The 72,089-nt window shown below is 40.6% G+C and overlaps 1 protein-coding gene across 1 annotated transcript; it reads left to right on the forward strand.

Annotated features, from left to right (window-relative positions):
* Positions 1-44,502: 44,502 nt before the first annotated feature.
* On the forward strand, positions 44,503-56,994 carry Perp (p53 apoptosis effector related to PMP22). Its single transcript, XM_055599438.1, has 3 exons — positions 44,503-44,942; positions 53,452-53,592; positions 55,612-56,994. The coding sequence occupies exons 1-3, from the start codon at positions 44,729-44,731 to the stop codon at positions 55,836-55,838; spliced, it is 582 nt and encodes a 193-aa protein (XP_055455413.1). The 5' UTR covers positions 44,503-44,728; the 3' UTR covers positions 55,839-56,994.
* Positions 56,995-72,089: the final 15,095 nt, after the last annotated feature.

The raw sequence follows: 72,089 nt of genomic DNA on the forward strand, positions 1-72,089 counted from the left end.
TCTGTGGCCTAGCAAGGCTGCTCTTCCCTTGGGGGTAGGGAGAGGAGATTAAAGAGCCAGCCACTGAGTTCATGTCAGAGACAATTCCTGTTTCACTTACTAGTGAACCCACTTGGATACTGAGCTGCCATAGGCTACATCTAAGTAGGGGTTCTAGGTTATATCCATGCATGGTCCTTGTTTGGAGAATCAGTCTCAGAAAAGACCCCTGTGCCCTGATATATTTGGTCCTTGTGGAGCTCCTGTCCTCTCTAGATCTTACTAACTCCCCCTTTTTTCTATGATTCCCTGCACTCTACCCAAAGTTTGGTTATAAGTCTCATCATCTGCTTTGATACACTGCTAGGTAGAGTCATTCAGAGGCCCTCTATGATAGGCTCCTGTCCTGTTTCTTGTTTTCTCCTATTTCCAATGTCCATCCAACTTGTCTTTTTTTTATTTTCATTTTTATTAATTACACTTTATTCACTTTGTATCCCCCCATAAACTGCTCTCTCCTCCCCTCCTAATCTACCTTTCCTCCCCCTTCTCCTCGCGTGCCCCCCCCCAAGTTCCCTGATAGGGGAGGTCTTCCTATCCTTCCTTCTGATCCTAGTCTATCAGAATTCATCAGGAGTGGCTGCCTTGTCATTTTATGTGGCCTGGTAAGGCTGCTCCCCCCTCAGGAAGAGGTGATCAAAGAGCAGGCCAATCAGTTCATGTCAGAAGCAGTCCCTGTTCCCATTACTATGGAACCCACTTGGACACTGAACTGCCATGGGCTACATCTGTGCACGGGTTCTAGGTTATCTCCATGCATGGTACTTGGTTGGAGTATGGGTCTCTGGAAAGACACCTGTGTTCAAATTTCTTGGTTTTGTTGCTCTCCTTGTGGAGCTCCTGTCCTCCCCAGATCTTACTATTTCCCACTTCTTTCCTAAGATTCCATGCACTCAGCCCAACAGTTGGCCATAAGTCTCAGCATCTGCTTTGATAGTCTGCTGGGCAGAGCCTTTCAGAGGCCCTCTGTGGCAGGTTCCTAGGTTGTTTCCTGCTTTCTTCTTCTATTTGTCTTTCTAAGTGAGGATTGATCATCTTACCCGGGTCCTCCTTCTTGTTTAGCTTCTTTGGGTGTACAGATTTTTAGTATGTTTGTCCTCTCTTGTAAGTCTAGTATCCACTAATGAGTGAGTATATGCCACCTGTGTCTTTAAGCTTCTGGGATACCTCACTCAGGATGATCTTTTCCAGATCCCACCATTTGCTGCAAATTTCATGATTTCCTTTTTTTAATTGCTGAGTGGTATTCTATTGTGTAAAGGTCCCATAATTTCTGTATCCATTTCTACATTGAGGGACATCTGGTTGTTTTCAGGTTCTGGATATTCAGAATAAAGCTGATACAAACATGGTTGAACACATGTTCTTGCTGTGTACTTGAGCATATTTTGGATATGTGCCTAGGAGTGCTATAGCTGGATCTTGGATTCCTAGTTGTCTGAGAAAGCCCCAGATTGATTTCCAAAGTGGTTTTACCAGTTTACATTCTCACCAGCAATGGAGGAGGGTTCCCTTTTCTCCACAACCTCTCCAGCATGTGTTTTCACTTGAGTTTTTTATCTTAGCCATTCTGATGGGTGTAAGATGAAATCTCAGGGTTGTTTTGATTTATATCTCCATTATGGCTAAGGACTCTGAGCATTTCTTTAAATGTTGCTCTGCCATTCTATATTCTTCAACAGAGAATTCTCTGTTTAGCTTCCTACACCATTTTTTAATTTGATTACTTGATTTGTTGTTTTTTAACTTCTTTAGTTCTTTATGTATTATGGATATTAGTCCTCTGTCGATTTAGGGTTGGTAAAAATCCTTTCCCAGTCTGTAGGCTGTTGTTTTGTTCTGATGACAGTGTCCTTTGCTTCACAGAAACTTTTCAGTTTCATAAGGTCGCATTTATTGATTGTTCCTCTTAGAGCCTGTGCTGTTGGTATTCTGTTCATGAAGCTGTCTCCTGTGCCAATGAGTTCTAGGCTTTTCCCCATTTTTTCTTCTAACCGATTTAGAGTACCTGGTTTTATGTTGAGGTCTTTCATCCACTTGGACTTTAATTTTGTGCAGGATGATAAATATGGATATATTTTCATTTTCCTGCATGTAGATGTCCAGTTGGACCAGCACCATTTAAGATGCTATCTTTTTTCATTGAATGATTTTGGCTTCTTTGTCAAAAATCAAGTATCCATAAGTGTGTGGGTTTATTTCTGGGTCTTCTATTCAGTTCCATTGATCTACTATTCTGTTTCTATGCCAATACCATGGAGTTTTTATTACTATTACTCTGTAGTACAGTTTGAAATCAGGGGTGGAGATACCTCCAGAAGATCTGTTATTGTACAGGATCATTTTTGGTAATTCTAGGGTTTTTGTTTTTCCATATGAAGTTGAGAAATTTCTTTTAAGATCTGTAAAGAATTGTGTTGGTATTTTGCTGGGAATTGCATTGAATCTGTGGATTGTTTTTTTGCAGAAAGGCCATTTTCACTATGTTATTCCTACTGATCCATGAGCATGGGAGATCTTTCCATCTTCTGATATCTTCTTCCATTTCTTTCTTCAGAGACTTTTAGTTTTTTGGGGTTTTTTTTTTTGTTTGTTTGTTTGTTTTTTTCAAACAGGTCTTTCACTTGCTTGGTTAGAGTCACACCAAGGTACTTTAGGTTATTAGTGGCTATTGTGAAAGGTATTGTTTCCCTAATTTCTTTCTTGACCCTTTTGTCTTTGGTATACAGGAGGGCTTCTGATTTTTTTTTTGATTAATTTTGTTTATCAGCTGAAGAAGTTCTCTGGTTGAATTTTTGGGGTGACTCATGTATACTACCATATCATCTGCAAGTAGTGATACTTTGACATCTTCCTTTCTGATTTGTATCCTCTTCATCTCCTTTAGTTGTCTTATTGCTCTAGCTAAGACTTCAAATACTATGTTGAAGAAATATGGAGAGAGTGGGCAGCCTTGGCTTGTCCCTGATTTCAGTGGTATTGATTTCAGTTTCTCATTGTTTAGTTTGATGTTGGCTATAGGCTTGTTGTATATTGTCTTTACTATGTTTAGGTATGTGCCTTGTATCCCTGATCTCTCCAAGACTTTAAACATGAATGGATGTTGGACTTTGTCAAATGCTTTTTAGGCATTTAAGGAGATGATCATGTGGTTTTTCTCCTTCAGTTTGTTTATATGATGGATTACATTGATGGATTTCTGTATATTGAACGACTCTTGTATGCCTGGGATGAAGCCTACTTGGTCATGGTGGATGATTTCTTTTATGTGTTCTTGGATTCGGTTTGAAAGTATTTTATTGAGTATTTTTGCATCAATGTTCATAAGAGAGATAGGTCTGAAGTTCTCTTTTTTTGTTGTTGGGTCTTTGTGTGGTTTAGTTATCAAGGTGACTGTGGATTCATAGAATGAGTTTGGTAATGTTCCTTCTATTCCATTTTGGGAATAGTTTGAAGAGAATTGTAGTTAGCTCTTCTCCGAAGGTCTGGTAGAATTCTGCACTGAAACCATCTGGCCATGAGATTTTTTTTTTTGGAAGGAAGACTTTTGAAGACTTCTTCTATTTCCTTTGGGGATATAGGACTACTCAATCTTTCTACCTGATCTTGATTTAATTTGGGTAAGTGGAATCTATCAAGAAAATTGTCCATTTTATTTGGATTTTCAAATTTTGTGGCTTATAAGCTTTTGTAATAAGACCTATTGATTGTTTGGCTTTCCTCATTGTTGTTATGTCCCCTTTTCGTTTCTGATTTTGCTGATTTGGACAGTTTATCTCTGCCTTTTAGTTAGTTTGGCTAAAGGCATGTCTATCTTGTTGATTTTCTCAAAGAACCAGCTCTTGGTTTTACTGATTCTTTAAATTGTTTTATTTGTTTCTAATTTATTGATTTCTGCCCTGAGCTTGTGTATTTCTAGGCACCTACTCCTCTTGGGTGTGTCTGCTTCTTTTTTTCTAGGACTCTCAGGTGAGCTATTAAGTTGCTTGTATGCTATGTTTCAAATTTCTTCTTGAAGACACTTACTGCTATGAACTTTCCTCTTAGTACTGCTACCATTGTGTCCCATAAGTTTGGGTGTGTTGTGCCTTGTGCCTTCATTTTCAATGAATTCTAGGAAGACTTTAATTTCTTTATTTCTTCCCTAACCCAGCTGTCATTGAGTAGCAAGTTGTTCAGTTTCCATGTATGTGTAGGCTCTTTGCTATTTCTATTGTTTTTGAGGTCCAGCTTTAGAACATCGTAGTCAGAGAGGATACAAGGGATTATTTCAATCTTCTTGTATCTGCTGAGGCTTGCTTTGTGACCAACAATATGGTTTATTTTGGAGTAGGTTCCATGAGTAGGTGTTGAATAGAAGGTATAATCTTTTAAATTTGGGTGAAAAGTTCTGTAGACATCTATTGGGTACATTTTATTTAGGGCCTCTGTAAGTGCCTTTATTTCCCTATTTGGCTTCTGTCTAGATGATCTGTCCCTTGATGAAAGTGGGGTGTTGAAGTCTCCTACTATTAAGGTGTTGGAATTGATCTGTGATTTAAGTTTTAATAATGTTTCCTTTATGAATGTAGGCACTCTTGTATTTGGGGCATAGATATTCAGCATTGTGATGTCCTTGTCCTCTTGGGTGATTTTTCCTTTGATGAGAATGTAGTGTCCCTCCTCATCTTTTTTGATTAATTTTGGTAAAAAGTCTATTTTATTAGATATTAAGATAGCTACCCCAGCTTGTTTTTGGTTCCATTTTCTTGAAAAACATTTTTCCAGCCCTTTACTCTGAGGTAGTGTTTATCTTTGTTGCAGAGGTATGTTTCTTGGATGCAGCAGAATGTTAGATTCTGTTTATGGAACCATTCTGTTAGTCTCTGTCTTTTTATTGGAGAGTTGAGTCCATTGATGTTGATAGATAATAGTGACCAATGAAAGTTAGTTCCTTTTATTGCAGAGTTGTTGGTGTTATTGTTATTCATTGCTTGTTTTCTTTTAATTTTTGTTGGGAAATTATCTATATCCTATGTTTTCTTGTGTGTAGTTGTTTTTGTTGGATTGGAGTTTTCCTTCTAGTATCTTCTGTAGGGATGAGTTGCTGTGTAGATACTACTTAAATTTAGTTTTGTCATGGAATATTTGGTTTTCTCCATCTATTTTGATTGAAAACTTTGATGTGTATAGTAATCTGGGTTGGCATCTGTGAGCCCTTAAAGTCTGCATGACATCTGCCCAGGACCTACTGGCTTTCATAGTTTCTGATGAGAAGTCTGGTGTTACTTGGCCTTTTTTCCTTGCTACTTTTAATATCTTTTCTTTATTATGTTGATTTAGTTTTTACTATGATGTGACATGAGAAGTTTCTTTTCTAGTCTAGTCTATTTGGTGTTCTGTAGGCCTCTTGTATGTTTATGGACATCTCTTTCTTTAAGTTGGGAAAATTTTCTTCTATGAATTTCTTGAAAATATTTTCTGGACCTTGGAGCCTGGGTATCCTCTTTTTCATTAAGGTACACAAGGTGCTGGGCCACCTATGTCTGTGGACCTCTGTTGTGGCTCCCCAGGACTTCCCAGCATGCAACTGAACCTGCCTTCCAGTTCTGCTGCTGAAGCTGGACTCCCAAGTTTGGGGGCTGCAGCACCAATGACCCGACAAAACTCATCCTCTTGCATTTGACTCAGCCAGCCCAAAACTGAGAGTAGAGAACAGGGGGAACCCCTGTGCTTTCTGATTTGACCTGCTAGAGAGTGAGTGTGCCTTCAAGTGCCTGCAGAGCTCCAGATCCAGGGTCTATCTAAGCTAGCATCCAGACATCAGATCCCTTCCACCCACGCACCCATTGTGGGAAACAGAGGGACAGTGTTCTCAACATTGAAGCCCCTATTCTGTGGGTCTACCAGTGGAGTTCAGGCAAATAACTCCTGGGGCTCAGGCAGAGCTGAATATCAGTGGGCAGCAGGCCATTAAGGTATTCAGGGAATCTGCACAAGTGAATTGCACCTGCAAAGACCTCAAGTGCCTGCAATCCCTTTGGTGCCTGCACAGTGCCCCTGCCCCACACTTCAGGCATCTACATTCTATATCACCCTGTCCTTCAAGGCACAGTTCCACGCACACTCACACGCTTGCCCGCATTTTTCCTTCTGTGCCCATGAATCTTTCTCCCTTAGGTACAGCTGAATCACCAATGCACACTCTCATCTTCCTGAAGAATTCTCCAGATACCAGAGAAAGATGGTAACAGTCTGAAATGCAGAATCCAGGAACAAACAGTAAAGGTTACAGATAAGCAAATTGCCAGCAGTCGGCGTAAAAACACATCCAACAAAAATCAGGACATTATGGCTTCAGCAGCAACTCCCAAAATCAATAGACATTCCAATTGATCAGAAACACAGGAAATTGATTTTATAGCTATGCTTGTCCAGTTATTAGAGGCACATAAAGAGGAAACAAACAAATCTCTCAAAGAAATAGCCACACAAATGGAAGCAAATAAAGAGGAAATCAACAAAGCTCTCAGAGAAACACAGGCAAATACATCCAAACAAATGGAGACACAAGTAAAGTAGGGACTCAATTAATGGCATATAGACGAAACCAACAAAAAAAAAAAAATAGACACCATCATAGAGAGACAAGAATCCACATTCAAACAAATGAAGGAAATGGTGCAAGGCATGAAAACAGAATTAGAATCAATTAGAAATTAGAATTAGAAAACAAAACATAGAAAACCCTGGAGCTGGAGAACTTAGAGAAAAAAAATCAGGAAACACGAAGGTAAGCATCACCAATATAATACAAGAGATGGAAGAGAGAATCTCTGGTGCTGAAGATACACTTGTAGAAATTGATACTTCTCTCAAAGAAAAAGTAAAATCAGAAAAGTCTCAAATACAAAACATCCAAGAAATCAAGGACACCATGAAATAGCGAAATCTAAGAATATTTCTGGGTCTTTAAATCTGGGGACAGGGATCTTTTCTGAGGCTGATATTCCAACCAAGGACCATTCACGGAGATAACCTTGAATCACTATACAGATGTAGCCCATGACAGCTCAGTGACCAGATGGTTCCCTAGTAATGGGAACAGTGACTGTCTCTGACATGAATTCAGTGGCCTGTTCTTTGATCACCTCCCCCTGAAGAATGTGCAGCCTTACCAGGCCACAGAGGAATACAGTGCAGCCACTCCTTCTAAGACCTAATAGAATAGGATTAGAAAGAAGGGAAGGAGGTACTCCCCTATCAGTAGACTGGAGGAGGGTAATGGGGGGAGAAGAGGAAGGGTGGGTGGGACTGAGAGGGTACTAGAGAGGGACCTACAGTTGAGATACAAAGTGAATAAACTTCAATTAATAAAAAATAATTTAAAAAAACGCTGAGCATATCTTCATCCCCTGAGGCCAGGCCAGGGAGACCTGACTGGCTTACATGTTCCAAAAGGAGGCAATACAGTCTATATTAGAACATTAGAACTAGCCCCCACACACACTCACCTGGCCCCCCATATGAAGACTAAGCTGCCCATAAGCCACATGTGTGCAGGGGACCTCAGTCCAGACTATGCATGCTCCTTAGTTGATGTCTCAGTCTCTGAAGGCTCCCATGAGACTGGATTAGTTGTATCTCTTGTGAGGATCCTGTCCCCTCCAGGTCCTTCTATCTTTCCCCCAACACTTCCACCCCATGCTTGGTTGCAAGTCCCAGCATCTGTCTAGATCTGCTGCTGGCTGGAGCCTCCCAGAGGACAGCCAATTTAGGCTCCTGTCTGCAAGCATTGCAGAGAATCATTATTAGTGTGAGGGGCTGGCTCTGTACCATGAGGTAATTCTCAGGTTGGGCCAAGTATTGGTTGGACTTTTCCTCAGTGTTTGTTCCCTTTTTATCCCTGTGCTTCTTGTAGGCAGGGTAATTTTGGATCAAAGGTTTTGTCAGTGGGTTGTTTATCCCCTCCTTCCACTAGTACTTTCTGGCTACAAGGTGGTCACTTCAGACTTCGTGTCCTCCCCTGTTAGGAGTCTCAACTAGAGTCACACCCATATCCTTCCAGGAGCCTATCCTGTCACAGGCCTCCAGCTGCACAAAAAGATGCCTCCCTCCCCCCTCAGTTTATAATGTAGTTTTTAGAGTAACCGAAACTCCCACTACAGGGGGTTATTCTCAATACAAGAACCATGTGGAGTTCTTGGTGAAAATCCACTGAAGCTACTGATTATAAGCACATGATCTGTTTTGCCAGAAACACCACTTGAGAGATACATTTATGTATTCCTACCACCACCATACACACTGTAGAGACAATTCTGGAGGCATGGAGCTCAGAGACTTAAACTTGTAGGAAGAACTCAAGCATTTTGTCAAGGAGTTTGGAATAAGCAAAGGGTAGAGTTGGCACAGAACCTGATACATTGTTATGTGACTTCCCAGGGCAAAGCAAGGATTTGTCTAAGAACAGAGGATGGTCCCCTGCTGAATGGCAAGAATGTGCTGTGACTGTGGCTGTAGTCATACCTTGGGTCCATTCTTCTGCAGTGGGGTTTGTTATTATTCTGAAATGCAAATCTTCAGAGATTATAGGAATCACAACACTGTCTCTTTCATATCAAAACATGAACTTCACAGAAGAAACACAGTTGATACTATTTCCATGGTCACCAAAGATAATATTATTCCTTAAATAATCTCCTTTCTGAGAATTATAATGATGAGGATGGTGTTGCTTTCTTAATGAAGTCTTCACTAGACATAATAAAAGCTTCAGGACATCTTTAACTCACGAAACAAATTGTTCTGCTGTGTAAGGTCAGTTTACTTATACTTTGTGCCTGAATCATAAATAATAATACCTTTCTAGGAGCATTTTATAAATGAAAGAGTATTACAGGGATTTTAAACCATTTTGAACCTCTGTATATTAGCAATTCCCCTGTCACTTATAATTAGTGGCCAGAGCAGATGGCACAAGTTAAGCATTAGGTAATGTAATCACTAAATATTTCCTATCAACTCATGAAAGCAAAATTGTTCTGAAAAAGAGACATATTATTTATTAAAGGATTTTCTCCCCTGCTAGAGTACATTGTGAGAAATTATGACATTATATTAAAAGATATTTCCACATCAGGAAGTTGAAAAGATTAGGACACTACAGAAATATAAGTTAAAGAAACTCATAAATGGTTCAGGAAGCATTCAAGTAGAATTATTACTTAATTGAGAAAGGCAAACTTTGCAATAAAGTGAAATTCATTATGATGCCAAAATTATTCTTCAAATTTCTGACATATTTAGGTAGAATTTTCATGCCAAGTCAAATAATTATGAAATGTAAACCTGCCCAAAGAACTGCTTGAATTTTTATGGTAGCCAGGATTTAACTTTAGAGGCCTGTACGCTATTAAAATGCTATGTTTTATAACCTCCTAAGATCTAAAGGTGTTAGTCCATGGTTTAAAAAAAAATAGCTATAGGAAGCAGAGTCAACAGGAGCATATTGGAAATGTTGCTCAAAGTTCCACTTACTTACTCATTCAATAAATGACTATTGATCATGGGCTCACAGGAGACACACACAAGGTCTTATGATGCCATTGAACTATCTTCAAAGTCCAGAGACAGTGAAGAGGAAACACACCATGTAACTATGGACTTCACAGTGAAGGTTTAACTCATCAAGCCCAAGTTGCTCAAATCCACTATTTTTTGGAGGTTTGGCTCTGAACATCTTCAGAAAATATCCTAAAAGTGCTTTGATGCTTGAGGCTTTGGGCCCTGCTATATATAAATTTGACCTGTAGGTGGCACTGGAGACTGGGCAGATAAAAGCCTCATGGACTTTGCATACCCATGTGAGTGACCTTCAATAACCCTGGGCACCATAGCTTGGATGAGTGTCCCAGACTGGCAACACTTTGCTTGTGTTGTCACACACTGCTCTGAACATGAAGTTTTTGGTTTGGTGACTGTATTGCAAAGAGCACTTAGAACAGGTGGCTGGCCTCTCTGTGCACCTTGGCCTTTAGCGGCTTTTGATGTGTAGGCCTTTATGGTAATAGACTGCAACAGTGAGTACAACAGATCCCTTATCCCTATATGTCTTTCTAGCAGACGATTGAGTCTCTGTGTTCTGGGGGATGCTTGATGTGCACACTAGAAACAGGATGAGGCATGAGAGTATTATATTTTGGGTGGTGAAGTGTCTTTTAAAGTTTCATGTGTAAAGCCCTGTGTGGTATCTGTGGGAATAAATGATGTGCTTTTCAGTAGGTGTAGCAGGAGCAACGGGTGTCTAGTGAAGCCTTAAGGAGGTGGAACCTACTGGAAAGATTGTAGTATTCAGCCTCCACCTCTGTTTCTCTTCCCAGCCAAGAGGTAAAAGGTGTTGCTCAGAACTTACATTCAAATCATAAGCACATTTATTTAACACCTTGTACTTTCAAGGCTGAATAAGCATTTTTAACTATTGCAACAAGTTACTGCCCTAAGAATATTCTGTAAATCCAGCCTTATGAGACCCTAAAGAGACAAGAAGTACCAGGCTGCCTGGACTTCAAGGTTACAAATGTGCAGACTGAGTGTTGTTTTTCAATTGCCAAGGTTGTGGGGATTTGCTACATTGAGGTAGGAAATGAGCACACCTTCCAAGACAGCTTAGGCTGTTCTATTAAAGCAACACAGGCTGGGAAACCTTGAACAAAATATCAAACACTTGTTTCTCACAGTTGTGAAATCTCAGAAGGCCAGGAGCAAACCTCTGGAAAATCCATGTGGACTCTTATATAATTGGGTGGGGATAGCATGCACATCTGTTTTCTAAAAATCTAACTAGTCCTAAACCAACTAGTAAGGGCCCTACTTTCATGTTCTAGTCAACTCCAAACGCTCCATTTGGATATCATGCATCTATTGAGGATTATGTTTCAACATGCAAACTTCTTTTCAGAGGATCAATAAAGATGTTAGGGATATAGCACTTGGTTTACTTAATTTTCTTCCCAGTTGACTCACACCACATCTTCACTGTAAGAGGCCCATTAAGCATGACTGACACCATGTTAGAAGCAACATTCTGATCTTAAAATCCACAATGTCATCCCACAAGACCTGCTAAAATGGGACCAAAACCTAATCCATCAAAGAACTAGTCCACAGTTCCAGGAAAGTTTCCTAATGTACTAATCTGCTTTTTGGCTTTTGTAGTTCTGAATCTTGCTAACTGAAGTGTAACAACAAGGATGTATTTTTGTGTGAGTGTGCATAAAAGGCAAAGGGCTTTCTTTTCATCTTTAAGAATGTCCACGTGGAGGTCTTTGATAGGTTTATCTTAAAACACCATCAGGTACATAAACATAAACACTCCCTAACTTGGATGACAGTGTGATTCCAGCACTTAGGATGCTGAGAAACAAGTATTGAGTTTAAGACCAGCCTGAGCTGTGTAGACTATACCAGTCAGTGTATGCTTTATAGCCAGATCCTATCTCAAACTACCTACCTAATTAAAGGTTATTTATTCTCATGTGTATCCCTCTAAAACAGTGGTACTCAACCTATAGGTCTCGATCCCCTTGGGGGTTGAAAGACCCATTCTCAGGGCCACATACCAGATGTCCCGCATAAGAAATACTTACAACTCATACCAGCAGCAAAATTACAGTTATGAAGTAACAACCAAAAGCATTTTGTGGCTGGGGAGGTCTCCCCACAACATGAGGAACTGTGTTAAAGGGTTGCAGTATTAGAAAAGTTGAGATCCACTGCTCTAAAAGATGTCTTCCAAAGTGGACTATAAACACCGAGGAAACAAGGGGCATCTTTATTTCTTCCTCGTTACTATAATTATAACTAAGAAAAATATTGGCTAACTTGGAAATTTAATGTAAAAGAAACACTTAGAAATCTTTCAAAAAGTAAAGTGTAGATCCTCTTTTTCATAAGATATTAAACATCTGTGATATATGTGCTTTGTCATTTGAATTGTCAGTGTTTTTTCTTCGGCCCACTGGGACTGTGTCACTAATGAATATCTCTGTAAATGTAAGAATTTATGTATTCATTAATGCATTATACTTCTCAAATAAATATATCAGCACTAGTTTGCTAAAGGAAAAACATTTCTATGTTTTTTACCTATTTTGTGGGTATATGTGTGCACTGCAAAATTAAACAAAGACTCAGAGTTTTTACTTCAGTTAAATAAATGTTTACCTGAGTTTGTGGAATGATGACAGTGCCAACAATGCAATCATGGACAGGAAAGGCCGCATCCTGCCAGGCTGTCTCCAGCCGAATGAAGCCAGACATTTATCAAGAAGACTGACAGATACCTCTGGGTTGATTTTAATATTCTATGATTCCTAAGAGCCAACTGGCTTCTCTACTCTCTCTAACTGAACATTAAAAGATTGGCAAGTTTTCCACTTCACTCGTCTAAAGTGAGATGGTGAAAACAAAGTGGGTTAAACTCCTTAGCACACAGTTTTTTGAGTGAGTTTACAAGTTGCTGGTTGCTGTTTTTCCTTAATAGCAGGTGTCTTGCTGTATTCATATGTTTTAGGCCTACCCATTTCCTTTGCCCTTGCCCATAAAGCAGAGCAGTTTACTCTTTGAATTCTGTTTGCTGAAATCAAGAGATACAGAATCTGGGAGAAGAAGTAGGTACTATCAAAGTAGAGCGCATCTGAGATTGTCACTAGAGGTGTTTAAGTCAGTAAGACAGAAATCTCAGCAAAGGCCAGAGTTTTTGACGGGAACTGAGGTAGCCTTACATGTAAATCAATTGTAGGCAAAAGAGTCACCAAAAGGTGCCATTAAGTTTCCAAAATATTAATATAACAAAAGCCAATGTCAGAAAGAGACTGCAAGGGGTAAATTTTGTTATTTAATTTCAATTGTTTTATTATTTAGTATTTTATTATTTAGAGGTATTTTATTATTTAGAGGTATTATGGGTTGAACCCACAGCCTTGTACCTAATAGGCAAGCACACTACCACTGAGCTAATTCTTCCAGCTCAAGATGTGGATTTTAAATTCAAACTCTGATAATTCTCTCAATTGGCTCAAGAAGAAAATCTGTGCAATTTTAATACAATTCAGCTCTTCTAGATTGTTTTTCCTTATCTTCTTACCCATCTTTTGAAAGTATATTGGAGAAGAGTTTTTAAAGGAATAAATTAGATGTTAAGGTCTTAGCTGAATATTATTGGAAATTTTCCAGGATGAAATAACCCTGAGTTATAAAACCAATACTTCTGTGAAAACCACCAGGTATAGTACGATAATAATCTTTATGCTGGAGAGAGGTAGGGGGAAGGAGGAGAGAAAATACACACTGGCATAAAATTGGTTTGAGAAGGTAAGCCAAATCTTTTTTTTTAATTTATTTTTGTGATAATTTATGATGTTTTTTTTAATTAAGATTTATTTATTATGTATACAATATTCTGTCTGTATGTACACCTGCAGTCCAGAAGAGGGCACCAGATCTTATTAGAGATGGTCGTGAGCCACCATGTGGTTGCTGGGAATTGAACTCAGGACCTTTGGAAGAGCAGCCAGTGCTCTTAACCTCTGAGCCATCTCTCCAGCCCAGTAAGCCAAATCTTAAAATATATTCTGACACCTAGGTATCCTCTACAAATTTCAAATATTCTCCAATTAATTTAGATTATGCATAGTAAAAATGAAAGCTAATTATGCAGACTCTGTGAATGTCTGAGCTTGAGGCCCTGCTTGGTCATCTACTAGCTAAGTTGTTTAGGAAACATCATTCTGCTTTCTTTAATGTAAGCTTTTTATTCTTTATAACACAGGAGCAGTAACTGCATGCCTCACAGAGATGGGAGAGTAAGAAAATTGCTGCATGATTATAACAGAGACTGATGTGAAAGCACCACATGAACCTAGTTAGAGCTAGTTAGAAACCTGAGAACTTTAGTTTTAAACTCTGTATTTTTTAAAGTTTCTCATTTTCCATTATTTCACTTCCTCTCTTGCATATATTTCTCATAATGGTATTGTTTCTCTCTCTTTTTTATTTCCTTTTTTATTTTTTATTTATTACAACTTATTGACTTTGTATCCCAGCTGTAGCTCTCCCTCCTGCAGCCCATCCCAATCCTGCCTCCCCTCCCTCTTTTCCTCCCATGACCCTTTCCCAGTCCACTGATAGGGGAGGTCCTTCTCCCCTTCCATTTGACTCTACCCTTTCAAGACTTATCAAGACCATTTGCATTGTCTTCCTTTGTGGCCTGGTAAGGCTGCCCTGAGCTCAAAGAGCCAACTCAAAGATGATCCTTTAGACACTGAGATGCCATGAACTACATCTGTGCAGGGGTTCTAGGTTGTCTCAAAACATAGTTTGTGGTTGGAGTATCAGTCATAGGAAAGATCCATCAGCCCAGAATTTTTGGTTCTGTTGCTCTCCTTGTGGAGCTCCTGTCCCCTCCAGGTCTTTCTGTCTTCCCCTTCTTTCATAATATTCCCTGCATTCTGCCCAAAGTTTGGCTATGAGTATCAGCATCTGCTTTAATACACTGCTGGGTAGCATCTTTCAGAGGCCCTCTGTGATAGGCTCCTGTTTTGTTCCTTGTTTTCACCCTCTTCTGATGTCTATCCTATTTGCCTTTCTAAATGAGGATTGAGCCTCTTACCCAGGGTCCTCCGTCTTGCGTAGCTTCTTCAGGTATACAGATTTTAATATGATTATCCTATATTGTATGTCTAACATCCACTTATAAGTGAGTATATACCATGTGTGTCTTTCTGCTTTTGGGATACCTCATTCAGGATATTCTTTTCTAGTTTCTACCATTTGCCTACAAATTGCATGATTTCCTTGTTTTTAATTGCTGAGTAGCATTCCATTGTGTAAAAGCACCATAATTTCTGTATCCATTCCTCAATTGAGTGACATCTGGGTTTTTTCCAGATTCTGGCTATTACGAATGAAGCTGCTACAAACATTGTTGAGCACATGAACTTGTTGTATACTTGAGCCTCTTTTGGGTATAAGCCTAGGAGTGGTATAGCTGGATCTTGAGGTAGCACTATTCCTAATTGTCTGAGAAAGCGCCAGATTGATTTCCAAAGTGCTTTTATACATTTACATTCCTACCAGCAATGGACAGGGCTGCCCTTTCTTCACATCTTCTCCAGCATGTGTTGTCACTTGAGTTTTTGATCTTAGCCATTCTGATGGGTGAAATCTCAGGGTCGTTTTGATTTTCATTTCACTAATGACTAAGGATGTTGAACATTTCTTTCACTGTTTCTCTGGCATTTGATATTCCTCTAGTGAGAATTCTCTGTTCAGCTCTGTACCCCATTTTTTAATTGGATAACTTGATTTGCTTGATTTGATTTTTAACATCTTGAGTTCTTTATATATTATGGATATTAGCCCTCTGTGAGATACAGCGTTAGTGAGGATCCTTTCATCTGTAAGCTGTCATTTTGTTCTGATGACAGTGTCCTTTGCTTTACAGAAGCTTTTCAGTTTCATGAGGTCCCATTTATTGATTGTTGATCTTAGAGCCTGAGCTCTTTGTGTTCTGTTCAGGAAGTTATCTCCTGTGCTTATGAGTTCAAGGCTCTTCACCAATTTTTCTTCTAACATGTTTAGTGTGTCTGGTTTTATGTTGAAGTTTTTGATCCACTCGGACTCCAGTTTTGTGCAGGATGATAAATATGGATATATTTTAATTTTCTACCTGTACATATCCAATTAGACCAGCACCACTTGTTGAAGATGCTATCTTTTTTCCATTGTATGGTTTTGGCATCTTTGTCAAAAATCAGGTGCTCATATATGTGTGGGTTTATTTCTGGGTCTTCCATTCAATTCTGTTGATCCACCAGTCAGTTTCTATGCCAGTACCATGCAGTTTTTAGTATTGTTGCTCTATAGTACACCTAGACATCAGGAATAGAGATACCTCCAGAAGATCTTTTATTGAAGAGAATTGTTTTAGCAATTCTGGGTTTCTTGTTATTCCACATGAAGTTGAGAATTTTTCTCTTTCAAGTTCTGTAAAGAATTTTTTTTTTTTGTAATTTGATGGGAATTGCATTAAATCTGTAGAATACTTTTGGTAAGATGGCCATTTTTACTATGTTAATTCTGACAAGCCATGAGCACTGGAGGTCTTTCTATCTTCTGATGTCTTTTTGTATTTTCTTTCTTAAGAGACTGGAAATTTTTTTCATACAAGTCTTTGACTTCCTTGGTTAGTCACACGAAGGTACTTTATGTCTTTTGTGGCTATTATGAAGGGTGTTGTTTCTCTCATTTCTTTCTCAGCTTTTTATCATCTGTAGGAGTTCCCTAGAAGAATTTTTTGGGGTCACTCAGGAATACTATCATATCATCTGCAAATAGTGATACTTTGACTTTTTCCTTTCTGAACTAAATCCCTTTGATGTCCTTTAATTGTCTTATTGCTCTAGCAAGGACTTCAAGAACTATGTTGAAGAGATATGAAGAGAGTGAGCAGCCTTGCCTTGTCCCTGATTTCCGTGGGATTGATTTCAGTTTCTCTCTGTTTAGTTTCATATTGGCTATAGGCATGCTGTATTACCTTTACTATGTTTAGGTAAGTGCCTTGAATCCCTGATCTCTATAGGACTTTAAACATAAATGAATGTTGGATTTTATCAAATGCTTTTTCAGCATCTAAGGAAATTATCATGTGGTCTTTTTCTTTCAGTTTGTTTATATGGTGGATTACCTTGATGATTTCTATATATTGAACCACCCCAGCAGACCTGTGATGAAGCCTACTTGGTCATAGTGGATGACATATTTCATATGTTCTTAAATTTGGTTTGCAAGTATTTTGTTGAGTATTTTTGCATTAATGTTCATAAGGGAGATTGGCTTGAAATTCTCTTTCTGTTGGGTCTTTGTGAGGTTAGGTATCAAGGTGAGTGTGGCTTCATAGAAAGAGTTTGTTAATGTTCTTTCTGTTTCTATTTTGTCAAATAATTTGAAGAGAATTCGTGTTAGCTCTTCTCTGAAGGTCTGGTAGAATTCTGCTCTGAAACCATCTGGCCCTGGGCTTTTTTTTTTTTTTTTTTTTTTTTTGGATGGGAGACTTTTGATGAGAACTCCTACTTCCTAGGGAATATAGGACTATTTAATTGATTTACCTGGTATTGATTCAGCTTTGGTAAGTGGATTCAATCAAGAAAATTGTCCATTTCATTTAGATTTTCAAATTTTGTGACATATAGGCTTTTAAATTAAGACATAATGATTGTTTGGATTTTCTCAGTGTCTGTTGTTATGTCCTCCTTTTCATTTCTGATTTTGTTGATATGAGTAGTGTTTCTCTGCCCTTTAGTTAGTTTGGCTAAGGGTTTGTCTATGTTGTTGCTTTTCTCAAAGAACAGGCTCTTGGTTTCACTGATTCATTGAATTGTCTTATTTGTTTCTAATTTATTGATTTTAGCCCTGAGTTTGATTATTTCCAGCAGTCTACTCCTCTTTGGTGTGTCTGCTTCTTTTTTTCCTAGGGCTTTTAACTGGGATAACTGGTTCCTGGAGATGCCTTATTGCTTTCGTATTTGTTGTTAGTGCTTTTTCACTTGCCTCTACACATCTGGCTTTCTCAAATATTGTCTGTTAGTTTCTGGTGCCTGCTGGAATCCTGTGGTGAGGAGAATCCCCTTGGCAGGAAGATGGTAGTTCCTGACTCTGTCCTCCTCAGCTTTTTGGTGTGGTCACTGAATGTTTGGTGCTTCTCAGGTATAGCCACTTCAAGCGTCTGGACTTTTGTGGTAATTGTAGTTGGTGGCAATCAGGGGGTCTCTCCTCCTACCAGGAGAATTCCTGGAGACAGCTGCCTTGTCACTGGATTTCTAGCACTGAATTTAGTGAGCTGCTGCTGCTACTCTTACACTGTGTTTGCTGAGTGGAGCCCTCTTGAAGAACTAGTGAGCCCTGCGGTTTGCTCAATTTGGCTAGGGAGTCAGGTTGTGCCTTGGAGCAGTGTCTGGGGCTGATCCCATGGATGCCAGGCTTCTGTAGCTCTGAGGTTGGCGTGCTGTGCCCCAGTACCCAAGCAGTTATCAGTGGCAGGTTAGTGCGATACTCATGCATGTGGCAGGCGGTTAGAGCCCAGAGCCTCATGGAACCCAAAAACTTTTCCAGAGCTGGGTGTCCTGAGGTCAGACCTGATGTTTCCCCCATCGTGGGGTTCCTCCCAGCAGAGAGACCCAGTCTGCGGTGTTTGGGGGTCCACAGTTTAGTCTGGGATGGTAGGTAATGCATGCAGGCGCAGGGGAGTGGCTTTGCGCTGGTGACTGTGTGCCTGCAGGAACCCGGGAACTTTGCAGGAGAACTTTTCGGGGGTGGTGGTGGTTGGGTTGGCTAAGTTATCTGAGGTTGAACCTGATGTTTCCTCACTGTGGGGTTTCTTCCTCACAGATAAATCCAGTCTCTGGTGTTCTGGTACCCACAGTTCTGTTCGGCACAGTGAGTTGGGTGCACAGGCTGGTCTCTGGGCTGGCAGCTGAGCGCCTGCCAGAGCCAGAGTCCTTTTCTAGGGATTGTTTGGGAGACCTGACATTGGTCCCAGTTGCTTCCTTCACCATGGAGTTTTCTCTTGATTAGAAATCCCAGTCTCTGATGTTGTGAGGCCCACAGCTCAGTCTGAGATAGTGATCAGAGCATGCAGGCATGTGGCTCTGGGCTGGTGACCACCTGTGTGCTGGGACCCAGGAATTCGTCCTGGGTTTAGCTGGGTGACATAAGAATGGACCTGATTGCTTTCCACATGATGGGGTTTCCTCTCACCTAGGAAACACAATTGCTGGTGTTTTAGGGTCCAGAGTTTAGTCTGTAGGTCGCTGTGCAGTCATTGCTGTCCTGCTCCTTAGACACAGTGTCCTCTCAGTGCCACCATATTGGATACCCCCAATGATATTGTTTCTACAATGCCCAGTGAGGTTTGATGCTGTTGGTTTCTCTACACAGTATGTTCAAGGCATTCTTTTTATCTTTAATTTATTTTTATTTATTACAATTTATTCACTTTGTGTCCCAGCTATAGGCCGCTTCCTCAGCCCCTCCCAATCCTACTTTCCCTCCCTCCCTCTTTTATTCCTGTGCCCCTTCTTAAATCCACTGATAGAGGAGGATTTATCCCCTTTGATCTGACCCAAGCCTATCAGATCTCATCAGAAGTGGCTGCATTATCTTCCTCTGTGGTCTGGAAAGGCCTCCCCACACCAGGGGGAGGTGATCAAAGAGCCAGCCATAGGTTCTCAGGGCTTTGCTGTACCCTTTACTCACATCTCATCCACCCTCCCAGCCCTCAATACTACGTGTTTTCCTCTTTCTCTCATCCTTTCCCCCTTTCTTTTTAATTCTTAATTATAACTTTCTATAGCATTTACAGTCTAAAACGAAGCTCCAAAATAATGGTTACAAATATCAAGATCACAATCAAATGGCTGAAGAATATAAGGAAAGCCATGATTTGGTATGATATAAGAGAGGAATTTTACAAAGAGAAAGACAAGCAAAAAATAAAAAATAAAGTGATAGAAATAAACCATAGTAAGTCATTTTTTAAACATTTCTGTGAAAAGTATCTGTAATAGACAGATCAAGAAAAGGACAGAAAATCTGTTTGAAAGAAGATGAAAGAATCAGAATAAGCCAACAAAGACAAAATAATAAGAAAGGACTAGTGGGGATTCTAAAACATATAGAAAGGACCAAATCTAGAAATCGTATGCAAAGAAAAAGGAATAAGGATTGAGGATAAGAGGAAAAATTTTATTCTAAAAGCATTTTCATTTTCTTTTTTTTTAAAGATGGCTTTTAATTTTTTTCATTCAGTATTTTATTCCCCATATTTATCAATGTCCTCAAATTAACAACCGCTTCAAATTTAAATGGTATGCAAGCAGAAAATAACATATAATTTTTAAATTATATATTTTAATAGAGTCATTCTTTACTTTTTGAAATGAATTATAAACAGTAAAAATAGTTAACACTTTTTACCTTTTTATAGTCTATCAGTGTATTCATGAATATCTTTCTCTAGTTTCTATTTATCCACTACATGTCTGTAATTTATCTATTTATTGTATATGTAGCTGTCATCCATCTGTTTATTTTTATCTATCACATAATAACTCTAGGTTTGAGTACTTCTTCCCCAGAAAGACTCATTTTTTATCATTTTAGAAATATGTTCAACATAAGGATATTGCAAATAATTTTATAAATATATTTTAAATTATATACTTCATAAAGATTAACTTGCTATAGTTTTGGATTTTACATAATTTTTAAAATTGGCAGTGTCTTCATGGTCTGTTTCAGAAGATATTGCAATTCAAACTGAGTTTCTCAGAATAATTTAAATGTAATGTTATGGAGATATTTAGAAAAATATTAACATTTGCAAAATTTTAATAATTAAGTAGTGAATATTCATTAGAACTAATGATTAAGAAGAACATCATAATTTGCATTTTTCCCTTTTTAAATTTTTTTTATTTTTTATTAATTACACTTTATTCACTTTGTATCCCCACATAAGACCCTCCCTCCTCCCCTCCGGATCCCACCCTCTCTCCCCCTTCTTCATGCATGCCCCTCCCCAAGTCCACTGATAGGGGAGGTCCTCCTCTCCTTCCTTCTGATCTTAGTCTATCAGATCTCATCAGGAGTGGCTGCATTGTTATCTTCTGTGGCCTGGTAAGGCTGCTCCCCCCTCAGGGGGAGGTGATCAAAGAGCAGGCCAATCAGATTATGTCAGAGGCAGTCCCTCTTCCCATTACTCTAAAAGCATTTTCAGAAGAACCAGAAAATTTCCCAGAGTTTGAAAATGAAATGCCAATCCACACATGAGGCATTTAGGACACCAAACAGACAAGACCAGAAAAGAATTTCTCTTCATCTTATGAAGACATGAAATGACTCTCTCAAACCTGTGACCTTGCAATGGCCTGGCTTGCAGCTGCCTCAACTTTTCCTGCTCAGTTTTGTTCATTATGACATTGATGCTGAGATTCTTATAGCCCATGAGCTTCCCAGCTTGAGCTTCCAACTCCTGGGCTTTTTCATCCTTTGAAACTATTCTGTAGCCCATATGTATGAGAGTGTGTGTGTGTGTGTGTGTGTGTGTGTGTGTATGTGTGTGTGTGTGTGTATGAATATGATGTATGTGTATATGACATATATGTATATTATGCTGATGCATATGTATGTGATATATTTACATACATGCATAAAACTTATAGTTTTACATGTATGTGATATATGTGATCAGAGAACACTAGTAGTTGATATTGGGAGGAAAGAAGCTGTATTCACCTTGGCCAGTACAATCTTGGCAAACAGGATTATCTGGCACCTTTTGTAGATATGTTTAACCATCAAGTGCCCTGTTTGATTGTGCTGGCTAGTTTTAGGTCTATTTGTCAGCAGCTAAAACTATTTTTGGAGAGAGAATCTTGACTGAGGAAATACCTCCACAAGGTTGGCTTGTGGGCAAGGTATTTATTTGTTTGATTGATGATTAATGTTGGAAGCACCCAGCTCATTATGAGGTGGACACCCCTGGCCTGGTGTTTCTGATTGCTGTAGAAAGTAGGCTGTGAAAGTTATAGAAAGTTATGGAAAGCCAGTAAGCAGCACCTCTCCATGGCCTTCGCAGCATCTCCTGCTTCCAGGGCTGTCCTGTTTGAGCTCTTGCCTGATTTCCCTCTGTGATGGGATATGAAGTGAAACTGTAAGCTAAAATAAACGTTTCTTCCCCAAGCTGATCTTGGGTCATGTGTTAGAAACCCTAAGATAATGATGGACTTAGAACTACATGATTAATGCCACACTGCCTGGCTTTGCTATTTCTTTGTTCTGATTCTTCAGTGCTATTCTCTGATCCTCAGTTTGGCATGAAATGCTTCCACCAAGCCACTGTTTCATGAAATTCTATAACTTAATTTATTGAGAATTATAACTAAGAGTTTGCACTAAATCTCAGAGGAGCCCAAGAAAAAAGTTTTTAAATAATTTTAAGACTATTAAGACTATGGGCTCTCTAGCAGAAGTGGTTTGACTGTATTTTGCATTGTGACATGGACAAGAGCTTGTGAGTGAGAGATGGGATGGGACAATTTGTATGTTCAGTGTCCTTAGTTTCATGAGTCTAAAGCTTGTTCTCAGTGTAGCAGTGTTGAAATGTGAGGCCTTATGTGACCAGATCATGAGTACTCCAACCTCATGACTAGATAAATGTGTAGGTATTTTGGCTTGCAATGTCTCAGATAAAGCTCACTGATATTAAAGCTAACCATATTTAGGTTGTTTGTTGATATAAACTGAGCAGTTTTATTACCCCACTTGTTCCCAGCATGGTTGCCACATTCCATAAATGTGACAGGACATTTTGGCAGTGCTTTATAAACGATAACCCTGTGCCAGGGGGACCATCGTGTAATATGGGACAGCTACACTCCTATTATCATTTCTCCTAGTCCCACCTGAGGCATCTGAATCTCCTATTGTGACCCATTGGGCACTCTGGCTGTCTGAAAGTGCCATACCTGTGTTAAGCCTCACAGGGACTGGCTTGGTCCAACCAAGAATCCAAAAAGGAGAGCCTTTCAACAGAGGAAATTGTCAATCCATATTTGAAGGCCACACAGGATCTTATATTTCCTTTAAGTCAGGTTAGAGCCTGATGCCTCTCAAAGCACATGTAGGAGGGACTTTAATAACTCTTTTAAGACTTTTGTCCTGCAGATTATGAGATAACTTCCAGCAAAACAACAGCTCATGACCAAAATGGTGACAGCCTAAATTGATTCTGTGAAAGGAGAGTGTTAAAATGGCCCCTGGGGCCATATTACATAAACACAAATTATCTTCAAATTCTGTGAAAAATACATATAAGACACTCCACTGTATTTCTCTTATCTCCTCCCACTGTAAAGCCCAGAGAAGAGCAGCATGAGGAATCCCAGGAACAGCAATTAGGTGTGACCCAGTCAGCCATAACAGAAGCTTCAAGAAATACTCTGAGAGTACAAGGTCATTGACTAGAGTCCCAGATGATAGAATCCTCTCTAGAATCTGTTCTGACAGGCATTCCTGCTGACTCAGGTCTCTACCTACTCGAGTTGCTGTGGGCTTGTGGTTCAGTCTTGCTGAACTCAAAACTAACTGAACTTCCTTCCAACTGGTATCCTCACTTGCTTGCTGTAGGGGCCACTCACTGGAGACCCCACAAACTGGAAACCATGCTGACTAGGACCTATGCTCACTGGAGTCACAGGAGTGCCTGCTGAATGGAACTGCCTATGCCTGGAGTTCACCCCGACTGGTATCCCAATTGGCTGGAGAATCTATGGACCAGAATATTTATTGACTGGAATCTTTGCTGACTGGAGTCCCAGCTAACTGAGATGCCACTAACTGGACTCCCTGCTGGCCATGAGGCAGTCAGCTCTAATTATCTCGGTCAGTTGTCTTAGGCCTAAGATTGGAGTGGACAAACAGTGAAAGGGAGACAAAAAGATAGAGTTTTATTTCCAACATGGGAGCAATAAATGAAAGAAATATATAAGTAGAACCCCTAAAATAGAAAACTATGACTCCCATTGACAGTGGAATGCCAGTCAAGAGAGATTGGGAGAGATATGGCTGTCTGCTCTAAGAAGACCCCAAAGCCAATGAAGAACAGTCCTCAGTGCTGATAAGATGTGTCCCGACCCGTGGGAGTTCAACGGGTTGCTAAAGAGGGGGGGTGGAAAGAATGAGGTAGAACAAGAGACACAAGGAATGAAGCCAAGTCTGTTTGTCTAATCAAAGCCTCACTTATTAGAAATTTTTACCCAGCTTATATAGGGAGAAGTCAGGAAAGGGGGAAGGTTAATTTACTGCTGCAGGAGATAGGAAGAGTGCTTTTATGGGTTGAAGATTGCACCTCAAGATACCCTAAGGATGGTTTCTTAAGATATCTCACGGATGCTCTAAAACTAACAGATGGATGTCCTCACAAATCTGTCACCCATAATATAGGGTCCTAGGTAACTCTTTCACTAAATAGCTTTAGGTCTCCACTAAATGACCTTTGCTCACTATTTGGTTTTGGCTTCAGTAAATATCTTTGTCTCCACTAAATAGCTTTGGCTTCAGTAAATAGATTTGGCACAGATGCATTAGGAAGCAGGTCTCAGAGGGCTGAAATGTAGGTGTCTTTCACAGGAGCCAGTTCTTCTGCTATAGCTGCATGTTGAGTCTTAGTGGATGGAGCAGGAATGGGCTCCCAGCCTGAGTGGGAGCATCAAGTCTGGGTTGCCCCATTTCTGGAAGGTCTTGAGAGTAGAAACAGTCTCCCTCCTCTTTCTTTCAGATAAGCAGGCTTATGTGTGTGACTCTGAAGCTTTCAGTCTTCCTCTGATGTCAGGTAGCCTGGGGACAAGAACAGTAGCTAGAAGCTGGAGTCAACTGAGAGGCAAACTGAAAAAATGTTGACTTACAGATGCTGATCGGCTGGGCTTCTGCATATACTGAGATGTAGTGAGGTCAATCAAGAGAAAGCCTGTCAATCCCAGAGGGAGAAAAAAAAATCAAAATCTGCTAAAATACAGATTGGGGGTGGTTTCAATTAGAGCCACACCTGTGTCTCCTCTGTTCCTGCCTTCTATGTGAAGAGGAAGCTGGGAAGGTGGGGTTAGGGAACTGTGCACCCATATTGTAGCTGAGGATTTGCCTGCATCCTGGTCTGCTGGCCAGGAGTTTGTTTTCTTGTCATTGCTGTTGTTTACTTCCAGTTGCTGTTGGCTCCCTGGCCCTCCTCACATCAACTGGAATTCTCTGAGAGACTCCCAGGTGACAGAAACACTCCCATGGAGAGCCCTCCACTGTCTGTTACCTATTTTCTAGCTCAAGGAGTATTCCTGGCCAGGCAACAGAATGTCATAGCGGGTAGAATTTCCCACACTCTTCTGCAGTTCTGTGTGTCTACATAAGGATGAAAACACAATGACCCGATAGGATCATGGACCTCCGTTTCCGGTGGCTGGCCACTTCATATGTAAGGAGAACTGAAGGAACCTAGCTTGAGGTCAGCTAAGGACACTGGGAACTTTCCACTAATTGCCAAGTGCAGTGTACCCCTCTCCCCCCTGCCTCCCTTCCAGGGACTCAAATTTTACAGGAAGTTGCCAGAGACACTCCAAGGACACAGAGGCAGGCAGTCCTTGGAACATCTGCTCAGACAGTTGCTGGAAAAGCCCTCAAGGACACAGGTGGGGGCAGGCAGTCCTTGGAAAAACTGCAACACTTGCAGCTTGACCCAGAGCACTCTGGCCACCCATCCTACTGGAATGTCCCAAGCATATAGTTAGACCCCAAATATCCACCAGTGAAAAACTGCCCTGTTGCTATTTCCAAAGTTTGCCTATAAAAACCCAAAGCTTTTGTTCCTCAGGGTCTCCTCTCCTTATGGTGCAGGAGACCCCAACATGTAGGTTTCAATAAACCTCTTGCTGTTTACATCAATCCTGGTCTTTACATCAATCTCCGTGCCTCTCTCAAGGGCTTTTCCCAGTAATGTAGAAGTGCCAGGAGTCTTACAGAACAACGTGGGAATCCGAGTGACTGTAATCACCCTGCTCTGCACTGTTCCCCAAATGGCTTCTTCTGAAACTTGGTTCTTAGTCACCTCCTTGCCCATTTCTCCTTACTCCCACTAAATCCATCTCCAGCATACTCAGGACCTTAATCTCATCATGTCCACCTTCCTCCATTCTCACTATGCTGTTAACATCATTCTGATCTCTAATTCTGGTTCAACTTTTTAGGTTCTTAAAAAGTAAGGTGGTTTGGTACACTGTGGATAATGATCTATGAACATTGTGCTTTCAGGTTTTGATGAGAGCTTTTCAGCTTCTAGGAAGCAAAGGTTTTACAAATATCAGATGAAAGAATGGATAGATTAAGAATGTCTCCAATTGGGGGTTGACAAACACCTCCCAAAGATGGCTACCACAGGTAGCCCAATTGAGAGAATAATCAGAATGGAAAGGATCAAATGAGGAGACACACAAACATGAAGCAAAAGTCATGTGGAGACAACCTTTCAGGCAGCCACCAGGGGATCCAGTTCAGCTTTCACAGCTTCTCTGCTAGAAACACTGACTTCCCATCCCCACTGCAGGTATTTTTATAGTATTTAACACACAAGTCCAACCTGTTGGAAATGTAAATGGACCTTATAGTTGTTCTCAGATACACTAATTTTGCTCTTGGGCTGTTTGGCTCTTATTACCACCCCCTCACACACACACACACACACACACACACACACACACATGCCGCTGCCTTTTAAGGAGTTGAAGGATCAGCCCAGCCTCACTCAAACACATAGTCTTGCAAGACACTGCAAAACAAATATGCTTGGTTCTGGAGCTTAGGAGAGACTTTCAGAACACTTGAGACGTGTTCTAGTTAGATTTTATTAGCATGACATAAGCTAGGGTCATCTGGGAAGAGGGAAACTCTATTGAGAAAATGCCTACATCAGATGGCCTGTGGGTCTTCTTGTTGATTGAATTGGAGGGCACAGCCACTTTGGGTGTTGTCACCACTGGACAGGTTGTCCTGGCAGTAGAAGGCAAGAACCTGAACATCACCACGGTATTCAACCTAGTAAAATATATTCTTCCATGGTCTCTGCTTCAATTCCTGTCCCTGGGTTACTTCTCTATGAAAGTTTCTGCCTCCGATTCCCTCAGTGATAGACTGATTGGAACATGTAAATAAACTCTCTTCCTGACCCCCACTGCTTTTGGCCAGCATTTTCTCACAGCAATAGAAAGCAGATTAAGACAGGATTGTGGAGTATTGATAGCAGACATAACTATTTGGTTTGGGGAAGGTGTGGAAATATTTGGAACCCTATGCTGAGAAGCCATTTGTTTTCAAAGCTTAATGGGCTGGTTTTGGGGGCATGGCAGAAAAGAATGCTGGGATCAATGCACGGCAGGGAGGCTTGGATTGTGAAATGTGATAGAATCAAAGCCTCTCAGATCCACTTATTCTATATTTTGAATTAAGAATCCATAGTTTCAGGCTGGCAGAAGCTAAAGAATCAGCTTTGATCAACAAGTCTGTCATCATACCCCACAATCCTAGTACAAATTTTTATCTTAATCTGCTTTTTTTATTAATTATACTTTATTCACTTTGTATTCCCCCTGTAGTTCCCGCTCTCCTACCCTCCGAAACGCCCCTCTTTCTCCCTTCTCTATGCATGCCCCTTCCCAAGTCCACTGATAGGGCAGGTCTTCCTCTCCTTCCTTCTGATCCTAGTCTATCAGGTCTTAATATGCTTTCTATTGCTGTGAGAAAATGCTGGCCCAAAGCAGTGGGGGTCAGGAAGAGAATTTATTTACATGTCCCAATCACAGTCTACCACTGAAGGAATCAAAGGCAGAAACTTTAATAGAGAAGTAACCCAGGGGCAGGAATTGAAGCAAAGACCATGGAAGAATATATTTTACTGGGTTGAATACCATGGTGATGTTCATGTTCTTGCCTTCTACTGCCAGGACAACCTATCCAGTGGTGACAACACCCAAAGTGGCTGTGCCCTCCAATTCAAGCATTAGTTAACAAGATCTCCACAGGCCATCTGATGTAGGCATTTTCTCAATAGAGTTTCCCTCTTCCCAGATTACCCTAGCTTATGTCATGCTAACAAAAATCAAACGAGAAAACCTCTCAAGTATTCTGAAAGTCTCTCCTAAACTCCAGAACCAAGCATATTTGTTTTGCAGTGTCTTGCAAGACTACGTGTTTGAGGCTGGGCTGGTCCTTCAGCTCCTTAAAAGGCAGCGGTGGGGGAGTGCTAATAAGAGCAAAACAGCTCAAAAACAAAATCAGTGTATCTGAGATCAGCTAGAAGGTCCATTTACATTTCCAACAGATTGGACTTGTGTGTTACATGCTGTAAAAATACCTGCAGTGGGGATGGGAAGTCAGCGTTTCTAGCAGAGAAGCTCATTCAGTGAAAGCTGAACTGGATCCCCTGGTGGCTGCCTGAAAGGTTGTCTCCACATGACTTTTGCTTCATGTTTGTGTGTCTCCTCATTTGATCCTTTCCATTCTGATTATTCTCTCAATTGGGCTACCTGTGGTAGCCATCTTTGGGAGGTGTTTGTCAACCCCCAATTGGAGACATTCTTAATCCATTCTTTCATCTGATATTTGTAAAACCTTTGCTTCCTAGAAGCTGAAAAGCTCTCATCAAAACCCAAAAGGACAATGATCATAGATCATTATCCACAGTGTACCAAACCACCTTACTTTTTAAGTACCTAAAAGTTGAACCAGAATTAGAGAGCAGAATGATGTTAATGGCGTAGTGAGAATGGAGAAAGGTGGATATAATGAGAGTGAGGTCCTGAGTATGCTGGACATGGATTTAGTGGAAACAAGGAGAAATGGGCAAGGAGATGACTAAGAGCCAAGTTTCAGAGGAACCAGCTTGGGGAGCAGGGTGATCATGGGCACTAAGATTCCATCTTGTGGCTCCTTATGTTTGAAGTGGCCAGCCACCGGACACTGAGGTCCATGATTCTATCGGGTCATTGTGTTTTCATCCTTGTGTAAACACACAGAACTGCAGAAGAGTGTGGGAAATTCTACCTTTTAAGAGGTTCTCGTTCCTGGCCTGGAATACTCAGCTAGAAAAGAGGTAACAGATAGTGGAGGATTCTCCATGGGAGTTTTCCTGTCACCTGGGGGTCTCTCAGAGAATTCTAGTTGATTTGAGGAGGGCCAGGAAGCCAACAGCAACTGGAGGTAAACCAAAGCAATGACAACAAGAGAAACTCCTGGCTGCCAGACCAGATGCAGGCAAATCCTCAGCTGCAATATGGGTGCACAGTTTCCTAACCCCTTCCTCCCAGCTTCCTCTTCACATAGAAGGAAGAAGCAGAGGGGACACAGCTGTGGCTCTAATTGAAACCACCCCACCACCCCTGTTTTAAGAGCTTTTGACTTTCTCTTCTCTGGGATTGACAGGCTTTCTCTTGATCGGCCCACTTCACCTCAGTGCATGCAGAAGCCCAGCCAATCAACATCTGTAAGTCTCCATTTTCCCAGTTTGCATCTCAGTTGACTCCTGCTTTTGGTTGCTGTCCTAGTGTCCAAACTACCTGACATCAGAGGAAGACTGAAGGTTTCAGAGTCACACACATAAGCCTGCTTATCTGAAAGAAAGAGGAGGGAGACTGTTTCTACTCTCAAGACCTTCCAGAAATGGGGCAACCCAGACTTGATGCTCCCACTCAGGCTGGGAGCCCATTCCTGCTCCATCCACTAAGACTCAACATGCAGCTACAGCAGAGGAACTAGCTCCTGTGAAAAACACTTACCTACATTTCTGCCCTCTGAGACATGCTTCTTTTTTTATGCTTTTTTAATTTATTTTTATATTAATCATAGGTTATTTACTTTGTGTCCCAGCTTTAGCCCCCTCCCTCATTCCCTCCCAATCCTACCCACCCTCCCTCATCTTCTCCTTGACCCTTTCCAAGTCCACTAACAGGGGAGGACCTCCTCCCCTTCCATCTGACCCTAGCTTATCAAGTCTCTTCAGGACTGGCTGCAATGTCCTCTTCTGTGGCCTAGCAAGGCTGCTCCTCCCTCATGAGGCGGGAGGGTGGCGGGGGATGGAAGAGCTTGAGACCTGCTTCTTAAGGCAACTGATCTTCACCGAGGACTGTTCTTCGTTGTCTTTGGGGGCCTCTTAGAGCTCACAGCCATATCTCTCCCAGTCTCTCTTGACTGGATTCCACTGACAATGGGAGTCAGTGGGTTTTTATATATTTCTTTGATTTATTGCTCTGATGTTGGAAGTAAAACTCTTTGTTGTCTCCCTTCTCTGTCTGCCCACCTCAATCTTAGAGCTAAGACAACTGCCCGAGATAATTAGAACTGACTACCTCATGGCCAGCAGTGAGTCCAGTCGGTGGCATCTCACTTAGCTGGGACTCCAGTCAGCAAAGATTCCAGTCAACAAATATTCTGTTCATTAGGTTCTCCAGCCAGTGGAGGGATGCCAGTCAGGGTGAACACCAGCCACAGGTAGCTCCATTCATCAGGCACTCCTGTGACTCCAGTGAGCATGGGTCCTAGTCAGCATGGTTTCCAGTTTGTGGGGTCTCCAGTGAGTGGTCCCTCCAGCTAGTGAGGATACCAGTTGGAAGGAACTTCATTTAGTTTTGAGTTCAGCAAGAGTGAACCACAAGCCCACAGCAACTCTCTTTATCAGTACTCCTGTGGGAAGAGAACTGAGTCAGCAGGAATGCCTGTCAAGAACAGACCCCAGAAAAGATTCCATCATCTGGGACTCTTGTCAATGACATTGTACTTTCCAAGCGTCTCTTGTGGGTAGGTAGTAGAAGCTTCTGTTATGGCTGCCTAGATCACACCTAATTGCTGTTCCTGGGATTCTTCATCCTGCTCTTCTCTGGCCTTTACAGTGGGAGGAGACCAGAGAAGTACAGTGTACTGTCTCATATGTATTTTTCACAGAATTTACATTAAACTGGTGTTCATGAAATATGCCCCCTTGGAATCTCTTTTACATCTGCACTGACTGAACATCAAGGTATACAGTCATCGTTTTGGCAATGTGGTGTTAAGAGTTTTGCTGAGATGCCACTCAGAAGCCTGAGGTCAATGGACTTCAAACAGTTATTAAAGTCTCTTTAATTCTTAAAGAGTGAAAAGTCATTAAAAGTACCTCTTGAGGCCCAGGATCTAAGCTGCTGAGGGCTGAAATTTAGTCCCTTTATAGAAAATGTAGACTTTCTGTAGCCTTCAGACCCGATGGACACTCTTCTCAATGTCAGGGATGACCCGTGGGTACTTTGGGTGCTGTCAAGTACTTCTACCTTGCAGAGAAACACATGGGAGCCTGGTGAAGTCCTGTGGCTTATGCTTTGTTTGGATGTCAGAAGTGGCAGGAGATAATTGTAGCTCAACATATATGTAACAACCAAGGAAAAGAAGGCATGCATTTTAAAGAGAGCAAGGAGTATATGGGATGTTTTAGAGGAAGGAAAGAAAAGGGGGAAATATACTTATATTACAGTCTCAAAAAATTAAAAAAAAAAAAAAGAACTGGTCTGAGCATGACACAAGCATGTCATAGTACCTGGTATATGACTTTGACTGGGTGTCTGTGTCATTGGATTCCTTCCCTGAATCATGCATGGAGTTCATGAAGCTCAAATTCAGAGTGGGAGTCTCAGATCTCCTTCCCCATTGCCCAGGTGACCATGTCTGCATGAAAGTGGTGAACTGGAGAGGCTGGGGTCTTCATGCGACCCATGTCCGAGCGCATGTTCGTCCAGCACACAGAGGGTGGGATGTGAATGAAGAAGGTGTGCCTGTCAGCTTGTATCACTTAGAGACACAGTGCCTGAGTTTGTCCACTAAGAACAAGGTGTGATGCATTGAGCTGTTTCAGACCCAGTCACCTCCTGTAGGCACCATCTCTGCATAATACTGCGGTAAGGGCCAAGTCTCCAAAACCTGAGGCTGAAACTAAATCCTCCTTCCTGCTCTGCCTACCACAAGCTGTGCATCTCATACTGCACAATGCATTGAAGCCCGCTGCAAAGGACTTTGTAGTCTTTACAGTCCCAGGTTTGCTTGAAAGCCCTTGTCCATTGGCTCCTCTGAGACTCAGAGTGAACTCTTCCTGTGACCTTCTATAAAACAGAAGTTATTGATGTCTGTCTTAGTTAGGGTTTTATTACTGTGTAGGGACATCATGACCATGGAAACTCTTATCATGGACAACATTTAATTGGGGCTGGCTTACAGCTTCAGAGGTTTACTCCATTATTTTCATGGCAGGAATCATGGCAGTGTGAAGGCAGACATGGTGCTGGAGTTGCTGAGAGCTCTACATCTTGATTCGCAGGCAGCAGAAAATGGCTGTGTACCACACTGGGTGTGGCTTGAGCACAGAATACCTCAAAGCCTGCTACCACAGTGAATCACTTTCTCCAACAAGACCACACCTCCTAGTACTTGCAGTCCCTATGGGGCAGCATTCAAACACATGAGTCTATATGGGGTCACACCTATTCAACCCACCACAATGCCCAAGGTACAATAGCCCAGGGTAAGCATTCATCCTCAAGATGAGAACTGAAGGAAAGCAAAGCTAGCCATGTGGACATTAGATCCCAAAATAACATACCCGTCATTTGGGTCATTTGGTGGTGTGAAGTGTGTTCAAAGATCTGCTTGACATACCCACCGTCTGTGATAGCAGCTCTGTGTTTTATGTATGTGTATACACAGAAGTCAGAGAACAACTCTGGTGCCATTGCTAAAACATCATCCAATCTTTTCTTCTCTGTGATTTTGGATACAAGTGTTCTCACTGGGCTGGAACTAACTGGGAAGTCACCACGTGTGCTAGTCTATGGGACAGAAGAGAGTCTTCTGGGGCAATGGAGTTACAAGTACATCACCACACTGAGTTATTTTCACATGTTTCTAGGGATCAAAACCAGGCCATGCTTGCAAGTTATCACCTTGCTATCTTCCCAGCACTGAGGATAATTTTAAACAAATACTGCTTGTTCCCAGGGGCCACGAAGGATCTGTATCTCCTGCCCCTTACAGTTCTAAACTGTAGTTCTAAACTGGAACAAAACAAAAGACCGTCATCATTTGGTGGCCATAGCTCTCCAGCTCCCTACGTACCAAGGGGTGGCACGTCGGTCTTATTCTAGTCTTTGTGTTTCTAGAGTTCCCTGCCACAGTGCCTATCCACATGATAATTCCGTTTTCTTTTGTTTTTCTCAGAGAAGGAAATGTTGTAAATAGTATTATACAGAAACATCAAGACTCCAACAAGGAAAACAATCATAGTGGAGATGTCAGGAACAAGTTACTTCACAGTGTTTCCGTGAATCTAAAAATAGTCTCACATGGAGGGCACAGTGGCCCACGCCTGTAATCCTAGTACTCCAGGAGTTACAGGCATGCATATCTCTGAGGCCAGCCTGGTAAGTCTAGAACAGCCAAGGATACACAGAGAAACCCTGTCTCAAAAAACAAAAACAACAACAACAAAAAGTCACATTTAGCAACAGGAAACAAAGTTATAGGGTTTGAGCTTTAAAAATATAGAATATGTGTTTTTATGCATGTTTATTTGCATGCATTCATATAAAATATAAGCAGGAACATAAAGATACATGAGACTATTAATCGTATTTATCTTTGAGTAGATGATGTGACTGGACTTTTTCTTATGATATTCAGTAGTAAAACAATATAAGAGTTTGTATAAGACAAAAAAAACCTTGCATGTTTATTTTCTGTTTGTTTGTTTTTGTTTTTTAAACAGGCATTGGCAGCTTGCCCCTGGAAACCACACCAGCCTATACTTCAGTTTTAGTGCAGAAGCCTCAGGTGTTGAAGGATTGTGAGTGAGTGGAAAGTGATACGTGCTTTTGATTTCTCCACCGCCCTGAGAAATTAACAGTGGAAGTTGGAAAGTAGGTTAAGAAGCTCACACAGGTAGGAAAGTCCAGGTGAGGAACAGATTGCGGCTTTGCGTTAAAATAGAGATAATGAACTTGGGAGAGCAGCAATGGATTTGAAGTTGGTTTGTAAGGGGCAACCCAGGATTTCTGAGGGTTGAATGTAGACTGAGTACATTGAATATAGTCTTTCGTAGGTTGCTAGATATTGGGACTACATAGCTGTATGTAGAAGACAGAGAAAAGGATGAAAGAATTGATTTGAGGAAAAGGCCAAGTTTTGGCTGTTTCAAATTTGAGACATGTGATTCATTTCATTTTATGAAACTTTGGGATGATGTCTGAACAGATTACGAACTTCTAAGTTTGCTGTATTTAGAGGATTGAAAATAGTTGAAACAATTCCATGAAGTTGTAGACACAGGACAGAGGGCAAGGACCAGGTCTCAGTGAACTCCACTAGGTTTCAGAATTTTGATGTCAGGGAAGAATCTTTCATGAAATAGGGAGAATGTAGGAGAATGAAGCTTGCTAGAAGCCAAAAGCTTTTTTGAGTAAGGACCTTTAAAGGTTTTCCATTTAACAATTCTTTTTGCCCAAGAAATGTTTATACAACCCAAGGTATACATAGATAAATAAAATATATATACAAATCAAATATTTACTGGTGATAAATCATATGTAGTTATTTAAAAATGACTCAGTTATGTATAAACTTACCATTTATTGAGGACAAGCGAATTTGTATATTGATAAGATGGATACACTTGCTTATACTTACATGTGGAATTCAATCTCGGATAAATAGTTGATACTGCATGATGTAGGGCATAGTTAACACTTTCAGAGTTGATGGATATTTTGGTTTTAAAACTATCAAAAGTGAGGTCATTACTTTTGCATAAATACATAGCACAAAATGGTGAATTATATTTAGGATCGTTTCGTGAGTTATTGCAAATTCTGTCCTAATCCAAAACCGGAATTAATTTATCTCAGTTTTTTAAATGAAACCCTAGTCAAATGAGTATTTTTTAGAGGTGAACATCCTAACATGTTACAATCCAAAGATCTCTGATGAGGAATGTCACAAAAAAAAAATTAGAATCTTTATTTCCACAATTAAGCCATTATGTTTCTACAAGAGCAGAAAACCTTGAGCAGTGAAAACAATGCCACTGATAACGTGCAGCTCTCCAACCTTGAGCCCAGGTGTCTCAGGACACTTTCTTTAGTTGGCAATGTGTGGAGTGACAACAAGCAAGGCAGATGTCTTGTGTTTAGAACCAAGGCTGCAAGGCAATTGCCCATCAACACTGCTGAGTGATGCCAGAATAGCCCAGACTCGTTACACATTTGAATTTAAGTGAACTTTAGGTCAATGTATGCTCAGTAATCTTTCACTGTGGATCTCGTTTTTGTGACCTTCACAGTTATGTGACTATATGTGAGACTGTGACAGTGTACCCAGCTGTGATGCAGTTTCCACAGAGAACAACGCTCAAAGGGAAAATGTTGAAGAAAGGAGCAGTGATTTTCTCTGATTTGTTTTTAAAGTAATTATGTGGGAGTGACTGATTTGCTGTCAAATGAATTTTCATTATATATATATTTATGAAACCTAGTCAGAAGCTGAATGAATAATTTTTTAATGAACATCCTAAGGCATTAGATTCCGAAGATCTCTGAAGATTAATAGCAAGGAAGAATATTAGAATCTTTGTTTACATAATTAAGCCATTATGTTTCTACAAAAGCAGAAAACTATGAGCAGTAAAAACAGTGCATATAACTTTTTATATGAATGAAAATATATAATGCTGTGTCTCCTGGTTTTCTAAATGAGTAAGGGACATAGAGATAGTCACAACAGAACAATTGAATGCCTCATAGTGCTCTCCTTCATGTTTAAGCACAAAGCTTCAACTTTGTATATCTAAAATTTCATTTTTCCCTTTTTATTTATTAAAATTTATTCACTTTGTATCCCAGCTGTAGCCCCTTCTCTTTTCCCCTCCCAATCTGACCTTCCCTCTTTCTTCTCCTCCCAAGCCCCTCCCCCAGTTCACTGATAGGGGAGGTCCTCCCGCCTTTCCATCTGACCTTAGCCTATCAGGTCTCATCAGGACTGGCTGCATTGTCTTCCTCTGTGGCCTCCTACAGCTTCACTTACCTCAGGGGAAAGTGATCAAAGAGGCAGCCACTGAGAGCATATCAGAAAAAAGCCCTGTTTCCTTTACTAGGAAACCCACTTGAACACAGAGCTGCCATGGGCTTACAACTGTACAGGAGTTCTAGGTTATCCCCATGCATAGTCCTTGGTTGGAGTATCAGTCTCAAAAAAACTCCTGGGCCCAGACTTTCTGGTTCTGTTGCTCTCCTTGTGGAGCTCCTGTTCCCTCCAGGCCTTTCATCTCCCCCTTCTTTCATAAGATTCCCTGCACAAAGTTTGGCTATGAGTCTCAGCATCTGCTTCAATACTCTGTAGGGTAGTCTTTCAGAGGCCCTCTGTAGTAGACTCCTGTCCTGTTCCCTGTTTTCTTCCTCTTCTTATGTCTATCCCATTTGCTTTTCTGAATGAGGATTGAGCATCTAACCCAAGGTCCTCCTTCTTGCTTAGCTTATTTAGTTGCACAGATTTTAGTATGTTTATCCTATTATTATATTTCTAAAATCCACTTATACATGAGTATATACCATGTGTGTCTTTCTGCTTCTGGGATACCTCACTCAGGATGATCTTTTCAGTTCTCACCATTTGCTTGCAAATTTCAGGATTTCCTTGTTTTTAATTGCTGAGTAGTATTCCATTGTGTGACTGTACCACAAATTCTGTATCCATTCCTCAATTGAGTGACATCTGGGTTGTTTCCAGATTCTGGCTATTATTAATAAAGCTGCTACAAACATGGTTGAGGAAAAGTCCTTATTGTATACCTGACCATATTTTGGGCATATGCCCCGGAGTGGTATAGCTGGATCAACTAGATCCATATTTATCACCCTGCACAAAACTAAAGTCCAAGTAGATCAAAGAACTCAACATAAAACCAGACACACTAAATTGATTAGAAGAAAAAGTGGGGAAGAGCCTTAAACTCACTGGCACAGGAGACAACTTCCTGAACAGAACACCAACAGCACAGGCTCTAAGATCAACAATCAATAAATAGGACCTCAGGAAACTGAAAAGCTTCTGTATAGCAAAGGACACTGTCATCAGAACAAAACGACAGCCTACAGGCTGTGAAAGAATCTTCACCAACCCTGTATCTCACAGAAGGCTAATATCCAGGATATATAAAGAACTAAAGAAGTTAAACAGCAACAAATCAAATAATCCAGTTAAAAAATGGGGTACAGAGCTAAACAGAAAATTCTCACTAGAAGAATACTGAATGGCAGAGAAACACTTAAAGAAATGTTCAACATCATTAGTCATTAGGTAAATGCAACTCAAATCGACTCTGAGATTTCACCTTTCACCCATCAGAATGGCTAAGATAAAAAACTCAAGTGACAACACATGTTGGAGAGAATGTGGAAAAAGGGGAACCCTCCTTTATTGCTGGTGGGAATGTAAATTTGTGCAACCACTTTGGAAATCAATCTGGTGCTTTCTCAGAAAATTAGGAAATAGTGCTACCTAAAAATTCATTTTAAAAGATCCTGGTATGTAAGTTTACATGAAAAGAATGACTGATAGTGAGGTTTTTGTACTTATTTTTTCTATGACAAAAGTGATCTTACAAATAAAAACCAACATTCCGGAAAGAAAGCTATTAGGTAGACAGTTTCAGATTAAAAGAAAAAAAATTGCAGATAGTACAAAGAGCTTCCCTGACACCCCAAGCTGTTTCTGTTGTCAGTATCTTACATTAGTATGTTGGGTTTCATCCATAAGAAGGAGTGCTTTATGTTACAACTACTATAAATACCTTAGTTTTAACTAAAGGATAGAGGCATTGTTTACATATCTGTGTAGCTATTGGTACCATCTATCTATCTATCTATCTATCTATCTATCTATCTATCTATCTATCTATCTATCTATCTTTCTGTCTGTTTGTCAACATTGAGGGTTCGTCTGGTATATGTATTATAATGTTAATTATTTTGCCCCCTGAGGTCTGCTTGCTGTCATTTATGACCAGACACTCAGGTACCCAAAACGACATTTGTAACTCCTGCCTCCCAAATTATCCCTGATTGGATAATTAAATTTCTGACCCAGGGCTGAGCAGATAGAGGGAGGCAGAGCAAAGGTGCCTGCTTGTTTTGGGACTGGGAGGGGAGAGAGAAAGAGAGAGAGAACACAAGGAAGAGAGCACAAGGGAAAGAGTCAGGAGGGAGGATAAAGGATAGATTCCAGAGAAGATAATAACAAGTATTGGAGACTTTGAATGGGTGGAGGATAAATTAATAGTAGGGTAGTAGATTAGATTTTATCCTCAGCTCTGTGTTTAGCTTTTGATTAAAACATAGTCTCCATATGTGGTTATTTGGGAAAATTGTAGATTAAGGACTTACAAAACTTTGTTAATAATAGTAATAATATTATTTATTAATAGTCAATGACATATTGTATTCTAGATAGCAGAATCTCTTCTTTGTTGGGAGAAAACTGCAATCCTCAACAAGGCAAAGTTCATTTTATTTTATTAACCCTTTTTTTTTCTAATGTATTTGTATCTGAATCACCCAATAAGATATCATCCATATAATGTTAAATTATGGATTGAGGAAATGGTTTATGAATTATGTCCAATGCTTGTTCCACAAAATATTGGCACAAGGTAGGACTTTTTAACAGTCCTTGTGGTAAAACTTTTCAATGATATCTGTTTATTGGACAGCTTCTATTAAAGGTAGGTACTGAGAGAGCAAACCTTTCCCTATCATGTTCATGTAAAGGAACTGTGAAAAAGCAATCCTTTAAATCAATCACTATAATAGAACATTTCTAAGGTAACAAAGAAGGCAATGATGTTTTGGACTGTAATGGTCCGATTGGCCAAATAATTTTATTAATTGATTTGAGATCTGTTAACCTCCTGTATATGAGAAGAATGTTCTTAGATATGAGTGTATGACAATGGAAGATGACAGGTGAGGATAGAGAGGCAGCAGAGACCAGACATAAAGGAATGTGTATATCTCTTTCAGGAAGCACAAACTTTATCTTTGTAATGATGGAGGGAACAGTGAGAAGCATTGTGCATTACTTTTTTCTGGGGGAGACATGAACATAAAGCCCCAATAACAAGTTAAAGGAATGATTCTACCACAATCCAGTTTTGTACTTAAAAAATAAAAACTCTTTTATTTTCATTTTATATCTTTTTCTCCCTACTCCACCCCAATATCTTTCAACACCCCAACACCAGCTGGGAGAGAGAAAGGGTTAGTGGTAGAGGGGGCACAGTTCTCTTGGCTGCTTCCTGATGGTTAGGGTCATCTGACTCCTTGGAATCAGTCCAATCCTCATTTCAGGAGATCTCTAACTTCTTGTCTCACAGTAGCAACCAGGAGCAGCATTGTTCTTTCTCTCAGCTCCACACTCTCTGGGTTCTGACATTTATTCTCTCTCCAGAGTCCTCAGATTTAAACTGTTTGCAGCTGGCAAAGAGTTCCTTTCAGAGCCAGCATAAAGCAGATAGTCTGCTGTTGTGGACCATGTGAATCAGTCCCACATCCCAAACCTAGGACCAAAACAAAAACATGTTTATATCCACAACATTTAAATGTTGTTTAAAAACAATCATGAAAATCCCAACTGGGGGGAAAACCTGCTAGCACAGAGAGGCAGAGAAGGTAAGGTATCCAGCTAAACTTCCTTGTCAGCCTAGGTCTGGATGAAAAAAAAAAAAAAAAAAAAAAAAAAAAAAAAAGACCCAAAAGGCTCACTAGTATAGCTGGCAGCTCAGAAAGAAAAAACTCCAAGGCTGAAGGCTTGCTAGTTCAAAGCTCAAAAAGCCAGGGAGCTGAGGCGCTTCAGCTTAACCTAAAACCAGAGCTTGAGCTAAAAGCTCTTCTCTATGCTGTCTTAAATACTCAACTCAAAGTCACCCCTACTCTTTAATCCTTGTCAGCTGGTTTCTTGTTCCACCTCTTGACCTAGGGTTAACTTTATTAGATCTGGTGTACAGAGAGCTCTTGGATCTAACTCTATTAGAGCTAGTAGCTTATTGAGCCATGAAGCATGGCTGAGAGGTTACTTACAGCACAAGGGGTGAAGGGTTACTTACATGAAGCCTGGGTAAGAAGTTATAACAGCATCCGCCTATGGCCCCCAAACAGTCACACCACTGAAAAACTCCACAATGTCATGGAGGATGACCTCCCAAAAGTCGTGTTGATAGAATTTCACTATTAGTTGGGTTTCCACTTCCTGAATACTCCAAAGACCACAAGCAGCTGGGATAGAAGTACACATATCTAGATGCTGTAGGGGAAAGGGAATGGCTGTTGTCTCAGGTGAGGGTAGGATGTCTCTTTCTCTTCTGCGAGGGAATGTTAATAGGCCCAGTCTTGTGTGGGAAATTCCAACTGCTCTGCTTGAGAGAGTATTCCCTAAAGGCATGTAAAAGGGATCACCAGGATCTATGGAGTCGTGTTATTTTAGTAACATGTGAAGAACAGATGCACAAGTGATCAGCTGAGACAGTAGAGCACAGACAACCAGCATAGATGGAGCAGAGATTCTAGATACCGAAAATATTTGGGAAGCAAATAAATAGCAAATTTCTAATTACTAAACCACAAAATGTAAGATAAAGAATCAAAGATTACCTCAGAGTTTTAGTAACCAAGTTGATGGGAGTGATGGCAGCCCAGAGAGGTATTTATAACATACAAGTTAGTAAATGCTGCAAATCAAGAAAAAATATTAAGGAAATGTTCTCCATCACATCACTGAGTAGAAAGAGTCTGAAGGAGGAAAAAAGTAGGATGTGAGGGAGTGGGCTAATGACAAGTTGCTTGAACAGAAAGTCCCTGAGAGAGGGAAAGCTAGTGTGGTGCATGCAGCTGTAACCCCAGCAATTAGACTGCTGACACAGGAGGAACGGGATTTTGAGGCCAGCTTGGGCTGTACAGCGACCACCTGTCTTAAACAAACAAACAAACAAGTAAACAGAAGGACTTACAAGGGAAGCACACAGTTTGTAAGAAATAAAAATGAGAGGAGGAGCAGTGGCTGGAGAGATGTCTCAGAGGTTCAGAGCACTGCTGCTTTTCCAAAGGTCCTGAGTTCAATTCCCAGCAACCACATACTGGCTCACAACCATCTGTAATGATATCTGGTGCCCTCTCCTTGTGTGCAGATGTCGGGTGTGCTTACAAGGAGCTAGTCTATGTTGACTAGATTCCTCTATATAATATTGTATCTATAGTGATAATATTTGACCAGTTACTTTTGAATAGGTTGTTTATTTACTTGGCTTCACATTCCAGCCCAGGCTGACCCAGAATTAACTATGCTGCTTGTAAGACTTGGGGTCTCACAGCTCAGGAGTTCAAGATCGCGCCCTTCTCAGAAACTCCCCCAGACCAAGACTCGTTGCAAAAGCAAGAGGTTTATTAACCATTGCACAATGGGGTCACCCCTGCCGGTCAGCAAAGAGAGTCACCTGGAGATAAAGGCCTTTTGGTTTTTAAAAAAAAATTGCGGGAAATTTGAAGTTGCAGTCTTGGCAATTTAGGATTAGATGAGGAAGCTATAAAGTAAGATAATTGGTTAGTCTTAGGTGCTCAAGCTTGGCCAGTCCTGCCAAGTGTGGATGCAGCTGCAACTGAAGGTGGGGGTGGTTAGCTCATCCTTAAAGATTAGGGGCTACAGACTTTTGGCTGGAGGTCAAAAGCTACTCAGAAGAAGTCTAGGTTCGTTGCTAAGAAATGCTATCTCAAAGACAAGGGTCTGGACCTTCTTTTGCTGAGTGAAGGTCATTGCTTGCTTGCCTTTTTTTATATCTGTCCTCACAGATAGGGTCACATTCCTCCATTCTCTGGAAAGGTACTAAGAGGCTTTAGCTTAACCTGGACCTAAAACTCAAAACTACAGGCTTTAGAAGACATACAGGTTACAAAGTTAGCCTAACCCTTTCAGTTGGCCATGAACTTGTGGTACTCTTTCTGTCTCAGCCTCCTGAGTGTTGGGCTTATACACAGGAGCTTCCACCCCTTACTGACATTGGCTGAGCAATTAAAATTTTAAGCTATGAACTCCTCTGTTAACCTTTTCATAATAGGGTGTGTTTAACTGTTTTAGAAACTAAATAACAAATCGCTGAAGTTATGTGTTGTAGTCATCTTGTTAAAAAATGTTTTCTGATTTATTTTGGGGAGCAGGCTGTCAGATCAGAAGTGGTATCAAGCAAAAAGTAAGGTTGTTGTAGGTTATTAATATTTATTTTAGCTTTTAATTAAACAGCGGTTATTCCTAAACTATCTGTATACCCAAATCACCACACAGAGACTAGGGTTTATTTAACTAACCTAGAGCACAGTGCTAGGCAATGGTTAACTACATCCTAAACCTTCAAGCCTGCATAGCTTTCTCTCATTCAGAATTTCCAACATTACTTTTAGTGATATCTTAGGTCTGGTTCATCTTTTCTCCTGATTCCAAGTCCTCTCCTGCTGACCTCTGCTCTCTGACCTCCTCCCACTCACTTCCTTCTCCTCCCCTCAGGACCAGGATGTCCCACCCTATTCTCTCCATTGCTCAACATTGTGGCTGGTTGTTTAATTGACAATACAGAGAACAAATGGTGGCACGTTTACACAAACTTGAGACAGATGCTGCTTATTCTAAGCATCACAATGTAATGTCCAGATTGAAACCAGATATTGACGTAGAGAAATCAGCATTTGAATGAACAAAGGTAAATTGTGGACATTCCAGGAAAACATTATTCCAACACGAGGTCTAAACTATTCAGAAGAGTCGTACAAGGAAGTAGTCTCAGCCTTTCATGGCACAAGGAATTCTGTGAAGGCCACCTCTGTGGGCGTTCCGGTAAAAGGACCATTGGGGCTCATGTCCTGGGCCGATTTCCGCTGACATGACTGAGAAAGTAGTCTGGCAGAGGGTGTGTGGCCAGACATTGGGAAGCCTGCCCAGAGACCAACAACCAATGGCACGTTTGGAGATGGCATAGAGGAACCTAATTGGTTGCCAAAAACTATATAACATGCTCTCTCATCCAGGAATAAATGAATCTGATTCACCTAACTCCAGGTGTCTGTGTAGTGATTCTGATGCCTCTCACCACCTCAGCTTGGACCCCCTCTCCTCATTCATGGGCTGGACCATTGGGAGGAGGACCGACACACCTCAATTGCCTATTGTATTTATAAATTAGTTTATAGTGTCAGATAAACAAGGACCAGCTCCAGGTCTATACATCTTTTGGTTATAAGAAATTATCCAGTAATAATTGTCTGGTGTTGTGTTTTATGCCAGCCTTATGGTGTCTTGGCTCTAGTCAACAACTAGTTTGCCTTTTGTTACTTTTACCTTGAGAAACTATCTCTCATCCCCCTTTGAGAGCCCTACCAAGTAGTATAGTTCCTTTCAGATGTTCTGAACAGTCGGTTGCCTTTGTCCAGCTTGGTGCTTATGAGCTCCACTCCTCGAAACGCTGAAAACTGCATCATTGGGGTGAGGACAGATTACATACAGTCTAAAATTATTCACTAAAACAGATGAAAACTCATTTGATTGAAAATATGATTTTCCCACATAGACAGCCAATTAAAGTACTTTCATTACTTTTGAAAGCCTTTAGATCCTAAAGTTTAGGACAGAAGCACCAGCTTTGTCCTCACAACATTGACAGTGTGGGCCATTAGCCTTCCTCAAAGTCATAGTCCCCTGCTGGGTTTTGAAATATTGGACTCACTCTGACGACAATGTGTGCTCTCGGTTCCTGTGAAGTGAAGGCTGGCGGGTAATGCTCTGTGGACTCTGGCACAGATCCTCAACAACTGACCAAGAACTCGGAAGAGAATCACTACTCTGCTTCGATCGCAACCATCATATAATAAAATAAGACCATCATTAAGTGCTTTGCGTACGATAACGTAAAGCATTCAGAAGATCTCTGGGGCACAGGGTAAGAGGTGACACTCCTGGATGTTCTGGTTGACCCGTTCCTGGCCGTCACGGCACCTGACACCGAGGATTTGTTTCTCTCAGTGCCGTTTCTGGCTGTTGCCCCACCCTCCCCGCCACACCTGAAGATTCTCAGGGGTAGAAACTAGCTCAGGACGCTGAGGAGGAGAGTTTCAGTTGCTGGTGAGTGCTGACACAAGATTTTATTTCAAAAAAACAAAAATTGTATGAGGTGGATAGAATGCGGTCTAACCAGGTAGACGTGTAGGGAACGCAGTAAGTGGGGCAAAGGGAACATGAAGTTACCAGCGGAGGACAACAGACAAAGCCTTCCAGGGTAAAGCATCAGTAATAGGAAGTGTGTTCATCCATCGGTTTCTGGGCTCCCCAACTCACCCAGACTGGAAGTTAGACACCAAAGCCCCCCAGATTAGGAGATGGCCTCTGCAGCCTAGAAAGAGCCGGCTGGACCTGCAGGTCACCTAGCCTGAACGGCACAGGTGTGTCAGTGGCAGGAAGAGTCCAAAGGTGGATCCAGGCTGGAAGTGTATCTGTTTGTGGGAGCCAAGGACAGAGGCTCCCAGGTTTGAGCACACAGGTCCTTACACTTTAGCGTCCATCATTTATTCACGAGCCACTGGGATGTCCTAGACAGGGTTCTTGGAGCTCAAACAATGCCTCAGCAATGCTCTTTACACTCTGTGCTGGAGTGTCCATAGGTGTGTGTGTGTGTGTGTGTGTGTGTGTGTGTGTGTGTGTGTGTGTGGCACGCCTACCCTGGCGGTAAGCCCGGGGCTGGCCTGAGCACTGCATCCCGGGTGGGTGACCCGACAGGTCGGGGCGGCGCGCTCTGAGTCACCGGAATCAAGGTGTGGCCCGTGCGCCGCGCCCCCGCCGCCAGCCCCGGGGCCGCGTCCTGGCGGGAGCCGCCTCTTCCTTTAGCCAGTGCTGTCGGCGCTCGCCGGGCCACACTCCGCCGTCGCTCCTGCCCCGCGCTCGTCCGCTCCGCGCCGCCACCGACGACATGCTGCGCTGCGGCCTGGCCTGCGAGCGCTGCAGGTGGATCCTGCCCCTGCTGCTGCTCAGCGCCATCGCCTTCGACATCATCGCGCTGTCCGGCCGTGGCTGGCTGCAGTCGAGCACCCACCTCCAGACTTCCTCGCTCTGGTGGAGGTGCTTCAGCGAGGGTGGCGGCAGCGGCTCCTACGACGATGGCTGCGAGAGCCTCATGCACTATGGTGAGTGGCAGCCTCCAGGAAGCCCCTGTGGGCCTGACCTGTGGCCTGAGGGGCCGGGCCTGTCTTAAAGGGGTCAAGGGTAGTGGCTGCTTCAAAGTCTGCTCAGAGCTCAAACTCCAGAAGCAGCAGTTTGGGGTGGCCCAAATCAGGCCCAGACCCGAAAGAAACTAGCCCAACTCATTTAAAAGTAAGGTTTGTCAGTTACCTGTATGAGCTGACGGCAGCCATTACAAAGTAAATATTAAAATAACCCACCAGGGTGGATTCGTTTCATTTCATCGAACTTAAACTTTTTTTCCCCCTTATGAGAAAGTCTTTTCAAGCCAATTTGGAGCAGTTATGATTCCAATTGACACTTCCGTATCTTAGCTGTGAAGCTGGCTCATGCTCACGCTTGCTCTGGGGAGTGGCCTTAGTTAAAGAGTGTCTGTTAGGGAAATTTATCTGAATCTAGTTTAAAATCGGAGAAGTAAACGCTTCACTACAAGGGAGCGGAGTTGGCACTTTGAACACGTCCCTCTGTTTGCCTTTGCCAGGGGAAGCCCCGCGTACCTGATTTAACAGTCTGTAGTACTCAGTACTCGGAAAAAGCATTTTCTTCCCCAGTTGGATGTCCCTCTTGTTTAGGATAGCGACAGTAGTGCAGGGAGCAAGGGGAGGTGAACTGGAGCCAAAGCAGCCTTTCAGTTCTGCGTCTTTAAACAAGGAAGCAAGTTGCTTTTCTTCCTGTAACTTGACCCTCTTCCTGAAGCAGCCCACCCAGAGCTTCTCTGCAAGGCGCTGTTTGGCCCCTTATCAGCTGCTTGACATAGCTTATTCTCCCTGGAGGAACTTCCCCAGACAGGGTCTCAGGTAACAACATGAGAAGTCTGCAAATGTTCCTGCTTTATTTAAGGCTTGTGCTCTCCCTCAAAGCAGAACTTTCTATTGCTCTAAATCTCTTAAGTTTGTACAGGGAATGTGTTGCTTTGGAATCACCTAGTTGTATCTTAAAATGCGTTCAGACTCAGTCTCGTTCAGGGGATTTAAGGGGTATATGCTTCTGGGTTTTTAAAATAGACTTTGTTGATTATAGCTCACTCCAAGGCTGATACAGCCCCAAAGAGTACTCAGTAATGGAAGTCAGCTTGCAGAGGCAGAGGCAGCTTTCTTGCTGAGACATGACTTTGCCTGCAGGACTCTCTTGTGAAATACACACAATGCCATGTTTCTTGCCTTGTAAGGTAAGCTCATCTTTTAGGGTGTGCCTGCTCTAACCTCAAGTTGATACACTACCTTGTAAATGGAAACAAAATGGCAAATTTTGTTTCTTTAACCTTGAGTCTGAAGCATTAACATTTTTCCACTGTAAGCAAACATCCAGTGTGCAGTTTGTATCAATTCACTATAGAAATCACATTGGAAAACCCCAGTTTTCCAAATGAATCTTTAAAAATTATTACTTTCATGATGCAGTGCCTGGTTTTCAACTGATAGGTGATAGGTGTTAAAGCGATTTAACACCTCAGGGGAGTTACTCCTGCAGAGGTAATTAAGTACCCATAGTGTGATAGACGGTTCTTGCTCAACACCCGAATGCATATCACCAATGGAAGACTGGCCTTCTTTTTTTTTTAATTTATTTTATTTTATATTTAATTACCCTTTATTTACTTTGTATCCCACCTCTAGTTCCCTCCCTCTTCCCTTCCCAATCTCTTCCTTCCTACCCCTTCTCCACCCATGCCCCTCCCCAAGTCCACTGGTAGGGGAGGGTTTCTTTTTCTTCCTTCTGATCCTAGTCTGTTAGGTCTCATCAAGAGTGGCTGCATTGTCTTCCTCTGTGTCCTGGTAAGGCTGCTCCCCCCTCAGGGGGAGGTGATCAAGGAGCAGGGCAATCAGTTCCTGTCAGAAGCAGTCCCTGTTCCCATTTCTATGTATCAGGCTATGGAAGGAGACAAGATGGGAAGCCATCCCCAATGTCCGCATCTCACCATTGTAGACAGAGATGAGTGAAAATGCTTCTTATTCTGTCCATTCTATGTTGATGGCTAATTAGTTTACTACACAACTGTAAAAGAATAGTGGGTTCTACACTTGAGGGTGATTATTTGGACAGGTGAAAAATCTAAAGATCTCTAGGAAGCTTTAATAGGGCCTTGCTGAAAACAGTGTGCTTGTGTGAGCTCACACTGTGGAATGTACGAACTTCCACAGTGTTTGGGCACTGTGTTTTGTATGGCAGGGAACAACCATATCAATATATAGAACTGAGCATGTGTGTCTTTCCCTCTAGAATGATTCCTGATGATACTAGAAAATAATGTTTGTTTGAAGCTATTAGTGAAGTAAAACTTTCATTATAAGAGTTTGATGATTGTGTTTTGCTGAGTGATATAACATTAGTATGTTTATTTTGGTAGTAAAGACTGGTTATTATTGGCAACGTTGCCAATAATTCTAAAGAATATGCATATTTTATAAAGGTTAGTACTTTCTTGGAATAAATGAATATATGACATTATATTCTACACTATTATTGTTAAAATTTTAAGAATTGTGGATTACAAAGTCATCTCTTTTTTTTCCAAAATAAATAAATAAGCCTACATAAACACTGAATAGTTTGTGATAGCGGCAGTCTAGTTAACATTTATCTTAACCAATACTTATTTGCATGTTTTGGCTTATATTTATCAAGAAGAAAATGAGATCAAAATTTATGATTGAAATGATCATTTGAGTTTAAGCCAAACCCAGACTTAAACTTCAGTGAGTATGCACATGCTGTTTTGCAATGCTAGCACCTTCTATTCCAGTTTAGAGAATATTTCAACAGGAAGTTATTTTAAGCGTCAGCTGCACAGACTTCTGATCCCAGGCAAGCTCTGGCTTGTCAGGGTAGAGTTTATGGGAATGAGGTATACACTGGAAGAAAACAAAGGGCTGTGGAAAGTCAGTGGCTGGAATTTGTCCTCTGAAGCACAGAACCTCAGTTTTACCAAAGACATCCCCAAATCCCTTAGTATGCACTCACTGTTTTCCCTAGACACTGCTTTTCCACAAGTCAAAGAATCAGAGTATCCTATGGGGTGTTTTAAGAATAGTGAGAGCCCTGGTTCCCAAAACTGCAGAACATGAGGGAAAATAAACTCAAAGTCAGCCATTTACATTAGGCTAAATTTACCAGAAAAGCCTTCACTCTTACAGATCTGGGAGAGTGTGATGGGATAGGAGAGGGTGGGGGAGTTTGATGGAGGGAGCAGATGGGACGCGAGCTGTTGTTATTTTATGAGGTTAGATTAGTAGATAGATTTCAAACATAGATTTTGCATGTTCATATGTTCCTTTTCTCTCTCTCTCTAGACAGCATTTCTCTGTGTAGCCTCAGTTGTCCTGGGCTCACTTTGTAGACCAGGCTGGCCTGGAACTCACAGAGATCTGCCTGCCTCTGCCTCCCTGAGTCCTGGGAATATGGGCATGCACCCCTGCTCAGTTTCTGTTCACATTCTTAACAACAGATCTAAAGATCGTTCACTCTTTAATGGAATAACTTCAAAATGTTCATTGATGTGTGACCTCAAGGGGTTAAATACCCATAGTACAGGCTAACCTACTGTCTGTTTGTTCCAGTAGCATCCCAGAAAACATCAGTGCTTTGGGAGGGACTCCTCTTGGCTCTGCTCCTAATAACACAGACTTTTGCACCTGTGGGATTAGAAAGGAATTAAAAGTACCAGTTTTCACCAAAACCCCACGATTAGTATCTAAGACCAAGCAGCTTCCTTTTCTTTGGGGATTTAGTTCTGGCCCATGGACAATGCTACTGGTTATAAGTACCTCTCCTAGTGGACTGAGAAGAAATGTGCTCCCCTGTCTTTCCTGGCATGCAGTGTTCTTCCATCTAGTAGATTAAAAATATTTGAGGGTCTGTTGGGTGCGATAGGATGTAGTTTCCCATTTCTTACAGTTCTGTAAAAATACAGTGGTAACTGGTCACCATCTGTCTGGGTTTCTGGAGAAAGTGTCAACTGTTTAAAGATTCCCCAGCAGCTGGAATGCCTTGCCTGGGGCTCTTCTGCCATTTCTCTACTAGGCCAGCCATTCCTTATTGGCTTCCAGAACATCTGCAGGATGATAGCTTGGTCCTATATACAATGTATTTTGTAGGTCTGTTCTTAATTGTCCTTTGGAGTTTTGTCCCTTCAATATTACAAATCAACAGCATCTGAGGGTAACTGGATACCAGTGTCTCAACCCAACCACACTGAGAATCACAGGGTAACAAGCTCTGTGAGAGTGGGAAACAGGCAAGTTTGGGGTGTTCTTGCAACAGCTTCCAGATGAATGACATGCGCCTAGCTATGTCACTGCCTTTATCTCCCTACTGAATACTAAAACACTGAATACTAATACATTTTATATTCACCCATGTTTACTTAATTTTTAAGACATCCAGATTTTATTTCTGCCTATGACTGGCATAAAGAACCTCATGGAAACAGTACACAAATCATCTGATAAGAACTCTGCTCCCCTAGGCGGGACATTACTCACTGAAGAATGTATGCTATAGAAAGGAACCTACATTGATCCCTACAGAGTCTTGAACAATGGGGTGGGCTACACAACTATTTTGGTCTGTTTGGTTCACATGTAAAATCCACGAAGAATATACCAGATCCATAGAAAAACACTAATTTGGGGGTGGAAAGGGAAATTAGCAAGTTTCCAAAACACTTAACAGATTAGAACTATCACAATAGTTTCCCTTTTACTTGGTTTCTTTCATAGCATAAACTTTTCAAAGTAGTATTCAGAAAACAAACTTAGGACATGCACAGAATGTACATGAAATGGCAGATTGCTCTTTCTAGGAGAAAACAAAGCAAACAAACAATTTCTACCCAGAAACACTGTACGTTTCCTTAGAGTTCTGCTTGCTTTTGTCATCTCTGTCCAGAGAGTGAATCACCCCCACACAACTAGGAATGGTGGTAAAGTTTGAAATGTAAAGTAGTAAGGAAGGACAGACCTGTGCTCTGAACTGATAGAAATGAACTCTGCCTGCAAAGAGCTGTGAGCCATCAAATCATGAAAAACGTAGCTTTAGGTCACGTTTTGAAAATGGATGTTTTTTTCCCTTGGTGTTGGTAACCAAGATGTAATTTAACTCATCATATACTATAAAATAGAAATAGTTCTTAAAGACGTGTACATTTATAGATGTTAACCTCCTGGACAATTAAGTGAGATCAAAAGTACCTGACATACAAGTATTTTACCTTTTTAAAAATGGATGTAGTGAGAAAGTAGTGCTAAAGCCTGTTTGATCAGTAGTCCTCTTCTCAGACGGGGTGTTATGCCTTGAGCCCCCTGTTCAGATCTGCTAAGGCTGGTCTCTCCATCCTAAAATAAAATTGTTGTTGACATGAGGAGTCATGTTGCCTTGCTTGGAGAGGTCTGTCATGTATCAGCTAGGATCTTTAAAACCATGCCAAGATTTCTGTCTAAACGAGAGCTAAATGATTCAATGTGGGTGTTGCTCTCCTGCAAGGAGCGGGTTTTACATGTTCTGCAACTGGAGTGGCTTTTCTCAAGAGAAAATGTTGCTTAATTTTCCATCTTGACTTTCTTTAGACTCAGCATTTTAAGTAAACAAGACATTACCTAATTGATCTAATAGGAAAAGTTCCCCAGATGGTTCATCTTAAGTATAGCTTTACCTATTGGTGCAGGGTATGTACATTAGGTTACTATTTCTTTTATGTAATCCTTGTACATTCCTGAAATTCAGTGTGTGATATACTTCAGCTAAATGTCAGAGGAAGAAGTCACAGTAGTAACCAGTCTGAATTAAGCTAATTTCCTCAAATGAACAGGTAAAATGAATATGGCAACATTACACAGAATTTATTTATTTAGACTTTCAAGACAGTCTGTGATTGTGAAAGTTCAGTAATTGAAATATGTTCCTTTGTTAAGAAGTGTTTCTGTTTTTATTCAAGTGTGTTTCTTACTTACGTAGATTTGTTGTCTTTCCTGGCTTTATAGAGGGAAATACATTTTGTTTTTCTGACTGTAATGATTGATTTTATTAAACTTAATGGTTGGCAGTAGCTATATGAACAGACAAATAGACTACTTGATATAAGGTCACACACTGAAACCTATATGCTTTTGAGGATAGCACTGCTTTCATTTTATAGATCTTGGTCATATAAATTCTTATTGTCAGCCTTCAGTATGCTCATAGAAGAGACACAAGGGGACAGCAGAGAATGATGATGGGGGAAGTAAAACAATGTATTTTTCGCTCATATACAGTCTTTATTTGATCACCCTGCCCACCCACCCACATTAACACATACTACATGAAAGCAAGAGATACTCTCTGGAGGGAGGAAAAAAGGAGGGAGGAGAGAGAATAGAGAGGGTGAAAATGAGGAAAGTACAAGGCTACATGTGTATAGAAATGTCACAGCGAAGCTATGGGAACTAAAACAAATCTTGCATAAGAACTGAAGCAAGTTTTTGGTATGCCTGGAAGGATCACAAAGGTATTAACAGTCGAACTTCCTGCATCTAGTCTTTCAAACACTGATCCAGGAGGTCTGGAGGGAGACACAGGGATCTGTATTTTAATAAGCACCATTGCTTAGTATAGACCCCACTATAGTCTATGGGCAGTACTTTAGAAGATTTGACCAATTACTTGTCTACGAAAGCATAGTCCTTTCTCATTTAAAAATTCTCTTACACAAAGGATAAGGCAAAAGTGAGAAAAGAGACGTTAAATTATATATTCTGACGTTGGCATTAGTCATGTGTTCTTAAAAGAAGATATCATTGTGTTAACCCCTTCCTAAAATCTCTCACTGATCTGACAAGAAGAACAAGACTGGGGTGGGGAGGGGCTGTAAAAACTATACCTCTCAAAATGGGTCTAACCATGGAGCATCTCACCTCCTGCCTCTACTGCTGAAGGGTCATTTGTAGGGAAGTGTGGTATTTGAAGACATATAAAAATGTTTGTTCTCCTTACCCAGTCAGTCATGTACCCGAGGAAGCCCTGCAGAGCATGAGACATATGGGGAAGAGAATGGATGGAGAGCTTAGGCTACATTTGTCTGTAACAGATGAGGATAGGAAACTGGGTGATGGAAGTCTTTAAGGATGACACTGGACCTTTCAAGTGTGTAATGAGGTGAAAATCTGAGGTTCTGGACAGAAGTTATGGGAACAGAAGAGGAGCATTTTCGACAGGGAGGGCTGGGGAATTAACAAAAAATAATTTTCACATGAGGATACTCATCCCCACAATTTGCAGCCAGGCATTTTTAGGCAGAGTTCCCAGATGAGGAGACTGGTCTGTGGAAAGAAGCTAGTCACACAAGGTCACAGGGTATAATAGTCCATTACTGTGGAATATCTAGGATACACAAATTAGGAAGACAGATTAGTGGTGGCCTGAACTTGGGATGGCAGTGGTAAGGGACAGAATGACTACAGGTGAATGGCGTTTCCTTGTTGGGTAATGGTGAAAATATTCTGGAATTGCTAATGGGGATGGTAGCATAGCCCTTTGGATATAGCACAGTGAACACAAAACTGACACCCAACCATGAGATCATGCACTTGTAGTAGATGCACTTCAGGACTTACACGTTATATCTTTTAAAAATTATGTGTTGGATTCAGACAGGCTAGAGAGCAAATTAGTGTTCACCATCTCTGTGTACCCTCATTTCTAGAGTCTACCCCACTTCTAAACTAGAGGTGAGAATGATGTGAGCCTGTAAGAATTGTTCTGAGAAACTGCTGCATATCACAGTGCTAATTGCTAGCTCTAAACACCAGGTTGTATGTGAAGAGATGAGGACTCAGTACCGGTTGAAGGATAGGAGTTAATGATGAGTTTGCGCTTGTCTGGTGAATCTCATCTCCCCACTAGCATGCAGTACATAAGGTCTAGTACTGTCTGTGTAGGCCTTTAAATCTGGAAGTCTGTTTCTGCTTCACCCCAGTTCTTTTTAAGACTGAGGTCAATAATGAAAAGTTCTTGTGAAATAAATTCTAAATGAAACCAGACATTAATATAAACTAAATAACAATCCTTTAAAGAGAAAGGATTCTGGAAGAGTGTAGAACTTGAGTTGTTCAGTATGAAGAATGTTTATCACGGTCATGTTGTATTCAAATCCATATGAGCTTTTAAAATGGACCTATTTGTGTGAAAACAGTGCCAAGAAGCTGAATTTACATTTTAGTGATGTAAACTTTTGCCCCCAAATGTAGGGAGGAGAACAAAACAAGTTAATAATATTCTCCCCATGAATCACCCAGTTTCCCCCTGAACTATGGAGACACTCAATTATCCCCAACCCCTTTACAAAGGAAAACAAAATCCCTCCTCTCCCCTCCGAATTCTGTCAGCATACAAGGGTGGGGGTGGAAAGGCCATATGATTTTGTTAGCATTTTTAGACTTGGCCTGTCTGTCTTACAATATCTTTGTCTCTGTCCTACAGCATGGGGAAGAGCAGCTGCTGCCACGCTCTTCTGTGGCTTTATCATCCTGGTCATCTGCTTCATCCTCTCTTTCTTCGCCTTGTGTGGACCCCAGATGCTCATTTTCCTGAGAGTTATTGGAGGCCTCCTCGCCCTGGCTGGTAAGAATGAGTGGTGGCAGACCTTCATTTGTACCTTCAGTGAGCATGGGTAGAATATTCTATTGCATCTTTGTGGATCTCCATGGAAGACCTCTGGCAGTTATATTTTCTGATTTCTCCTTGGAAGTAGGTCACCACAGACAACAGTATCAGAGGAGAGATATGTTTTAGGACTCTGGGTTCCATTCTCTCTATGCCTTAAATGGTTTTCTGTTCTCTGGATTGAAGTGACAAGAGTTGTCCTCTGTATGTTTCTCTTTTTTAAGTATTCCCCTCCACTCAAACTTACCCCCAAAACAAGGGATGGGTCTGTCCTTGAAGTACAGAAACCTTCAGAGTGGTCCCGAGTCCTGGTCTCCTATGAGTTCCATGATGAAGGGTCCTGAGTATCCTGAACTATTTTACTTGTTGAAGGAATTTTGTGATCTGGTGATAATGTGGATAGAGAGCTGTTAAGCCTAGACCCTGTAGCACAGAGCCGGTGCCAGAAGGTGACTCAGACAGAGGAGATGCAAAGAGATGTTGTGATGCAGGTGGATGGAGCTAAAAAGACACCTTTATTAATAGAATGCAAGGTCCTGGGATTTAGGAGTAAGGACTATTTGAAGTTTATGGCAAATACCTGTCAAAGTGACATGCTCTCAGCTACCAGCTAGGTTCAGAAATGAAACTGAGTCACTGGAGAACTCTCTCAGTAGTTAAGAGAACTAACTGGCTCCTCTTCCAGATGACCCAGGCTCAATTGAACCAGATGACCCAGGTTCAATTCCCAGCACCCACATGTCGGATCACATCCTTCTGTTACTCCAGTTCCAGAAGATCTAGTACCTTCCTATGGTTCCACAATATTGCATGCATGTGGTGCGCAGGTGGTCATGAAGGCAAAACACTTTTATAAATAAAATAAAATAAAATGAAAAATAGAAAAGATAAAAAATGAAAAACAAAAAGTAAAAAAACCTGGGTTTTCTGAGGCTAGAGATGGTATTGTTAGAATAAAATCAAGCCACATCTTATTTCTCAAAATACCAACCAAGAACTACAGGGGAACCAGGACAGAAACACAGTTATGAGCTGGGATAGACAATCTGTATAGCTAGTGTTGGGAGCAGGCCAGAAGCCCCATGACCACATGGGACCTATAAAATCAAGCATGAGCCAGGAGAATGATAGCAGTTCCATGTTATAAGAGGAAGAAAGGGAGGGAAAAAAGAAGTGGGAGTGAGTGGGGAAAGAATAAAAGAAAGAGAATAGGAAGGAGGAGAATGAAAGGAAGGGGAGGAGGGAAGAAAAATAGGAAACAATTTTAGTGTCCATCTGTAGAGCTCTAGAAAAAACTTAGGATGGTAGAATAGTGATAAGGGCAAGTAATGGTTTAGCCCAGTTAGATCTCATATCACACAAAATGATTTCCCACTTGTTTTCTTCTTGGTGTCTATGTATGACACTACATGGTTCCAGGGATCTGTTACATGTAGTAGCCAATCATCTATTTTGGCTCATATGTTAGCTAGATTTCTCTGGACACCCTTTAGATGGATTATCATTAAAGGGAGAAACTTTGTGAATGGGGAGATTGTTTTTGTGTGTCCTGGGTGACTGTGATAAACCCATCTTAAGGAGGAAAGGGTTTAGTACACCTTGCAAGTTAGAATCCATCAGAAAGTGAAACCAGGTCAGAAATTTAAACAGGAACCAGAGGCAGGAACTAAAGCAGAAGAGGAGGAACACTGTTTACTGGTTTGTTCAATGTTCAGCTTGTTTTCTTATGCAACCCAAAACTATCTGCCCATGGGTGGCATTGTCCAGAGTAGGCTGGACCTTTCTATATCAATCATTAATCACAGACGTGCTCACAGGCCAATCTGATGAAAGCATTTCTTTAGTCAAGGTTCCATTCTCCTAGAAGACTCTAACTTGTGTTGAGTTGTCAAACACTGAACAGCACATGGTGCATTCATTCATGTATTTATTCATTTGAACTCCATACTCTGAGCTTATTTTTTTTCTTCCCTTTAGCTGTATTCCAGATCATCTCCCTGGTAATCTATCCTGTGAAGTACACACAAACCTTCGGGCTTCATGATAATCCTGCTGTCAATTACATCTATAACTGGGCCTATGGCTTTGGATGGGCGGCCACAATCATCTTGATTGGCTGTTCCTTCTTCTTCTGCTGCCTTCCCAACTACGAGGATGATCTTCTGGGCAATGCCAAGCCCAGGTACTTCTACACATCCGCCTAGAGTGGGAGGGAGACCTTGAGAAAAGCCCTGCTGCAAGATGGGTCCCGAGCAGGAAACTGCTCTCCACGCCACAAGGAACCTATGTTTGAGCAGTGTTCACATGATCAGAAATGCTGGAATAAATGCTAAAGAAAATGCTTCATAAATAGTGTTAAGTTTTATGTCCTGTATATGTCTTGTGGAGTTGAAAAGACTTGTTTCTGTTTGCTCATTTTTTTCTTATATCTAATCTATATCATTTAAACTGCATTTGTTAAAGAGTATGCTTGTGAGACTTAACAAGGCAGAAATGAGATGGCTACTGAGATTTAATAGTCTGACCAAGCTTTTGTTTTTCCAGATAGAATAACTGTTTCTGCTAAAGTCCAAGAGAAGGGGAGCTACTTGTAAAATTTCAGTGAACAAATATTCAAAAATTAATGTACCAAAACCCTTTGGCGTTCTCAGTTACATAAAGAAGCAGCACGGTTTCCTAAGGAAGAATCATTTGTGAGACTCGAGAGTCGGTGTTTTGAACAATTGCTATTTTGCTAAGCTTTGTGTTGACTTGCTGTGACATCTGGGAAAGTGTTCTAACATGGTCAAAGCAAGTTACAATAATCAGGCCGCTGTCACTACTGAAATGCTAAGATGAAATTCCCTCTTTTAACATAGTTTAGAGGGGTAGGGTGAGGGAAGAAGCCATATTAACAAACTGCAGAGTCTTATCTGTATATGTTTAGAACCAACGTAGATTTGATGGGAGAGTGGACTAGGAAATTCCTCCTGACTGGTGGATGTGATAAAGTCAGGTAGGAAGGCATAGGAGGTTAAACTGTTACAGCAGTGTCATTCAGACAATTCATCATTCCAGCCTTAACTGAGCTCTACTGATAGACAGCTGGAGTAGATTTTAACTGTAACAGAAACCTAAGAATAATTAAAAATCTAGTCTTCCTTGGTAAGCAGTCTTAAAATGTCTTAAAAGAAGAAAATTTGAAAATAACTTTCTCTGAATATATATTGGAAGGGCGATTATTTTTTTTTTTTTTTTACCATTTATACTTACACAATGGAAACTAGCATATATTCAATATCAGATCACTATTTTGTAAGTTGTGGAAAAGACAATTGCACTTTTCATTACCAGCGTCCCCCAATAAACCAGGTGTTCAAATCCTGTGTCTGGTTTGTATTTTTTGTTGTTGTTGCTAATTTTTTCATTATATGTAGGGAAGTAAAAGTGCTTTCAATCGATAAGAACTTTAGACAAAATGAAGTTTCATTTCTCACTTTTTAGGGTTTTGGCCTTGTTTAGATATTCAATTATATTTAAAAAAATTCATCCTACAACTTTGATCTTGTGTACTGTAGGACATGAGTAACTCATTGTCATAAACCCTATAAGAAGCTTTCATAGATCACAATTATATTACATTATTTATTTGGGCTTGGGTTAAAAAGCAATCAGTTCATTAAGCCTAAACTTTGATAATTCAGGATACTTGTTAAGTCAGTATCTACCTGTCCAAACTTGTTTTGTCATTTTTGTGCATCTTAGGTTTAGGTTGATCTTTTTGCTCATTTCAATTATATATATATAATTGAATATATATATATATATACATTTTAATGCATTAATAAACTTTGAAAGTCTAATGTCTACTTCCTCCTCAGTGAGCAATCATCTATCAAGTTGTGCCAAAAAATGACTGACTGAAATTTATTGTAAGCAGGCTTAGATGCCCAGGAGTCATTGGTGTGGTTTATTTGAAAGTTCATCTCTTTCCCATCTCCTGGTAACAACCTCTTTATGATGGTCCTTTTCTATACAGCCAGTAGAGGTGATAGTCTTTACTTTGTTTTCCATGCCCATCTTCCCATTTAAGTTTTTCTCCATTAGTGGTTGAAAGTTATTTTTACCACACTACCTATGAGGTGAGGCAGGGCAGCAGTCTGGTGAGCAGAAGGATAGAGACAGTCCTCTTAACTACTTCTTTTGGCTAGTAAGACAGTAAATTTTAAATGCCTTTTATATTATGCCTTTTGATATGTGAGGTATTTTATCATAATAAAATTTATAAATTTTTTAAAAATCCGAATTTTCTGTGACAGGTTGGGGATTTGAAGTGGTAATTAGTGCTAAAATTACCACCTGCTAAAATAATAGCATAGCTATTTCAAGAAAATAATGGCCATAAAAATTTAGATACTTAAGTCTGTTCTACCAAGAATGACAGATTACCAACTTCTAGAACATGTACTTTGTCTTGAGTTTTGACCTATCTGACTTTCTTCTTTCCCTCTTCAGTCCATAATACACTGTATTTTAATGATACAAGTTAGCAGGGGCAGTGAGATAATAGGACAGAAGCTTTTCACTTGAATCACTAGAGAAAAAGACACACTGTCATTATTTCCTAAAAGTTCCATTTCTTGCACTCTTCTTAACAAACACAGGTTGTCTAGGCCTCAGAGGCTCAGACTACCCATGACAGATCTACCATAATAAGCACAAGGAAAAGTCCCAAGAATCCTGGACTGACCTGCTTGAGAAACTGCCTAGAGACCAACAGTGTGTTGCCTGAGATTTCTCATGGCAAAGCTAAGACAGTTTTTAGTTGCATAATTATACTGAGTCCCCACCCTTTCAATAAGCAGTGCAAACAATTATCTGATGCATACACTGTGAGTACCTAGACGTGCTAAGTGCCACTTGCTATTGAATGTAATGAAGAGGCAATGTGTTGAGGCCCTTTACTTTCCACACACATGGCTGTGCACAATGATTACTACTAGCTCCAAAACCGTATGCTATGGAAAGAATGGCAATGAAATCCCGTAAAAGAACAGAATCAGAATGTTTCAACCACGCCGGGCTTCCTCTGAGGTGCTGAGAGATACTCCTGAGTTTAAAAAACTTAACTTGCTTTTCTAGGCTCTTCTGGATGGCGTATGTGAGTCTGTCCCCAACTCTGGCTCTTGCTGGCTGTACAGGCATGGATAGGTCAGTCCGTCAGTGGTCTCCATATCATCATCTGTATGAGGAAATAATCCTCTTTGCTCCACAATTCTCCTTCCCTCAGGCTTTGTTCAATTACTATTTAGTTAATTTACTCAACTGTTCTAGGGAAATGGAAAAAAGGCTAAAGTGAAGCTACATTTTTTGATGCTTTGCTTCAAAAGCTTTCAGTGGGTAGACAGAATAGGGATATTACTATGGCTGCAGACTATTTTTGTTAATAAAAATATAAAAGATAAAAAATTTATGACTATAAACTCTATTAAGCATATAAATAACCCTAAAACTGAGGGGGAAGTTATTTGTACTCGAGAAAGCTTTGGATTTAAGGTGCTGGAGTAGAGTAATTCAGTGCATTTCTTCTAGTAGAAAGGGAAAAAAAAAGACATAGAACAGGGAATAATACAAAATGAGAGTGTTCTACTAGCTGACCATAATTTTTTTTTTATCAGATTTCTAGAAGATGAAAAATGAGTGACATTGTTCACAGCAGCTATCACATGCAAGAAACTTAGGTTTGTTGGGAAATAACATTTCTGCCTCTTGGTAAACTCCAAAGAGGTGTCAAGTGGCGAGAGAAAAAAGAGAAAAAGAGAGTGGAGGTGGGATGGGATGAAAAGAGGGAAGGTAAGGTGGAGAACAAGTGGTCAAGCAAATTAGTTATGGGTCTGTCCCTTGGGAATCTGTTAGTTGACCCGGTCTAACACCCGCTCCAAATTCTCAGAGTGGGACAACAGGCCCCACGTGTTTTCCTATTGGTAAAACCCAAAGATAACAATCAGGCTAATCAGCATGCTCTATCCTAAGGACTTTCTACATGCTAACTGTATAAATCTCACCTGACGCTGTCATGAGAACTAAATTTTTCTCACCCATTCTGAGAAGAAATGGAAACATGTGACTTTGTAAAGAAGCTTCCCAAAGGCCAGACAGCTAGTAAACAGCAGCACTGACAGCAATAATAAATAGGTAGGTGCTTAGACGGTGTTAGCATAGTGGGGATGTATACAAACCTGAATCTCCTCCCTTTGGATTACTGTGGCTCCCTTGCCTCTTCCACTTCATACTGCAAGCAGGAGTCTACCTTACTTGTACGTTTGGGTAAGTGTTGAGGTAGAGAAGAGAGGAATTAGTGGGAGATCAAACATGTAAAGGACCAGGTCTAAGTGGCAGCTGGTTCTTCTAGGAATGATGTGGATGAGTAAAGCAACTAAAGGCAGTGAAGGATATGTGTGTCTAAGAAGAGAACATCCAGGACCTAGACCTGCATGCCCCATTACAGCATTTGAGAAAGTTTACTCACTTTAGAATGACTGTTCATCATTGGGCTGGCTTTCAGAGCGCTCCTCTGTGATTGGACCATGTGAGTCATCCCTTTGAAGCCTTACACATATAAGCTCTTTCAAAACACCCCATGGGTGTGGCTGAAACTGGTGCACCCTATCTTGATCAGTGAAACCTGCTGAAGAAGGCACTTCTTTTGGAGCTGAAGAAGCTCCACTAAAAGATTTCTGAATTAATGCACCTCGGGTATGGAAAAGACAGCCCAAAAGACAGGGAAATTAAATGGCATTCAAGTTCTGTCAGGTTGACGATCTTCCTCTGGTATTGTCTGAGCTTCAATGTTTTCCTTAAGAGCTTATTCCCCTTATAGAAATAAGGAAGAAACTCAGGAGATAGAGAGACAGAGAGAGATAGAGAGAGAAGAAGAAGGGAGGAAGAAAGAGAAAGAGAGAGGGAAAGAGAGAGAATTTGAAGATAATTCCTTGTAAAGAAATGAAATCTTGTTGACTTAAATGCTGAGTGCCTCAGCAGTAATGATGATTGATGGTTAATGGTCTATTGATGGTTGCACAATGGTTTGTCCATCAAGTTTTTTCAGTGCAAAGACTCATGATTATTAACCAACTATTAGCAACTGCTTTTAACTAAGTAACTCTTACGAAGGAACATTTATTAAAATAGAAATCCTGAACTTAATCACTGAAAGTAAATTGGTGAGTGAGGTTTTCAAAGCAGTTTCCACATGCAAATCTGGTTTCAGGGGCTTCTCTTCTCTATTCTCGAGGGTATTCTTACATTAAATTTTTTCTGTGATAATCTGTGTTTTCATATCCTACCCTGATCAGTTTCTAAAGTCAAGCTCTATTTCAATGCCCAAGCTTTTCTCAATAAAAGTAAAACATAACACAACAACAACAACAAAAAAACTTAAAACATAAAGAAAAAACCTCACCAAATTTCTTGAAAATAAAAACGATTAAAGAAAAGCTGGCACATTAAGAAGTATTTGCTACACCATTGGACTAATAACCACTTTTGAAGATATCTAGGTATTAGGAGTTGAATACAACAGGATAAGGGACATTGGGATAATAAAACAAAAACAAAGTCTTGGCAGATACTAAACGAGAACAAATACTTTTTATTTTTTTTCCTCTCCCAGAATAGTCCATTTGCCAAATAGGACATATGACTCCTGGCCTTGCTCTGAAATGATCCTTTTTATAAAGCTTAGGGGAAGGTTGCCCTTCCTCTAGGCCAATGCTGTCATCCACCAAGAATACCCGAGTCTGGAGTCTGAGAGCCTTGAACACAGCAATGTAGCCCCACCACAGTACACAGCCACTTCAGTGAAAGTGAGGTGTCATTCCACATTTATAAATTCAAAATCATTACCAATGAAACAGACGCAGAGTTTTCAAACCTTGTCCTGTGTATATGATGCAGGAATCCAGGGAACAGTGGCATTAAAAAGAAGGGAGGAAGGGAAAGAGTAAGGGAGCTGGGCTTTGTGGTAGAAGCTTGTAATCCCAAGGACTTGCAAGACTGAAGGAGGAGGGGTGCATGTCCAAGGCCTGCCTAGGCTACCGAGTGAGTACAAGCCAACCAGGGTAACTTAGCAAGATGCTGTCTTAAAAATCAGTCAGTCAGTAAATCAACTAATCATCATTATTATCTTCATTACTGTCATGAGCTAGGAGGTTATTGCTCAGCGACAGAGCACCTGCCTAGCACACTTTAGGCTTAAGGTATTATAAAAATAAAAATAAAATAATAATTAATAATAGGAAAGAAGGAAAGAAAGAAAGAAAGAAAGAAAGAAAGAAAGAAAGAAAGAAAGAAAAGAAAAGAAAAGAAAAAAGAAAGGAAAAAAGAAAAGAAAGACACACCATGGGGAGGCACCTTCATTTCCAATACATTTGGGCTGAACATGTTAATATAAAGCTCCCAGAGAACTGGCTGGCGGTTATCCCAGGTTATCGTAGCCTTTTGTACTTACAACAATTTTCTAATTCTGAAACTATCTAATTCTGGGGCTACTTTTGAGGTTAAGGAGAGGGAATTGTATGAAGGGAGCTCTCTGTGTTCTCACCAAAGCAGAAGATTCTATGATCTGACACAGGTAGTCCAAAGAGGCATCACTGGGGCCCTGTGTTTGCTTTGGTAACAGAAGCACAATCTTTCCTCTCCCTCTCTGCCTAGGTGTCAGTGAGTCATCACAGCATGAGGCAGGGCGGGCACATAGGGCAGACAAAGCCTGAGTCTAACCTTCTAAAATACAGTTTCTCTTGAGACAATGTTGGCATTGATCTAAGAAGCTCCATCTCTGGCCCATGATAATCCCAAAGAATGTTCTTGTGGCGTATATTCAGTGCCAATCAGACAATTAGTCATAAGCATCAACTGATAGAAATATCATTTTCCTTTGAATTCTGCAAATACTACAAGACAGTTTTCTAAAAAAGAAAAAAATTGTAATATAATTATGATCTAGTATTGTCAGCACAAGAAGAAATATTAGACTTTCTTTTCCATAGAGGAATGAATACCAAAAGCTCCATCACCACCTCCAAAAATTCATAATCCATGCTCATAGATATTACTGAAAAAGACTCTGTAGAAAGCAATAAGATACCAGTCATGTCTAGCACTTTTACCACCGAAGTACTCCTTTACTATGCTGTGTCAGGAATGTTTCCTTGGACCCACTAGATACCTACATATTGTTATCAGTTTAGAGCTAGGAACATTGTGACTTTCAAAGTAAACAATCAAGCCATTACTTAAAACCAGGCAGGATTGATTCCAAATTTGATTGTTTAACTTCTACACAAATACTTTTACAAAATAAACAGATAAAAAAGATTTAAAGGTTTTTGTTTTGTCTTTTTTAATTATGCAAACTTTAGAACTGTTACTACAGGCATAAAAGGAACACAGACAAGTCTGATTGCACAGGTTTGTAACACTTGTTACTCAGAGGAAGGCCTACATAAGAGGAATGGAGTTTAAAATCTGCCCAGGCTATAGAGTGGGTTCAGGGCCAGCCTGGGTAACTTACCACGACTTACCAAATCTCAAAATTAATAATAGTGATAATCACAATAATAATAATAAGGCTAAAGATATAGTTCATTGGTAGAGCACTTGTCTAGGGTTTTTCCAGACCCAAGGTTCAATCTCGAATATTGTCAAAAATACAGAATAAAAAAGTATGCCACATGAAGGTTCCACAATTTCAATATTGCTCAGCGCATTTCCACTTACCCATTCATGTAGTGCTAAAATTAAATATAAGTCATCAAGAAGACATTCTGTTGCCTGCACATACTTTTTACGATTGTTAATAATATAGGAACATTTCCAAGAAAGAACGCGTTAATTTATCAGAGAGCTGATTCTAAGGAAGTATAAATGAAGGACTCTGAGGGTAATATGGGAAAAAGATAGCTGTATAGTCTAAAGACTGCTGTGGGCAGCTGGGGTCATACTGCTGATCACCTCTGAGCTGTGCAGGAAGCAGTTTGAACTTGCTCTGCTGAAGCATAGAGAGTTGGTCTACATGCAAACATGGCTTCTGTCCATTACTGCCAAACCTTGTTCTTTGGTGTTTTAATCCAGCATGCCTTGTCTGCCTTGTGTACAGGCTGAAAAAACTCGCTTGATATCTGGTGAAGCCTTCAGGGCAAGAGGCAGGACACTTGGGTTTGGAAGCTGCAAGGGTGTGCAAAAATCTTTGCTCAAGCTGCGGGTGTGGAGACATATCAGCATGAGGGCAGTGTGGTCTGGGGCCTCAAGTACTTCCAGCTTCACTGCCATCATCTCTGCCCCACACTTAGTAGCTGCTGATTCCAAAGCAGTTAGAGTCCCTGGTCTCTGAGGTGCAATTTTAAAAACAAAAGTCTGTGAAAATAGCTATAGTCTCACAGCCACAGCTGTGCCCAGCTTTTAAGTGATCCTTTTGTAACCCTTGATTAACAAGGTCAGTTAGTCCCGGGTGATAATTGACTCTGTCCGCCTGCTGGCCTACTTTCACAAGACTATCCAAATGACCAGAGGCTGTAATTCAATGGAACCCTTAATATGTTATTATACTCCCAGGTTAAAACCTTTTTTTGTTTTTTTCTTTCTTTCTTTCTTTATTTCTCTTTCTGTTTCTTTGTTTCTTTTTTTTCCCTTGTTTCTTTCTTTCTTCTTTCTTTCTCATTTATTACTCATACATTTTTGTTGTTGTTGTTGTTATGGAAATTAAACTGTTGACCCTTTTTTTTGCTAAAGTTTTTCTTAAGCATGAGCTTAAGAAAATTGTTTGAAAACAATTTACCAATGGAAGAATTTTCAAAATCACAGTCAACCTTCTTGAATTCAACTGCTACCTTGTCAACTATGTTTATTTAATATTCTAGATCTTTGATTATTTCAACAATGTTTTTAGCAGGAATAGGTTCTTTCTTAAGAATCCACTTCTTTTGCTCACCATAAAAGGCATGACATTTCAGTGTGCAAGTGGGTTCCATAGTAATGGGAAGAGGGACTGCCTCTGACATAATCTGATTGGCCTGCTCTTTGATCACCTCCCCCTGAGTGGGGAGCAGCCTTACCAGGCCACAGAAGATGACAATGCAGCCACTCCTGAGGTGATCTGATAGACTAAGATCAGAAGGAAGGAGAAGAGGACCTCCCCTATCAGTGGACTTGGGGAGGGGCATGTGTGAAGAAGGGGGAAGGAGGGTGGGATCCCGAGGGGAGGAGGATGGGGCTTATGGGGGGATACAAAGTGAATAAAGTGTAATTAATAAAAAAAATCAATAAAGTGATTACTAATGATTAAAAAAAGAAAAAAAGGCAAATTTTCTTCTTTTTTTGTAGTTGATTTATTTATTTATTTTTTATTTTTTGAGAAATATTTTTTTATTAATTACACTTTATTTATTTTGTATCCCCCAATAAGCCCCTCCCTCCTCCCCTCCCGGTCCCACCCTCTCCCCCTTTCTGCATGCATGCCCCTCCCCAAGTCCACTGATAGGGGAGGTCCTCCTCTCCTTCTTTTTGATCTTAGTCTATCAGTTCTCATCAGAAGTGGTTGCATTGTCAGGGTTCTAGGTTATCTCCACGGATAGTCCTTGGGCAAATTTTCTTCTTATGCCTGAAAGAGATTGTAGCAACTCAGTCCTAGCTACAAGTCCCACTTCTTTCCTTTTAATCTTTTATTTTTGTTGTTTTGTTTTTATTATTATCACTATTTTATTATTACAATTTATTCAATTTGTATCTCTGATGTGGCCCCCTTCCTCATCTCCTCCCAATCCTACCCTCCTTCCCTCTTCTCCCCCTAGGCCCCTCACCTCATCCACTGATAGGGAAAGTCCTCCTCCCTTTCTATTTAACCCTAGCCTATCAGGTCTCATGCATGAAGAGGACCTAAAAGCCCGGCTCAGATGTAGCCCATAGACTCAGTATCCAAGTGGGGTCCCTAGTAAGGAGAGCAGGGGCTTTCTCTGGCATGAACTCAGCATCAGGCTCTCTAATCACCTCCCCCTGTAGGGTGGAGCCTTGCCAGGCCACAATGGAGGACAATTCAACCAAGTCCCACTTCTAATTCAAGTTCTTTTGCTGTTTTTAACCACATCTTCAGCTATATCTTCCACTGACGATATGAACCTTTCAAACTCACAGAGCAGGTTGTCAATGTTTTGTTTGTTTGTTTTTTTTTTTTTTTTTTTCCCAAAGTCTCAATGCTGCTATTCTGGCCCCTTTCCATGGATCACCAATGGTTTTTTATGATATAGAATCATGAATCTTTTCCATTTGGTTTTCAAATTCCTTTGCCCAGTTTGATCTGGAAGTCACCATCCACAGCAGATATACCTGTATGAAATGCATTTCTTAAAAAATAAGATTGGTGCCAGCAAGATGGCTCAGCAGACAAAGGAGCTTGCCACTAAGGCTCACAACCTGAGTTAGTGTTACAGAACCCACATGGTGAAAGAACAGAATACCATCCTGCAAGTGGACCTCTGCTACATTTGCTCAGTTGCACAAGTGTGTATGTGTGCATATACACGATAAAAAAATAAATAAACCAATAAATAAATAAACAAACAATAGGAACTAAGATTAAAGGCCAAAATTACTTCTTGCCCTAGTATGTATTATATTTCTTTGTTGGTAGACATGAAGATAGTGCTGGTTTTATTTTCTGCTTCCATCTGGGCCAGTGTTCAAGTACATTGTCATGATCACTAACATCTTGAAAGGAGTTATCTTCTGAGCTGTGTGTCTCAGCAATGAACACACAGTCATTAACCGTGTTTAGAATATCCAATATCACAGAGGTGCTGTTATCAGAGCTTTGCTGTTTAATTTTTAGAGCACTGCAGAGAAGTATTAGTAGAATTCTTTAGGGTCCTCTGATTCTCAGGATGATAATAAACTCTGGCTTCATCTTAGAGTCACCAGCTGACCTCTCAGGAGAGTCAGCCTGTTCTTCAAGTGTTGACATTAGTTATTCATTTCTCTGTAGTGTGAAAGTCGCAGATGGCTTCTTCACCCTGTGAGCAAATCTGTGGTCTAGAAGAGGGCATCTTCTTTCATGATATCTGCTTCATCTTCTGGAGAACTTACTGGAGCTTCTGTGTCGTACTTTTTATGTTATGTAGACACTTCTCTCTTTAAGACTCATGAACTGACACCCTTTCCATTTACAGCTTTCTGTCCTCCTCCAGCCTTCACTGAATGGAAGGAAGGTTAGGCCTTCCTCTAGGGTAGGCTTTAGGTCAAGGGAATGTCCTGGCTTGCTTGATCTTCTATCTATTCATACTTTCTTTTAAATCAGCAATATAGTCATTCCATTTTTTATTTCAAAAAAAAATCATCCCTTATCTGTTCATTTGCTTAACACTTTGGGTTTCTTTCAATTACTTCTCTTTGTGTTCATGGCTTGGCTAGTCATCTGACAAAAGAGCTTGTAGCCTATGTCAACTTTTGACACACTTTCATTAATGTGATTAGTCATTTGTGGCTTTTAATTTAAAGTGAAAGGCATATGATTTACTCTTTCACCTAGGAACCTAAATTCCATTCTTGGATTATCATTTGACTTACCTTTAATATTGTTGTGTTTTAACAAATAAAATAGCCCAAAAAGAAGTCAAACAGATGACCAATGGGGCAGTTAGAACATATGCAACACATAGAGTTTTATATGTTTTTGGTTCATAGTGCCCCAGTTATATAGCAATAGCAAAGATCTCTGATCACAGATAAACCCATCAGATATGACGGAATAGGAATTATCAAACTATGACAAAGAGGCACAAAGTAATGACGTGCTGTTGAAAAATAGCACTGATAGATATAGGGTTACCATGAAGCTTCAATTTATAAAACCAACAGCCCGTATTTCTGAAGTTCAACAAAGCAAATTACAATAAAATGAAGTATCCCTATATGTTTCTGAGGAGTTGCTCATCCCATCAAAGTATCCCTCATCCATTGTTCTCAAAAATCGATTTCTGTATATTTGTGATAGCAAGTTCAATAATAGCACCCTGTAATCTTAGAGCTAATAATAAACATTCTATAGCCCAACAGCCATTATTAATTTGTGACAATATACGTCCTCTCCATTGTTACTAGACATGTTAGCCAGCTTTTTGATGGATAAGCTGTTTCTTCCTGTATCATGGGTTCTACCTCCCATTCAGGATATATTGAAACCTTGTCCTAGTTATTGGCCTTGCTACAAGCCATAAAGGGAGAGCAATGAGAAAGACTCTATCACGTGAGACATCTGCCTCAGGTCAGCCTTCAGGATTGTTCCGGATAATAGGAGATAGATATGTATTAAAAACGGAGGTCATTCAGCTAGCCTGGAACTTTACATCCTCATGTTCTCATGCCTGGCTTTAGAGTTCAACTCATTCTCTGATCATTGTTTTTGTTTGTTAACATACATGACTTCCTGGGATGCCAATTCAGACTACTTTTTAATGCTCATTTTCCTTATACTTGACTTGCCCTCAATTTTCAACAGCTTCATCTAGTTGTATGAGAGAAGAGCTTCTTTAAATGCTTCCAAAGAAGACCTTTAGCTTTCATACACCACAGTAGGTTGATTGTTGATTCTAAAACAGTGTTTTTATTCCCTTTCTTTGATGAACAATTTTATGATCCTCACCACGGCTGTTGCTATGTATCCATGAAGTCCATAGAGATTCTGTGAACCAGTGCTTCATTTGTTCATGTGGAAACTCCAGTGCCTCAGCCTGTCCATACTGCAGCACTTGTCACACTGGAGTACAGATAATACTGGAGATGTGGTCCCTGTAATTCCTGTGAGCAAAGTGACTCATAAAATGATGAAAAGCCTATGTGTCAATGAGTTAATTGCTACTATGGGCATTCAGCTTCTGAGCAATCTTGTAAAAACTATCCCATAAGAAAGGCAAAATCTGGAACACTTGTCAACACACTTCTGTCTCTTAATTGAGACAGGGGCGTGAAATGCTTAGCACTTCAGAAGAGTTAGTCCTGGCTTGGTAGTGCATCTCTGGACTATTGACTTCCATTCCTATTCATATCCCAAAGGGCAATATTATACCCCAATACATGATTTACAAACCTTCCATCTCTCTCAGTCTGCATATGCAAATATACATGCACACATACGGGCACATATGTGGGATGGGGTGCCAGCCCATTCTTTGGGATTATATAAATATTTATAATTTATGTTATTGGGCATCTAAAATATACTTAAGTTTCATAGTAAGCTACTTCAATAGCAATGACTACAAATTTGAGTTTTATTAGAATTAATTTTTGATCTAGTTTTTATTTGTTTAGTTGTCCATGTACTATAAGCAACAATTGCCTGGAAACCTTTCTACTCTCCTGGAAACATTGTGTGTTTTCTACATTTCATGTCTCATGAATACAGTCTCCTTGAAAGCTTCACTCTACTGCTCCAGCTAGACTCAGTAGTCTGTTCACTGTGCAATCATCTTTTGGAAACTCCTTTCATCACCATGCTGGGAATTTACTTCATCTTTCGAACTGGATTTCTTACTTCCTCAGTCCTGTCTCTTTGTCTTGATTTACTGCTCAGTATTGCAAGGTGATTTAACAATTATATGTCTTAGCTTTCTGTGTGTGATGTGAACAGATCTGTTACTCATGTCTTCTCCCAAAGAAATGTTGCTATCCTAACTCCTGGTCCCCGTGAATGAAACTTTCTTTGGAAATAAGGTCTTTGCAGATGTAACTAAGGTATTGTTTATGTGGGCATCTAGTTAATAGTTGTCAGATGGTTAGAGCTAAAATACACTATCTGTAGTGGGTCAGCATTATTGTGTACATGTACACACACTCAGAGAGAGAGAGAGACTACATCTGAATAATAAAATTAATTTTTTCTTCAATAGTGTTGTCTTACACTCGTTACACTTGTTTATTTTGAATTATAATCCGAGCATTCATCAATTTATTTCTTTGTTTACTCCAGACATTGGAAGTTCAGAAGTAAACAAGACACAGTTCTTTCCTTAAGAAATTAACGCTGTTGGAGGAGAGACAATCCAACAGTCCATAAAATATGATGATTTAAAACAAGGATGAGTGATACTTAGAAAAAACTTGGGTAATGGGAGAGATAACTATGATAACTGGACTGAAAAGGGTTCTCTAAGATGATGATGTTCAAGTCAGCAAAAGAAGGTTGAGGAATCATGAGTGTTTTGAGAAAGGGGGTTTACTGCATGGAGGGGAGTAAAAAGATGAGCTTGGCTTATTGGAAAAGAGAAACAATGCCAATGTAGCTACAGTATACATGGTATGGAGAAAATGCTGGGAAACAAGTTCAACAAGATAGTGAATTACTAGATCATTTATATTTTAGACTGTATTTTACTTGCACTAGAATGCATTGGAAGGGCCTAGAAAATCACACCATAAATTATGCTTTCAGAACAACATTTTGTATGACATTAGAGAATGACCTGAAATTCAAAAGGGTATGCCTAGAATAAATTATATTAAAGGAACCAATTAATGGACTGCTTACAGAGAAGATGAGGAATGGCTTCTCATCTGACACCCAGATAAGAAGTCAAGAGTTGGAGCAAAGCAGTCTTATTTGAAGCCACAGAACTAGATGATAATCCACAGGAAAAGACATAAAAGGCTAAAAATAGGACTTTGTAAGCTACAATATCTAGAATTGTGAAGATAAGTAGGGCTGATCAGTGAGAAAAGAGTTAATTAGGTGAGCAAAACATGGTGGCCACTTACAAGAATTCAGTGTAAAAACAGTCCCTAAGCAATGCCTGGGTACAATATACTTAAACGCTAAGTAGCAAAGACTAATGAAGAATCTTTGGATAATCTAAATCAGAGAAACAGGAGAGTAAAGAAAACCACTTTCTAATTTGAGAGTTATTTTAAAATTTTCCTTCTATATTCTTTTTTTTTTACCTTGAACTTTTTTTGTTTTTCTTTTTTTAATTTTTTATTTAACTTTTATTAATTACACTTTATTCATTTTGTATCCCCCCATAAGTCCCTCCCTCCTCCCCTCCCGATCCCACTCTCCCTCCCCTTTCTGCATGCATGCCCCTCCCCAAGTCCACTGATAGGGGAGGTCCTCCTCTCCTTCTTTCTAATCTTAGTCTATCAGTTCTCATAAGAAGTGGCTGCATTGTCACCTTCTGTGGCCTGGTAAGGCTGCTCCCCCCTCAGGGGGAGGTGATCAAAGAGCAAGCCAATCAGATTATGTCAGAGGCAGTCCCTCTTCCCATTATTATGTAACCCACTTGGACACTGAACTGCCATGGGCTACATCTGTGCAGGGGTTCTAGGTTATCTCCATGCATGGTACTTGGTTGGAGTATGAGTCTCTGGGAAGTTCCCTGTGTTCAAATTTTCTTGTTCTGTTACTCTCCTTGTGGAGTTCCTGTCCTCTCCAGCTCTTGCTATTTCCCACTTCTTACCTAAAATTCCATTCACTCTGCCCGACAGTTGTCCATCAGGCTCAGCATCTGCTTTGATAGTCTGCAGAGCAGAGGCTTTCAGAGGCCCTCTGTGGCAGGTTCCTAGGTTGTTTCCTGTTTTCTTCTTCTGGTTTTCAGAGACCCTCTGTAGCAGGTTCCTAGGTTGTTTCCTGTTTTCTTCTTCTTCTGATGTCCATCAAGAGAAGCACTTAAAGAAATGCTCAACCTCATTAGCCATTAGGGAAATGCAAATCAAAACAACCCTGAGATTTCACCTTACACCCATCAGAATGGCCAAGATCAAAAACTCAAGTGACAACACATGCTGGACAGGTTGTGGAGAAAGGGGAAGCCTCCTCCACTGCTGGTGGGAATGCAAACTTGTACAACCACTCTGGAAATCAATCTGGCGCTTTCTCAGACAACTAAGAATAGCGCTTCCTCAAGATCCAGCCATACCACTCCTAGGCATATACCCAAAAGAGGCTCAAGTACACAATAAGGACATTTGCTCAACCATGTTTGTAGCAGCTTTATTTGTAATAGCCAGAAGCTGGAAACAGCCCAGATGTCCCTCAATTGAAGAATGGATGCAGAAACTGTGATATATCTATACAATGGAGTATTACTCAGCAATGAAAAATAAGGAAATCATGAAATTTGCAGGTAAATGGTGGGACCTGGAAAGGATCATCCTGAGTGAGTTGTCCCAGAAGCAAAAAGACACACACAGTATATACTCACTCATATAAACATACAACATAGGATAAACCCGCTAAAATCTGTACATCTAAACAAACTAAGCAAAAGAGAGGACCCTAACTAAAATGCTCAATCCCCATCCTTCTATATTCTTTAGCCAAACATTTCAAGTCATTGGACTTGTGTTTCTTTACCTATACAGTTGAAGTTGCTGGAGTGAACATGATCAAAATACATCGTATGAGTGTCCAAAGTCCTTAAAAATTAATATGTATA

Source organism: Psammomys obesus, unplaced genomic scaffold (genome assembly GCF_907164565.1).
Source record: "Psammomys obesus unplaced genomic scaffold, mPsaObe1.curated_primary_1811, whole genome shotgun sequence".
NCBI lineage: Eukaryota > Metazoa > Chordata > Mammalia > Rodentia > Muridae > Psammomys > Psammomys obesus.

What these genes read in the sequence shown, in the direction of transcription:
- Perp (XM_055599438.1), top strand. Translation starts at nt 44,729, where the DNA reads ATGCTGCGCTGCGGCCTGGCCTGCGAGCGCTGCAGGTGGATCCTGCCC. An exon ending in CGAGAGCCTCATGCACTATG is followed by an intron (nt 44,943 to 53,451) that starts GTGAGTGGCAGC and finishes TCTGTCCTACAG; the next exon opens with CATGGGGAAGAGCAGCTGCT. An exon ending in AGGCCTCCTCGCCCTGGCTG is followed by an intron (nt 53,593 to 55,611) that starts GTAAGAATGAGT and finishes TCTTCCCTTTAG; the next exon opens with CTGTATTCCAGATCATCTCC.